We start from the raw sequence: 72,089 nt of genomic DNA on the forward strand, positions 1-72,089 counted from the left end.
ATAGCAATAAAGCTCCCATCACTTCAGTTTGTGGTCTTTCTATATGATTGAAGATACATTAGGCCTCTATAGAAGGTGTTGTTTTTTCTTTTTAAACAGATTTTTCCAGTGATAATGATTGTTTCCCAAAGTGTTGGAGTATATTTTAGGAAAGTTGTTTTTTATGTTTGTAATTGTCTATATATGGTGAAATTCACTTAAATATCTGGATGAATTTGGAAGCAAGATTGTCCCATTGGTCCAGTGAAGCTCTACTTTGATTTTGAATATCCTGAACCATATTTTTTTTAAAGAAATAAGGATTTATCACTGTTTGTTTTCCTATAAATGCATTTCCACCATTTCAGAAAATATTCGTGGGCCTTTCTGAACATGCAGCTCCTTTACGTGGTTTATAGCAAACATCTGTTTTACCTGAAGATAGGTGATATTTTTAGCCCTGTTGATAATGTATTTAAGGTTAGTCAGATGACATTGGCTTGTAGAAAAAATCCTTAAGCAAACTAGTGAGATACTTGCTCCTGATTGCTACACAACAGGAAAGCAATTTGCCAAATACTGCAAGCAAATATAGAATTATAATTTTTTAAATTATTTGAAGTATTTTGATTTCCAGGATGGAAAAATTGCTTATAGTCCTGATTTAGCAATGCACTTATGTGCATGCTTAAACTTAACTATTTCAATTTACTAAAGCACTTAATTGCATTGTAAGTCCCATTTAAGCCAATAGGTCTTAAACACACACATGAATGCTTTGCTGAATCTGGACCTACAAGTCTAAAGGTCCTTTCCACAGATGATCCACCTTGCTGTCCAGAATACAGAACTACAGCCTATTGCTTGATAAGTCCCTAGTCCTGTACCTAACTGTCCATGGGTGCAGGAGTCTGCAATGAATCTTTCAAAAGCAGAATCAGGGCCTAAATCATGGAGATGTTTCATTATAAAACAGCTTATCTATATTTGTCATAGTTTGCTCTTCAAAATTTTAAAAATGGTTCATGGTAATGTGGAGGGAAAACTGAGACAATATACAGGAGGCAGCTCTTTTACAGGAATTCTGCCTGTATTGTACCCTTTGGCAGAGGTAAGATGTTTAAGCTTTGTTATTATTGCAGAGAATGTAATGTTTGGAACAGAAAGCTTTTAAGGAGGCTGGAGATAAGGTGTAATAAAAACAGGATTTGATTGAAATGGTACACATAATGCAAATACAGTATGACCCTTAATTCATTGCTATCAAGAGAATTGAACTTGTACAGCCCAAAAGAAAAATTAATACAGGGATTGCACAGGAATGGTCTGTGCATACCTGAGATGAATTAGGAAAAACAAATTATATATAAAAAAAATCAGTAGTCCGTGCATGATAATGGGCTAAAATTAGAGAAAGAGAAAAAGAGGTGGCAGTACTTTATAACCAATCGAGGCCAATTACACCATGTGATTAATCTTCTAGAAGAGGTGGTAGGATTTGCAAAGTGAGATAAAATAACAAATCAATTGGGATTCTGCAATGCTCAGTGTATGCTATCCTAAAGCTTATTTAGGGAGATGAAGGAGTTCTTCCCAGTGCTAATGATTGTGAGACCAGCCAAACTCAGGACTGCTCATCAGACATGCCTTATCTACTGAACTTAGAGTACATTGTTTTTAGGCATGCTTTCAGCCAGTACTGCATAGTAAAGAGAATTTTCTAGCCCAAGATATGGTTTTACATCCATCAATGCAATTTTTTTTAATTGTTACAGACCCTATTTAGCAGACGGGGGGCGGGGGAAGGAATGAAAAAGAGGCAATTTGCACTGCCTACTGAGAAAGTATGCTGATGTTTCATAAGGAGAGAGGCTAGATAAAGTGCCATTACACAAGCTGTCTGCCACATTAGTTACTGGGGTACACTTTAAATACCTTTCCCAATTCTCCTATGAGAGTTAGCTAAGTGGCTCTTACTAAAAGCTTTAGGCAATCGTCTGACACTGAAGTACTGAGTGTCAGACAATGCTTGTGTGCAATAAAAATAATACATATGCTACCTTTAGCAGAAATTATGTATAACACCAAGTGCCTAAGTGTTTACCTTATTAAATAGCTGAGAACGGACCTGAAGATCTTTGTGTAAACCTGAAAGTTTGTGTGTGTCACCCACAGAAGTTGGTCCAATAAAAAAAAAAAAATCTCATCCACCTTGTCTCTGTCCAATATCCTGGGACCAATATAGCTACACACATTGTTAGATAGCTGTCATACAGTCATACTTAATTATTATGCAATAGCTCAATTATAGTAGATGTTACATCAAATCACCTATCTACAAACAAACAAAAAAAGCCATGGATATCAAAAGAAACCTCCTGGAAGTAATTAAAAACAAGGATTCTGCAAAATAGAGAATCAGCCTAGAGAGAGTGGGGTGGATTAAATTGTTGGGTTTGTGATAGACATTAAAGACTCCTGTCAGAATGGGGCTCCAACAGGTCAGCACTGCACAGACACAGCTAAACACAGTCCCTTCTCCAGTAAACTTATGCTCTTACGTAACCAAATGAACCTCTTTCTCACTTTTCTGGGATTATCATGCACTCTCAGCTCCTGATACTAGATCCACACCTGCAGAGCTGAGTGTTGGGGCATAGACTCCTGATATCAGGAAGCCTTTCAAGAATGAAAATGCTTACATGTGGTGCTCATTAAGAACTGTGCTGTTAAAGGTGGGGCGGGGCTGGCTCTTTCCTAAAAAACTCACTTTTTCAACCTTTTCAATAGTCCTGTGATAGGAAGTGGATTGGGAGAGAGAGACACGGGGTAATGATTTGTTGCTGTGTGAAGGAATGAACTGGGTTGAAGGCCCTATTTGGGAAGAGGAGAGAAGCTGAAATAGAGTGCAGTCCTGTAGTGAAGCGGAAGAAGGAAATATTTTTATAGAAGTGAGTTTGACCACACTCTGCATTGTTTGTTCCCACGTACTCTGTGCATACAGAAACAATTGTAATTCCACATGCCTAGGGAGACATGTCTGTCTATACAAAAATCAAGTATGTTTTCTATTAGTGTAGATCCATTGGCTTTGGCTGCAGTTTAGACAGGGTACACATGACTTTACCAGCAGGGCTAAGAAAACAAGGTAAAATGCCTTTTCTCTGTGCTACAGCTCCCACTGCTTCTGCCACCACTGTAGAACCATACATGTAATTTTGCATTGTGGACACAGTCATAGTGTCTGGCAGACCCCTTGTGATGACTGACCATGCTTTATTTTATGTTTATGGAGTAAAGTCTGTTCCCATAGAAGTGAATGAGAGTTTTGCCATTGATTAGACTATGAACAAAAAGAAGTTGTACATTTATTGTTTTCCTTCTTGTGTTGACACCTCATTCCCATATAACCTTATTCTCTCTTGCAGCCTAATAGAATCTGTGAATTTCCCTGAAAGAATGTGATTTTGTTTGCTCATGTAGTTTTCTCCATGTGTCTATCTTTGCAGTGGATCAGTTCCATGTTCTGTTTCTGTAACACTGTTCAGCAGAATATGTTTAGCAAGCTCCTGGATTGTTATTGTAGCCAGGTGGGTGATTATACTGCTCACTGATTTCAGTAAGCCAAGTATGTCAGACTAACGCTTGCTAGATCATCGATTGTGGTGTTGGACAAGCCATTATTCAGAGATTCAACTTAAATACACCATTGGAATGAGTGTGAAAAGAGACTATGTACTGTAAGTCTGAAGTAGATTGACAGTCAATTCCTGATTCTCTTAGAAGCTGTACATGTTTCAGCTAAAAATGTGCTTGTTTCATTCACTCCTTTGGTGCTTTTTTCAAAGTTCTGACTTGTCTTTTCCTAAAGCACAACAAATATTTTTCTCTTTTGGGTTTTGATCTAGACAGTTTATCAAACCATTCGGGTAATGTGAAATCAGTGGTCATTTTTTAAAACAATTGTCAAAGCAAACAGAACCAGCCCTTCATAATCTCCCGATTCATAGATCATTCTATTGCTCTACGTGCAGTGAGTTGTTACATATAAAGATGCTATAGTGTGATGTCTTGCTACACGTACTAATACCATAGAACACACTGCTGAACTGCTGCATTATTTAGTATTACTGCCAAGATTTAACATCCTTTTCACAAAGCATGTTTTGTTTTCAATCTCCTATTACCAACATAGAAACAGTCTGCAGCTTGTAGTTTGCTACCTTTCTTCTTGTTCTCCAATCCTTTTAATCCAGTAGCATATATTACAGGTTATTGTTGTTGTTTGTTGTTTTTTAAACTAGATTTCACTACAGGTTGTAATGTAATACAACCCACTTCCCCAACCCCGTTTCTGTTATGTTCGACATTAGCAATGCCGATCTTGATTATCTTGGGATAAAATTATTTAGCAGTCATTAGCCCAAATCAGAGAGGAAGCTGATTTTATTTTTTTATTTATTTTAGGCTTGGTAAACATGATTTAAGGTAATGATTATCCAGAGCTTATTTCTTCACTCAGCACTACTGAAGTATTCTGTCCTTCCAGCCTAAGATGGAGAGTAGAATATAATTTATATGTGGTCCTCAAACAAAAATCAGATGTTTCTGTCAATTTTTGCTTCACACATTTTATAAGCTCTGTAAATTAAATGCAATAGATAGTGTTGCTCCATGCCTGCATTTGACAAGGAAGTGGAAATTGATGGACATCATTATGCCATTGGAAACTGGTAACACTAATTGAAGCTCTGGTGACAAAACCCTGACTTTGTCCTGATTCATGGATCTTGACTTAGTGGGAATCCCTCCAATCAGAAATTAATTAATGCAGATATGGCCAAAGCTCCCATTACAATCAAAATAATCACATTTATTTTTTTGACCTGTTGGGTATTCTGTGGGCTCAGAATTATTAGCATAAGTTTACTACTGTCTGAAAAATAAAATCTTGAGCGTGCACCATTATTAAAGCTGCCCAGTCTTATTGTAGCATAAAACAAGACACTGGTTTATTGATCTTACAAAATAACATGTATGCATTTTTTTACATGTATGTATTTATAAACACTTTATATTGAGTGTGCCAGAAAACCAGCAACCCATGTTTTTCACTGAATGTAGGATCTGGAAACTGCTGGCCTTTTCTCCATCTCCCTTTTTTTGCATTGAAGTGGCAGGTATAGTGTATTTGTAGGAGATAGGCTTAATACAATTTGTTTGCTGAGATAAGTGTAATCCAACTATGTGCAAAATGTGCTGTGGTAGTGGTAGCCTCACAGATGTGCATTTAATACCTGTAGTTGAATCTGAGCAAACTTAAAGTGGATTGCTTAATCACTAAATGGCACAGCTAGTGTTAGTGTAAATCAGAAGTAACTCCACTGGCAGACATTTTTATACTGGCCTATCAAAGACCCTTTCTCTAACCTGTTTGATTTTGTGTGTAAACAGACAACCTTAACTTTACAGCGAGGGTCAGGTAGATGATATTTCTAAATCTATTGCTCCCTGTTCGTTAGCTTAATGCCAGCATCCTATCTTAGTGAAGGCTTTTTTTTTTTTAAGTGAAACATTTTGGTGACATAGGCTAAACTTTCAGTTAGTTACTTTAGGGCTATTTATTGTTAAAAGGAGATCTGCAGTGTTAAGAATGCAGTACGGATCTTTAAAGGATGGAGGGTGATTAATTAATGAAGTGGACATACAAGACATTTGCAGTATTGCAGTGGCATAGCCAAGAGTAGGCCTGGCTGAGCTGTGGGTCCACCCATCCCCAAAGATTGCTTTTGCCCCAGTCTGCCTGTTGGCATCCCTGCCGAGGTGCGGGGTGGGATCCCAGGGCTTGCCCTGCACCCAGGCAGGAGCACCAGGTGGATGGAGCAGGCCAAACATCCCAGCCCTGTTCCCTCCCATCCCATCCTCTCCAAAGCTAGTTGTTGGGAATCAAATCAATATCTCCTGCCCCCCTCGCTTGCCCCCCCATTATTGCCCACCCATTGAGGATATCTACTGGGGAAGGGGGGTATGCAGGGTGTGCATAAAACGTCATTAATGGTTCACTAAATGTTGGCATAAGTTTGTTGGCATGGAAGATATATGCTAATTGTATTGAAATAGGACAGATGTTATTAGTAAATAAAAACTCTTCAGAAGGCATATATACCAAGTAAATCTGCCTTGTTTTCTCAATAATGTAATTTTCCTAATTGAAACATTACTCACTTCCTGTATGATTTGAACACACTCTAGATTTCAATAAATATTGATATGCTTGCCATGTCTCAAATAGGATCTGTATCCTTTTTTCTCCTCTTACCCTTTTTGCAACATTTTTTCTTATGTGGAGCATGCACCTCATAGTGTGTATGTGAGAAACTTTTTTAAATGGATTCAAAATAAGTTCAAATGTCTTAGGATTGATGCCAGAGAGTCATAACCAAACTGTCTGGATGATATGTATTATATCTCTCAGATTTTCCTTAATAAGCCTTAATTTGTTTAACCCAAATTTGTCAAAGATGAACTAAAACCACAATCTTCTTTCCTTTTAGATTGATACATTCTAAAGCCAGAAGGCACCACTGTGATCTTCAGTCTGACCGTATAACACAAGTCATAGGTCTTCTTTGAACTGATTCCTGCTTGAAGGATTAATAGTCTTTAACTACCCTCAGTGCTGTGTATATATTAATATAGCACCATCAGCTGGAAACCAAATTATATTGTACACGTGTAAAAGGTGACTGAGCTATGGTCAAGCTGCTGTGGAGAATTTACTTTTCTTTTCTGACATTTGTGCATACAACTCTCAACCACAAAGCTTTGTTAAAATGTATCCACTTAACACACTATACAGGACTTAACTTAGGGTGTGTCTAGACTACCTAGTTTTGTCAACAAAAGTGGACTTTTGTCGACAAAACAATACCAGCGTCTACACTACCGCGGAGTTCTGTCGACATAACGTCAACAGAACTCCGCGGTTTTGTCAACGCTGGTAAACCTCATTTTACAAGGCAAAACACCTTTTGTCGACGGAGTTCTGTTGACAGAAGGTGTTATTGCCTGTAACGTTGCGTCCAGACTACGGAGTTCTGTCGACAAAGCGGCTTGCTTTGTCGACAGAACTCCATGTGTCTGGACGCAAATTGTCAACGGAAGTTTTGTTGACAGTATCTGTCGACAAAGCTTCCGTCGACAAAACGCGGTAGTCTAGACGTACCCTTAGATAAGGTCACCCAACAAAAGGACTTGTGCCTCCTTTACTTTTTTTTTTTTTTTTTTTTTTTAAGATGGTCATTATTATTATTACCCAGCATTGCCCAGGTCTGGCCTGGTAGGGCTGCAAACCTTGTATGCTCGGCTTTCCTTGGGGCTGTCCAAAGGTGGGGGGGCACACACCCTACCTGCTGGTTTTGCCCACCTGCTGGCCTGAGTGCAGTGGGTTAGGGGCCATGCAGGCCACCTAGCAACTTCTCCCTGGGCAGGCTGGGGTGGTGGAGGCCCTGCTGCCAGTAAGCAACTGTTCACTGGGGTGCTTGCTGCCCCCTGTGGTCATTCATGAGTATAACTGTCCTGCTATCACATCCCTTCCTTTCCATTTGATGTGAAACAACCACATTCCATGCACATCCCGTTATCTTAAAATAATTTAAAGCAAGGTCAGGGTTTGGTTGTTAAGAGGAAGCTACATACCAAGTTTGGGGGTCCTGGCTCTCACCGTTTAGGAGGAGGTTTTGAACAAATGCACTCATATTTGTTCACTGGACCAAAATGGCTGGACCAATACTTACCAATATGTCCACTGCATACTAAGCTTTTAGAAGATATTTGGGGATAAATTAGAGCTAAATAACACTGAGCGCCAGGACTGATAGCTGTAGACAAATTTTATGTGACTGTGGGGAAACTTGGCCAAACCCATGATAAATGGACATCTAACTGAAATCATGTCAGACCACAGGTCTTGCTGGACCAGAATGTACTGGACTAGAGAGGTGCAACCTGTACTTACATTTTAGTATGTAGTATATGGAACAGTATGAAGTAGTCATGGTGTGTTTGACATTTTAATTTATACTGACTTCGTTAGTGCTTTTTCTATGTAGCTTGTAAAAAAAACTAGGCAAATCTCTAGATGAGTTGATGCACCCCTTGGAAGACCGGTGTGCTGAGTACCATAAACCTAGATTAGGGGTGGGCAATAAGCGGGCCACATGTGGTTTGTCAGGGTCACCAGAAACTTTATTTACCTGCTCATCTGCAGGTACAACCCCTCACAGCTCCATTTGGTCATGGTTTGCTATTCCCTGTCCCTGGAAGCTGCGGAAACTTCTATCACCAGGCTATCACTTCTCACAGCTCCCATTGACAGTTGTATGCTAGATGTTGCAAACATTTACCTCTTGAGGTTCCTTCCAGCTCTACATTTCTATGATTATATACAGTAACAAATTCTATATTTTTAGAATTTCTTATCACCTGAGAAGTCATTATTATACAGACAGGGGAGTTTGAGAGGGAGCACAGGAGATCCCACCACTAAACAGGCTGCCAGGGGAGTGGACTAGCTTTCATGTGAGTGAGTTCACTTGACTGTGTGTTTGCATTTTGTTTCTGTTCTGTTGTAGGTTATTTCAGGTACTGTGGCAGTCAGGATTGTGAGACTAGGAGTGTTTGATCTTCTGCTTCCTTGATTACTTTTTATCAGTCTCACTCAGCCTTGGGGATCAGCCTCTCCTTGTGTGGCTAACAGAGTGATAGGCCTGACCAAGGTGAGCCGACTTTAAAAGCCAGAGGCAGAGTGACTGGGGGAGCAAAGCAGACAGGGGAGTTTGAGAGGGAATTTGAAAGGAAAAGTCCTACTATGGATAGGAAGACCCGCAACACCTGTACCAGCACTGATCCTGTTGCCAGGGATGCCGCTACCCAGATCCTGGTGTGGTTTTGCAGGCACTGTGGCTTGCAATTCTCACTTACTGAAATCCAGGCTGGGGGACCATCTAGTGCTGAGGAGTATCCAAATCCACAAGGAATTCCTGGAGAGTATCCATGTGGAGATTACTCAAGTTGAAGATGCTACCTCATTACTAAAGACTGCTAACAAACCACTGGTGGAGGAGGAGATGGCTCTGTCTCCAGGGGGGACACTGGCAGCTGGTCACTTCTGGCAACAGGCAATACTCCACCCCTGCTCTCAATCCCCCCACCGTGGTTCTGGAGAACTTTTATGCTTTTCTGGATACGGAACATAAGGAATCACCCCCTAAAGCAGAAGAGAAGCCTTGTACCCCCAAGGCTAGGAGATCTGCAGCCACCTCTGCAAGGAGGAAACGTAGAGTAGTGGTGGCTGGAGACTCCCTTCTGAGGGGGTGGAGGCACCCATCTGTGCCATGACATGTCATCTCAGGAGGTATGCTGCCTTCCAGGGGCCTGTATCCGAGAGGTTACAGAGACATTGTCGAGGATTATTCAGCCCACTGACAACCACCCTATGCTACTCATCTATGTGGGCACAAATGACACTGCAAGGTATGACTTTGAGCAGATTGAGAGTGACTACAGGGCTCTGGGAGTATGGGCGAAAGAGTTTGGAGTGCAGGTGGTATTCTCTTCAGTCTCTTCCTGTCAAAGGTCTGGGCCCAGACAGAGGTGGTTATGAAGATGGTGTCATCAGGAGGACTTTGGCTTCCTTGATCATGGAATGCTATTCCAAGAAGAAGGACTGCTAAGCAGTGATGGGGTTCACCTTTTGAGGAAGGGGAAGAGAGTATTTGGACACCAGACTGGCTGACCTAGTGAGGAGGTTTGATGGGGGCAGGTGACCAAAGCCCACAGGTAAGAGAAAAACATGGAGACCAGGGTGATGGGTCAGAAATGGGAGGGAGTATGGGCTATAATAGCAGACATATAGGAAGGAGAAGGAAGAACTGGGGGGAAGGGGCAAAATCAAATCAGTATCTCAGATGCCTATATACAAATGCAAGAAGTATGAGAATAAGCAGGAAGAACTTGAAGTGCTAGTAAATAAACACAACTTTGACATAGTTGGTATCACAGAGAATAGAGGAATAATACACACAATTGGAATAGAAGGGTACAGCTTGCTTAGGAAGTATAGGCAAGGAAAAGAGAGAGGAGGTGTTGCCTTGTATATTAAAAGTGAATACACTTGGACTGAGGAGGAAATGGACATAGAAGATAGACTTTTTCAGAGTCTCTGGGTTAAGTTAAAAGGGATAAAAAATAAAGGTGAGGTCATGTTTGGGGTCTATTGCAGATCACCTACCCAGGTGAAAGAGGTGGATGAGGCCTTTATTTTATTTTAGTTTTTTTTAACAATAAAATCAGACAAAGCACAAGATTTGGTAATGATGAGGGATTTCAACTATCCAGACATATGTTGGGAAACTAACACAGCAGGGCACAGATTATCCAACAAGTTCTTGGACTTCATTGGAGACAACTTTTTATTTCAGAAGATTGAGAAAGCTACATGATCTAAAAATCAAAAAGGAATCATATAAAAAGTGGAAAGTAGGTCAAATTACAAAGGATGAATATAAGCAAACAACTCAGGTATGCAGGGGCAAGATTAGAAAGGCAAAGGAACAAAGAGCTAAATCTAGTTAGAGGCATAAAGGGAAACAAGAAGATGTTCTACAAATATATTAGAAGCAAGACCAAGAACAGGGTAGGCCCATTGTTCAGTGAGGAGGGAGAAACAATAACAGGAAACTTGGAAATGTTACAGGTGCTTACTTACTTAGTTTCGGTTTTTTGTCAAGAATATTGATGGTGACGGGATGCCAAACAGTGAATGCTAGAGAAAATAGGGTAGGTTTAGAAGTTAAAATAAAAGAACAAGTTAAAAATTACTTAGAGAAGTTAGATGTCTCCAAGTCACTAGAGCCTGATTAAATCCATTCTAGAATACTCAAGGAGCAGATACAGGAGGTATCTGAGCTTTTAGCTATCATCTTTGAAAAATCATGGAAGATGGGAGAGATTCCAGAAGACTGGAAAAGGACAAATATAGTGCCCATCTATAAAAAGGGAAATAAGAACAACCCAGGAAACTACAGGCCAGTCAGTTTTACTTCTGTGCCAGGAAAGATAATGGAGCAAGTAATTAAGGGATTTATCTGGAAGATAAGATAATAGGTAACAGTCAGCATGGATTTGTAAAGAACAAATCATGTCAAAGCAATCTGATAGCTTTCTTTGATAGGATAACAAGTCTTGTGGAGAAAGGAGAAGCGGTGGACGTGGTATACTTAAACTTTGTAAGGAATATGACACGGTGTGGCATGACCTTATCAATAAACTAGGCAAATGCAACCTAGATGGAGCTTCTATAAGGTGGGCACATAGCCAGCTGGATAACCCTTCTCAGAGAGTAGTTATTAACCTTTCAAAATCATGCTGGAAGGGCATATCAAGTAGGGTTCTGCACTGGTCTGTTTTGGGGATGGTTCTGTTCAATATCTTCATCAATGATTTAGATGATGGAAAAGAAAGTACACTTATTAAAGTTTGCAGATGATACCAAGCTGGGAAGAGTTACAAGTGCTTTGAAGGATAGGGTCAAAATTCAACATGATTTGGACAAACTAAAGAAATGGTCTGGGGTAAACAGGATGAAGTTTAATAAGGACAAATGCAAAGTACTCCACTTAGGGAGGAACAATCAGTTTTACACATACAGAATGGGAAGTGATTGTCTAGGAAGGAGTACTGCAGAAAGGGATATAGGGGTCATAATGGACAACATGTAAAAATTGAGTCAACAGTGTGACAATGTTGCAAAAAAAGCTAACAAGATTCTGAGATGCATTAATAGCAGTTTTGTGAGCAAGACATGAGAAGTTATTCTTCTGCTCTACTCTGTGCTGATTAGGCCTCTTTTGGAGTATTGTGTCCAGTTCTGGGCACCATATTTCAAGAAAGATGTGGAGAAATTGGAGAAGGTCAAGAGAAGGTCAACAATAATTGATTAAAGGTCTGGAAAACATGACTTATGAGGGAAGAATGAAAGAACTGGGCTTGTTTAATTTAGAAAAGAGAAGATTGAGAGGGGACATGATAGCAGTTTTCAAGTATCTAAAAGGGTGTTATTAGGAGAAGGGAGAAAAATTGTTCTCCTTGGCCTCTGAGGTTAGGACGACAAGCAATGGGATTAAATAGCAGCAAGGTAGGTTTAAGCTGGACATCAGGAAAAACTTCCTGCCTGCCTGGGTGGTTAAACACTAGAATAAATTGCCTACGGAGGTTGTGGAATCTCCATCTCTGGAGATATCAAAGACCAGTTTAGATAGTCATCTAGATCATCCCTGATAGATGGTGCTGGGTCCTGTTATGAGGGCAGTGGGTTGGACTTGATGACCTCTGGAGGTCTTTTCCTGTTGTAGTGTTCCATGATTCTATGATTATAGCCACTATAGTTCACTTACCTGAATCTGAAAATGAAAATATTAATATTAATTCTCTAAAATGTATAGGGTATTGCAAATATACCCTCAGTTCATAGACAGTTTTGATTATAAACACTTCAATGTGAGATGCATAGTTGGTTTTGGATTTTTTGGTTACAGTACCCAACTACAGAAATACATTATGCCCTGTTTCAAAGTAACTTTAAATCCTTATTTCAAGCCTCCTCTGTTTAAAACAGTTTTTTTTTGACCACACAAGTGCCTCATTTAAGATGAAATAATTTGTGTATGATAGTGGTTTTTGTTCTTATTTTTAATGGTATGGATATTAGTGTGCTAGAAAACTTTTATGACCAGATCTTTCTAAAATGAAATAGAGCTATCTTTGACTTGTCTGCAAGGAATCATCCAGGAAGATTAATCCAAATTAACTAAAGGTATGAGTTCTAAGTGGATTGATTAAACTGTATAAAACCCTCATGTGAATACTCTCATTCAGAGTTAAAATGGTCTTTACCTTAATTCACAAAGTGTAACAGGCCATTGATATTTACAAATGAGTTCTGAGCCCCAAAAGATTAAGAAATACTGTTATATGTGGAGATTCAAGGTACTTATGTGGAGTTTCTGAGGACCTCTTTGAGTAATAGCTCTTCATAAAGAGTTAAAGTATTTTTTCTTGCCTCTTGACTAACTTTTAATGCAGAGAAAGAAAATCATATTTAAAAAGTTTTCCTTAGTCACTTAATAGTTATACATGGTAGATGGATGGCAGTTTTATAAGCAGTATTGTGAGCTTGGTGAAAACCTGATATGGGTTAAAATCTCACACAAACTGAATGGTGAATGAGTTGTAAGAGACAGTTAAGGAGTCATGCCTAAAATGAAGCCAAATAGAGTGTGCATAGAAACTAGCACCATGTGGATATTGGCCAAGGTTAGGGAGGCAGAATATATGGAAAGTGAACAGAGAAGGGTGGGCAGGGAGAGAGGGAAAGGGACAAAGCAAGAAAGCCAGGCAGTTGCCTGTGAGCGTAGTTGTGTGATCCTGAGATAAGCTAGATAGAGAGAAATTTGGGTCTGTTGGCTAAACAGGCTTGGAGCTGCAAGGAAAGAAACGGCTCCTTTCGATTTGGCTCCTATTGCATTCAGAAGAGAGATTTTTGTCCATTGCTTGTAAGCCATATTTCATTTAAGAAATACCAGTCCCCATCAATTTCTGCTTAAACTGGAACAACCGCACAGCCCCAAAATATGTCTTGCTGCTTAGGTTGAAAAAAGGGCAACAGCAGTTGCAATAAGACTCCAAATTGAAGTGTTCTCTCTTGTTAGAAGTTTCTTGTTGTTGTCCTGACTGTTAAAGCTATGAGAACAGGAGATACTTCTCTAAATTGCTGTCACCCTGGGTCCTGATCAGTGTTTCCTCTTGTGACTTTCCTTCCATGAGTGGAGTGAGTTTTGTCTTGTGCACAAATATTGCTGTCCTGTGCACTTGTTTGGATGGGTGCCACTATGGCACCCATCATTTACTAACTATATATATATATATAATAAAATGTTAGTGCCAGCTATGTAACATGGCAGAAGATGGAGCCAGAGCTAATGCATCTGCACAGTAAGTGGGGCTCCACTTACTGTGCAGATACATTCACTCCAACCCCTGTTATACCTGTCTCCTCCTCTACCCCCGCATTGCTTCGCCTGCCATCCCCCCGGCCCCAGCTCTCTGTGGCAGCAGCCACCTGCTAGCCCCACGGCTCCAATCCCAGGAAGCAGCAGCTGCCCACCATGTGGCCTCGGTCCTGGTGGCTGCTGCCTCCCAACATAGTTTCGGCCCCGGTGGCCACCAGAACAGCCACCTCCCACTGCGATTGTGACTACGTCCCCCTCCCTGCCCTCACCCACCATGTGGCCCCAGCTGTGGGAGCAGCTATACCACTCACTTTCCAGGTCCAGGAAGGTAAGTGCTGCTGCACAGCTCTGCAAAGGAGATGGGCGGGCTCAGAATTTTTTGTGTGCAGGCACACACCGTGGAGGGAACACTGGTCACCAATGCACTATGCAGTGACTGTGAAAGGAAACCATCAACAATGCAACCTACAGCTGGGATTTCCTGAGGCTTGCTTTTGAAGGGGATAGTCTTGGCCAAACAAAATCTTCTCTGATGTTTAATGAACCTTGATTTAATGTTTGTGTAAATTGTCAAGTATGTCTCTGCTTAAAACACTACAAAAGTACAGCTGTGTCACTCACTGTAGATACTACTTAGGCCAAAGAGAAGGATTCTGCTGTCAGTGTAGGTAATTCACTTCCCCAACAGGTGGTAGCTTAGTTGAAGAAAAAATTCTTCTGTCAGCCTAGTGCTGTCTACACCCGGGTTAGGTTGGTATAGCTATCTCAGGGGCATGGATTTTTCACACCCTTGAGAGACATAGCTGTACCAATGTAAATTCCTAGTGCAGATAAGGAATTTGGAATGGGACCACTTTCACATAACTTGTATGAAAGGGATTATTTACATATGAACTCCCCAAAAGAGTGCCTGAGGCCTATGAAATCTCCCTTGTTAATCTGATATTAGTATCTCTTCTGTTTATGTAAAGTGCTGCTTAGATTCTGAAATTCTTTTTTGTGGCGGACTGCGGGGAGAGAAGGAATTACTTCCCACCTGTTTTTCTTAGCTAATGTTCTGGAACCAAGTTGTGACTCATAATAAGAATTTGTTGAATTATTATGTGTTAAATTTACCTCAGGTTTTGCTTAGTTCACAGCACAGAGAACTCATTAATATTTTTAAATAAAGCACCCATTTATCCTCCTCTTTCATTCTTCTTTTTGTTTGCTTTCAAGCCATCATTTCATTCTGATGATCCTGTTACTCCTCTCTAATGCTTGAAAGAGCTTTGCCTGCCTGTTTGGCATAGTCCTGAATTGACTTGGATTATGTTTATTCAACATGCAGCACTATATTTAATAGGATGGCCTTTGTTCTTCTGCTAGAATAATTAGTTAGTATTCTAAAATAGTTTCTTTTTTGAGCCTGCTGACTTCGAGCCTGACCACTCATTGCTATGATATTGATTTTCATTTCTTTGCCACTATCACAGAGATCTGTTTGTCAGCAAAACCAGCGGTTTGACTATGCTATTACTGTATTGAAAAATTGTCTGGTGGATAGAAAGGCATGTTAGATTCCATTTTCCTCACTAAACCTCAACAAAACAGAGGCTCCATGATTAGATCTTCCCATCAGTGCAAGGTCACCTCAACATTTTGATCTAGTTTTAGATAGAACTAACTTTTTTTTGTATAGTACATTTAAAAAAAACTTTCTTCCCAATGAACTATGTGATTTGAACATCACTGTATTATTGCTACTTATCACATCTAAAAGAGAATCCACCAACTGATTGTATTCTTTCTCTGCCTCAGGTTCATTCATGCTTTCTTATCTTTTCTTTTTATGCTTGTTAGCTTGTCAAACAGACTGACTACCAGCCCACAATGGCTGGGAAAGTTCATGATGATCAAATATATGTGCACGCTGCTATTTCACAAATTTTAATATCATTATATTGCTGACTGTCAAATTAATAGTAGAATTTTGCGGCTGTCTGGCAACCCCCTTCGTGGTCATGAACTGGATTTAATTTTAAGACACTTAACCATTAGCACTTATCAAAGACAGAGATTTGCAAGTTCCAATTACAAAACTGCATAAACTGAATGGCAGAACAAATACTTATTTGAAGACTCTGGGTCTTGCGTTACATCAAATATTGTAGATTATTTTGTTGGGTGAGCAAGCAAGGTCTTGCACTCAAGTGAATGGAGTTTGTCTGCAATATGCATCCAACCAATTCCAAAATTTAAAGGGATTTTCTAAATGGATGGAACCCAAAAGAAGAAATCAAAAAAGACTAAGAGGGAAATAGGGAATACGTGGAACACCTGGCAACTACTTTGGAGAGCCAGCAGCTTCAACCATTTCTGAAGTTGTCTATAGCTGAGAGAACCAGATGATGGCAGTCATTAACATCTTCCAGCATAACACCCTCTCCTCCTCTTTTCCCTCTCTTCCCCTCCTCCCCCCCCCTATTTTAGCTCTGCTCATTCTCCTACTACCCCGTTAAGTATTGCTACCCTGAAAGATTTCTTACCCAGAAAGAATAAATGACAATCGTGGACAGATATGGGAGCAGACATAGCCCCAGCATGTGGTAGAGGCAGAAATGGGATGTATACATAGAGCCTTTATAATGTGGGAAGGAGTTGGGGAATTGCAGGGAATCCCTGAAATAGAAGGGAATGTCAGAGTGGTACACAAGGAGTTTGGGGCACAGAGGTAGATAGAAGGATTCAAGAAGCCAATGGTGGGTATGGTATGGTTGGTCTAAAGAAGCAACAAAGTTTGTGATCCTCTAGTTTTACCTGTTAGCCCTTGTTTATGCAGAAGCATGTGAGATTTTCCACGTGTGTAAATTGCCTCTGTGCAAAATTGTGGCTTTAAATATCCACTGCTTTGAGTTTCTCTCACTTAGCCCATCTGGGTCTCCTTAAATGTGTTCATTCTAGATGGCTTTAGCCTCCCTTCCATCATCTCTTCAACTCCTGATTCTGCTTCCATGTGCACACAGATGTTCTGGCCTTCAGTCTTTCACTGCCCTTGTAATAAAATTCACTCCAATTAATGAGCCATCAAAGCTTTAATTTAAAAAGTGAAATATTGTAGCTGTTTTCTAAGATCTGGTGTTTATGTCATGCCCGAGTATCAGCTAAAGCAAGAGTAGAAACTCTAGAACTCTTGTGTTTATTGTATACTGGGCTGGTATACAAGATTTATATACAATAAAAGGTGTAAGGCAGGAGGAGATTTATATACAATAAAAGGTGGAACGAGGAGTACAGATAGTTCGGAATGGCTACGTAGTTCGAACTATCTAGCCCGTGCCGCGTGTAGCCACGCGGCACGGGGTTCGCACTAGCCGGCTTTTAAAAATGGCGGCGCCGGCTTTATGCTAATGAAGCCCGGGAAATTCAAATCCCGGGCTTCATTAGCAAGTTCGGTATGCATACATTACCCCGCTAGTTCGAACTAGCGGGGTAGTGTAGACATACCCTCTCTGGGAAGTGTCTTTAAACACCTGTGACCTTCCTTATTCTGTTCGATAGACAGCTAACAAAGGATCATTTTCAGTTGCTTACACCTGTTTTCACTAAAATTTTCCATGCTGGATGTTTGCTTCAGGCCAACTTTTTTCCAGAAAGATTCAGCAAAATCAGTTTAGCTATTTCTGAGAATCATACTAGTGGCCAATGTCTAACCAATAATTTAAAAATTCTTACAGTTCTTTTGTTTGTTTAGAAACTGTAGCAGCTCCATGCTTTTGAAGAGAGTATTTAACAAAGACTCAAATTTGGTGCTATTTGCTGGCTATTTGAAAAATCTGTTTTGGATGTGCCCAGTAGAGATTTGCTAGAGTTTGGTAGCTCAGTTCTGAAAGATTCCATTTGTATACATCATGTTCTAGTCCAGAGCCAAAGAATCTGAACAGGACTTTCCTTGTAATTGCTACTCCTAGCTGCCAGGGGCCACTCTGGTATGAAGTACAGGACTTTTACTCCTGCACTGGCAACCTTAATTCTGAAATTTCCTAACCTTGAATGCTTGACTTGCCATCCTAATATCCTTTTGTAGACGCTTTCATAGTGTTCAAGTAAATGTTCAGTCTTTGGAAGATATGCTGTAGCATTGGTCTAGCTTTTCCTGTTTGGGAGCAGTTCCTGAAATAGAGTTGCTTTCTGGGAACTGAGTATTAATGTCTGTACCAAAAATGCTGGAAGAGAGAATTGCCTTTGTGCATTTTCTGACAATTTCTGTCCTAGAATTAGAACAAAAGACAGGCAAATTGTATCCAGACTGCCTGTCAGTGATTTCTAGCAAGGACCCAGATATCAGTCATTCGACAGAGGGGCAACACTTATGTTAGAGAAGGGGCATCTATAAACCAATTGTAGTAAACTTTTGAAAATACTTTGTTTATTTAAACTTAGCTGCATATTTATCAGCATTAAATTAAACCATGTAAAACTGATTCTGTGAGTGAATACTATTTGATTATTCATGTTCCAATAGTATCCAAAATGTTTAGGCACTGTTTCCACAGCTATAAGATGCAGTACATTCCCTAGGGAATTTACAATCATGTCTCTAAGATTGTAGGGTTATGTAACAATAAATGTTTGGTCTTTTTAATGTTAGTGTGTAGTTTCAGCTTTACTCTCTGATTCATGGAGCAAAAAAGAATCTTCAGAAAACATAATCTAATTAATCTAAGTGCATGCCTTGGATGCCTATTAAAATTCACCTGTCCTGAATTTTCCATTTATCATGATTATGACTAAACAACCAAACTGAGAAAGGTACTGCTTTTCCATTCAATATAAAATGATGATTTATTACCCAGAATGTTTCTAGTAATGGTTTAGATCTAATGGACATTTCTGCATGACAAATCACTCATCCTCAGAGTAAAATTAGACATGTAGTTCTTTCATGTAGAACAATACACAGTAATTCATGTGCTATAGAAATCTTGTATCATTAAGTAATTGCCCACAGCACTTACTGAATATAGCAATTTAAAATACATATGCAAATATTAATATGTAAATGTAATATAGTTTGAAAAATCACTTTCCTGTTTACAAAGTTATGTAAGTAAATGTACAGTTTGACCCAGTCAATTCACAAAATACACTTTTTCATACTTACAAAAATGTGTGAGCCTTAAATAAAAAAAGTGTGTATGAACACTAACGTGCATTCATACTAGGGCTCTTCTACCATCGTGTGTGTGTGTGTGTGTGTGTGTGTGTGTATACTCTCTCTCTCTCTCTCTCTCTTTCTCTCTCATAATTATGGCAAATGTGTATAGGATAGAGATATATTAACACTAGGAAATGTACTCTGGGGAATTTGTACTATATTGTATATGGTCATGTTATTCACTTCCCTGACATTTTCAGTTCTAATGTGGATAATTCTACAGTTAGACTTAAGCACCTTTCCATGAAGTTAATGACCAATTTTAGGTTCTGGTCCTACTCCTGTTTAAGATAATGGAAACAAGCATATGACTTACAAAAAAAGCTTTTAAAAACTATTCAAGTTTAGTGTTGAGAAAAGAAGACTGAGTTGGTACCTGATAAGGCTTCAGATATATTAAAAGCTGTTCTCCGTGTGCACTGCAGGTAGGACAATAGTTACCATCTTATTCTGCAGTTTAGAAAAAAAACTAGAAGATTAGTTAACTAGTGGAATTGGGTACCAAGTAAGATTGTAGAATTCCAGTCATTGGAGAATGTTGAAAACTGGATAAACACACACCTGTCAGGGATGGTCAAAGTATAATGCTCCTGCGAGTGGAGGGAGATGAACTAGATGACATCCTGAGGTCTCTTCCAGCTCTACTTGTTGATGATTTGGTAGGATCTTTACAGCTCTATTCCATTTTCATTGAAATCAGTAGAAGTGTTTTCATCCATGGAAACAGGAGTTCTCTTGCCTGCTTTTTATTTAATATAGATGCATCCGATAACAGTTGCAATAACATGCCAGTTTTTGTTCGTTTCCAGGCTCTATCCAGATATATTTAGGGAAACTAACACAGCGGGGCACAGACTACCCTGTAAGTTCTTGGGCTGCATTGAAGACAACTTTTTAGTTCAGAAGGTTGAAAAAGCTACTTGGGGAAGCTGTTCTAGATTTGATTTTAACAAGTAGGGAGGAACTGGTTCAAAATTTGAAAATGGAAGGCAGCTTGGGTGAAAGTGATCATGAAATCATAGAGTTCATGATTCTAAGGAATGGTAGAAGGGAATATAGCAAAATAGAGACAATGGATTTCAGGAAGGCAGATTTTGGTAAGTTCAGAGAGCTGGTCAGTAAGGTCCCATGGGAAACAAGACTGAGGGGGAAAAACAACTGAAGAGAGTTGGCAGCTTTTCAAAGGAATGTTATTAAGGGCCCAAAAGCAAACTATTCCGCTGAATAGGAAAGAGAGACAATATGGTAAAAGACCGACTTGGCTTAACCAGGAGATCTTGCATGATCTAAAAATAAAAAAGGAGTCATATAAAAAATGGAAACTAGGACAAATTACAAAAGATGAATATAGGCAAACAATAGAGGAATGCAGGGGCAAAATTAGAAAGGCAAAGGCACAAAACAAGCTCAAAATAGCTACGGGCAAAAGGGAAATGAGAAGACATTCTATAAATATATTAGAATCAGGAGGAAGATCAAGGACAGGGTAGGCCCACTGCTCAGTGAGGAGGGAGAAACAGTAACAGGAAACTTGGAAATGGCAGAGATGCTTAATGACTTCTTTGTTTTAGTCTTCACCGAGAAGTCTGAAGGAATGCCTAACAAAGTGAATGCTATGGGAAGGGAGTAGGTTTAGAGGATAAAATAAAAAAAGAACAAGTTAAAAATCACTTAGAAAAGTTAGATGTCTGCAAGTCACCAGGGCCCAATGAAATGCATCCTAGAATACTCAAGGAGGTATCTGAGCCTTTAGCGATCATCTTTGAAACATCATGGAAAATGGGAGAGATTCCAGAAGACTGGAAAAGGGCAAATATAGTGCCCATCTATAAAAAGGGAAATAAGAACAACCCAGGAAACTACAGACCAGTCAGTTTAACTTTATGCCAGGAAAGATAATGGAGCAAATAATTAAGGAAATCATCTGCAAACACCTTGAAAATAACAAGGTGATAGGTAACAGCCAGCATGGATTTGTAAAGAATAAATCGTGTCAAACCAATCTGACAGCTTTCTTTGATAGGATAACGAGTCTTGTGGATAAAGGAGAGGCGGTGGACGTCTTATACCTAGACTTCAGTAAGGCATTTGATACAGTCTCACATGACATTCTTATCAATAAACTAGGCAAATACAACTTAGTTGGGGCTACTATATGGTGGGTGCGTAACTGGCTGGTTAACCATTCTCAGAGAGTGGTTAACAACGGTTCACAATCCTGCTGGAAAGGTATAACAAATGGGGTTCCAAAGCAGTCTGTTTTGGTCTGGTTCTGTTCAATATCTTCATCAATGATTTAGATATTGGCATAGAGAGTACACTTATTAAGTTTGCAGATACCACCAGCAGGATTTAGCACCGTTAACAACAACTCTCTGACTACGATAATGCAGCCAATTATGCACCCACCTTATCGTGGCCCTATCTAAGTTAGATTTGCCTAGTTTATCAATAAGACTATCATGTGAGACCGTATCAAATGCCTTACTAAAGTCTAGGTATATGACATCCACCGCTTCTCCCTTATCCACAAGGCTCGTTATCCTATCAAAGAAAGCTATCAGATTAGTTTGGCATGACTTGTTCTTCACAAACCCATGCTGGCTATTCCCTATCACTTTATTACCTTCTAAGTGTTTGCATATGATTTCCTTAATTACCTGCTCCATTATCTTCCCTGGGACAGACGTTAAACTGACTGGTCTGTAGTTTCCTGGGTTGTTCTTATTCCCCTTTTTATAGATGGGCACAATATTTGCCCTTTTCCAGTCTTCTGATGAAGCAATATTTATTGCACTGTTATCATGCTGTGCCTTTCTCCATATTCTGGGAGGGTGGGTGTTAATATTTGATCTGACAACCCTATTCTTAAAGGAATATTTCAGATTTTGATTACTCTTCTATTTGTCTGCCCACCTAATTCATGCATGAAACCTGCCTGGGGAAATTACGCACAATAGTTTATTAGCTTTATTATGTCACTGTCTGAAAACAGTACCTTGCTGCAAGCATGATTATCCACACAAAAAAGCTGTGGGCATTTAGACTAATCTTTGCCATCTTCCCTTGTTAATAATGTTGCTTTTATTTTCCCCCTTAATTTATTATTCATATTCCTAGCTATTTTTGTTTTAATCAAAACAGGATAAGAGAACCTACAGCAGGTCATCCCACAAAATTTCCTTGCAAAGCAGAGGCTTAGGAGATATTAAACAGAATATTATACACTGGAAGATTTTATTGTGAGCTCTATTATTTTTTCTACCTTTTGAATAATTAAACAGACTTTGGCTGATTTTTATGACAAGGGTGGCTTAGAAAGGTACGGACACCCTCACTGTACAATTGAGTGCTTCACAGTGTGATACAGAAATTTAATCTATGTAATTTGAGCTTTGTTAAAGTTAATTTCAAACTGAAGTACTTCACATGATTGAGTCCTTTTTGCTTCAGCACTCAGTTTAGGACAAAACTATTGCTATAATTTTAGAGCAGATGTAATATTTTCAGCCCTTCAGGCTTTGGGAGGCACTGCTGGGTAGAATGCCCCAAGCATACTTTTAGACCATTGATAAATCCTGTATTTGCCTTGGGCAAGTGAACTTTAATTCCTAATCAATTTGTACTAGCGAGAAACTGTTGTGGGTGCTTTCGGTAGAATGGATTTCCTCTCCTCATTCCACCTGCTTTCCTCTCTTGACCCCACAGCACACCCTGAGATTCCAGCTGCTTTACCAACTGTAGGTTTTCATGTGCTCAACAAAATCAGGAATTGACAGGTTTATAACCACACACAGTGGGGGAGTTTAATACCTGCGGTAGAGGTGATGAAACTTGCGGCACGAAGTAGATAAGTGACCCAGACAATGTCATGTGGCAGTGATAGGAATTACACTTAATTGCAAATCTCCTGGTCTAACCATTTCACCAAACTGCATGAGGGTGTGTTGCTTTGTTGTTGGGTTTGTTTGTTTTTCAGTCTTCCACTAAGGCTGTGTCTACACTGGGAAGGTTTAGCAACAAAATTTCTGTTGACCTGCAAAAGTCACCAAAAGTGAAAACCAGTCAAACCAGTTTTTCTGCCTCCTATTGTTGACATTTCATGGCCACATTGCTAGCTTCTCTGTCAACAGGCAAATAGTAACTTTTCATATCATATTATGCCAAAATATCAGAACAGTGAAATGTTGAATGCTTTCCTGTAGCCAACAGAGGTTCAGAATGTCAATGAAGTGACATCAACCCAACCCAGTAGATTGGTAGATAATGAAGACTTGTAGCACATGGGTGACTGGGTCTTGCAGACTTGCAAGAAGTTGCCTATGCTTATCCACTGAAGGGATAGAGATGCATTTGGACAGACAGGTACCATTAGAGTAGATGTGGAGAAGAGAACTCCTTTAGTCTGATTACACTCTTATGGTATATCTACACAGCAACATGATTTTGAAATAACTAGTGTTATTTTGAAATAACTTAGTCTGCATCTACACAGCAGGGAGTTATTTTGAAATAATGTTGAAATGCTGCCAAGCTGGAGGACTTCTTAATCCAACTCCTCCTGTAACCCTCATTGTATGAGGAGTAAAGGAAGTTGAAGGAAGAGTCCTTTATTTTGAAATAAGTGCTGTGTAGATGCACCCAATTTCAAAATAAGCTATGCAATTGATGTAGCTCAGTTTGCACAGCTTATTTCGAGTTAAGCCCTGCTGTGTAGACGCACCCTTAGTGAAAACCCCTGTTAGACTGGCTCTTATTTTCAGTCCATGGCTCAGGAAGAAGAGGTTTCTTGATATTGTTTTTGGGATGAGGAAGAGCTGATGAGACCCCCATGCTTGCTTTTAACTCTATGCCTATATAAAGTGAAGATGAAAATTAAATCCATGTAGTAATTTAACTTTCTAATTCTTTCCTCTCTGTATCCTTTTAGTGGAGAAATAGTTTTACAATGAATAAGATCAGAGTAAAACTGCTACATACATAAATTTTCGCAACATATCACATATTCATTATTGGACTTGGTGCCAAATAAAACACTCATAAATTAAGGTGGTGGTTGGCTTGTAAGTAGTAATTTTAACTGGGATTCTGCCCATGCTGTAATGGGTGCTGTGTGTAGTTTTTACAAATTTGCAAAACTCTAGATCTTTCAGGTCTCTTGCTGCTTTCATTACGCAAAAATTAAATTCCAGGGGGACATCCCACAGAACCAGATGTTATTGAAAAGAAGATAGTTCTGATTTATGTGGAAAGATTCAGGAACCAGATTACTCCAGTATATTTTGTAATGTAAATGGCTGAAGGCCCTTCATTATAAGTTTTTGATTTCCATTTCTCTCTCGAATAAGTGAATACTACTCAATGTATCAGTCTTCATGACCAGCAGCTATTTCCTGGTAGAAAGGGCTTCTTTTTCAGGCAGGAAGTATTTGATTTTAATAATAGTGTTACCCAATCCCCAGTTTGTAGTAGGAGAGCAAGCCTTATCAACTAGGCATTCTTGGGCCAAGTATCAGAGAGCCATAGCCTGACCTCTTACATTAAATCAGACATGCAACCATGATCAGTTATGGCCACTGGTGTTTATAATGTTATCCTACAGCTACCTCATGTATATACTTAGGTCTTTGTGAACCCACAAATCAGGCAGGTAGTAGTGGATAGTCCCTGAAACTTTGCAGGCACAGAATTATATAAGTTGCTTTCAAAATCTGAAAACAAATTTGCAATATCTGAGGCATCACCAGTAAACAAACCCACTGAGTGCCAGAAAATCATAGAAATATGTACAGGTACTTAACCTTTGACTTTTACCCCATAATTAACTGGTGTAAGATACTTACATTGAGTGTTTTTATGTGAGAGAGGGATTGTTTTTGACATTGAATAGCAGCTATTATTGTCTATGTGTTACTAAAAAGCCCTGATTCAGCAACATACTAAAGCATGTGCCTGTCTTTTTAAACACACATAATGCCATTTTACTCAGCAGTATTACTCATGTACTTTGCTGACTTGGAGCTATAGTTATTTAACCAATTCACCTGAAAACACATTTTAAATTTCTCATTGCAGCCAATGCCACCGTGGAAAGAGGAGATCATTCATTCACACTGCAGTACATGTTTCCTCACTTCAGATGTTTGGCTTTACAGAAATCCTTGATAGGCTCATCCTCAGAGGGAGCAAGTAAAGCAACTAATGCCCAATTGAAATCAGTCAATATCAAATACATACAGCTTTGACCTATTTAGTGTGATGTTGGTGTCCTGTGATATATCAGAATCTGACTTTTATGGCCTTAAATTCTATGATTCTAGTCTCTAAAATGTAAGGGTTCTGGCATGGCCCTCTTTTTCAAATGGCACATGGTTTTTATCCTATTTAAATTTGCCCATGTATCTCAAGATACATGTCATAATCAAAATGGTGAGTGGCAGTCCAGGAACTGGTGGAGGTAGCGGGGGGAGGGGGGGCATTTCTTGACCATACAGGCCCAAGCAAGTTTTCTATTAATATCAAGCACATTTGTCTTCCTTTCCCACACATTTTCCCTTTTCCTTCATAGCAAACTTATTTGGATGAAACTTTTACAAGAAAAATTCCACTCTTAAAATTTAGATTTTTTTTTTTCTCTAGAGACCTTTTATAACCTATCGGTTCAGGGACATGAAACCTACTCAAGTCTTCTAATACAATATGACAGCTAAGGTTCCTCTTTCCATTCTAACAGCCTCTTTCCATTTTAACAACTGGGATGGTAATTTTTTTTCAAAACAGTTTCTTTAAAAAAAAAAATTGAGGGATGGATTTTTTTTCTCTTACATGAATTAATAATGTTTCATTAGTATCAATAGCATTGCACGACATGTTGACCCTCTCTAATTTGGCACCCTTGGGACCTGGCCAATACTGAGCCAGAGAATTTGCTGGACCATGGGAGGTCAATATTGTCTAGCAGCATTTCCAACACTTCCACTGCTTACCGGGCTCTTAAAAGTCATTTAGGGATAAATTAGAGTTAAATAACAGCACAGAACACTGAGAGCCAGGGCTGGTGGCTGTAACAAACTTTGTGGTTTTAGTCTTTAAAGTGCTACATTGTCCTGCATTTTGCTTCTGTAATAAATGGACACCCATCTAATTAAACACATGCTGGACCATGAATGTTGCTGGACCAGAAAGTGCCAGACTAGAGAGGTTCAACTGTAGTGTAAAATGGGTGACACTGGTGTATTAAATGCTTTACTGTTGTTGAGATCAATTGGATCCACTTCTTGTCCTTTGCCTTAACTATTTCTTTAGTTAAGCCTTTTAGTATTTTAAGTTTCTTTGCAAGATAAATCTTGGCTTGACTTTTGGTAGTTCTCACTTTGGCCCTTCATTTTCTTAACTCCGAAGACCTAGTGTTCTTTGCTGCTTAGTCCTTTCTTCCATTCCTCCTAAGAGTGCTACTCACTTCTAACACCCTTTTTGAGATAGTTATTTATCATCTTAGTACTGGAACCCTCTCCTGCACATGCCTCCCCTTACTTCGAATGTAAATTCCAGTTAATTCTTGCTCCCTTTACTTAATTTCTGACTCTTCCACATTGAAGGACCTTGGCTCTTCAGTCTGGTTGACATGCAGCTGCTTCTCTCATCTCCTTAGCACAAAGAACATTGGCAAAAATGTTGTGAGGATAAGTCTCAAAGGCTGCGTCTAGACTGGCAAGTTTTTCCGCAAAAGCAGCCGCTTTCGTCAGTGTTCTTGCGCAAATACTATGCTGCTCCCACTCGGGGAAAAAGCCCTCTTGCGCAAATGCATTTGTGCAGGAGGGCCAGTGTAGACAGCTAAAAACTGTTTTGTGCAAAAAAGCCCTGATGGCGAAAATGGCGATCGGGGCTTTCTTGCGCAAAACTGTGTCTAGATTGGCACGGATGCTTTTCTGCAAAAAGTGCTTTTGCGCAAAAGCGTCCATGCCAATCTAGATACTCTTTTCCGCAAATGCTTTTAACGGAAAAACTTTTCCATTAAAAGCATTTGCGGAAAATCATGCCAGTCTAGATGTAGCCAAAGTGTTAAGCATACAAAGAGTTCATAATCACAAACAAAATTAAATAATTATGCTTAGCCAGATTCCCCAGCCATCGCACAAGTATTACAGATCTTAGAAACTGGAGATTAATATTCTAAATTAATGCATAGCCTATCAGAGTTTGTTTCCTATTGTAATATGGGAATCTGTTGGAATGGAATAACTGAGTGTGACTCATTAATTTTACCACATATTCAAAGCTTTTTAAATCAATCTGGATTTTCCCCCCACAAAGCTGAGGGAATCTTTCATTTGCAAACCAAATAGCCACAGCCAGCCACTGAAACTGCTTGGATTGAACCTGAATTGACCATTATTCTTCTAGGCTTCAAATATATTTTGATAAATGATCTATGCCAGCAGGAGAAAAAGCATAAATTGTTAAGTTAGTTTTCCATGCTGCCTTGAACAGAGTAAAGAGTGCATAAATAAATACAAGGATCCAGTCTTTGGGATAGCAAACTGGAAAATGTAGGTGTTATGTACCGTAGTAGCAAGAGAATCTATGTGACATTATACTGTGCTTTTACCTGAAGATGTCAGATCTTCACAACGGCAGGTAAATGGTAACTGTATTTTACAGATGGAGAAATGGGGCAGAGAGTTTGAAACACAGCAAAAGTCACAGAAAAATAGCAGAACCCAGAACCAGGGTTCACTCTAAGCTGCGTGGCCACACACAACATATTTAGGCCCACTTGCCTCACCTGCAGAGCCGTGCAGCAGTGCTCACACGACTCAATTTCCTGCTGGCCCAGTGGTGGTGGTGGGGATCTGGTAGGGCCACATGACGGCAGGCAGGCTCCCCTGCCCCTGTTTACTCTGGCTGGAGCTGGGGCGCTATCCCTGCTGGGGCAGTCTCACCAGCGCTGGGTCTAGCTATGGAAGTCAGGATGCCATGACCTGGCTGCTGGGGCCACATGGCCAGGGGTGATTGCTCAGTCGGCTGGAGCTGGAGCCGCGTGGCTAGGGGTGGCTTCTCGGGTGGCTCTGGCCTGAGCCAGAGCTGGAGCTGGAGCTGCATGGCCAGGGACGGCTGCAGCACTGCCCCTTTACCCCAGAGCTGCCGGCCAACCTCCCCACAGTGAGGATCTGCTACCTCCCCAACCTCTCCACTCCCCATCCTCAGCTTCCCCTTGCCCTGAATCCTTCACCTTCTGGCCTGAGCCTCTCTCCCCTTACCTCCCAGCCCCTGCCCTGACTCCTGTACTACAGGGTCATGCACCTTGTTAATTATCCCTTGGGTTAGTTTTTTTTTTTTGTATAGCAATTTAAATTCTATATGTGTGTGTTAGCAACTGAGGGGTGAGGGCCACAGTGGCACACATCCAAATAAGCGCATGTGATGTCAATGTGGCTGCACAAGACAAAACTCACTCCATTTAGGGATGGGAAATCTTAGAGGGAACACTGCCCAGAACAGTTTTCTGGGCTCCTGTTTCTTGGTTGTATGATCTAATCATGTAGGATATGTCTCTACAACTGCATTTAAATACCTGAGGATGGCCCTTGTCAGCTGACTTGGGACTCGGGTTGCGGGGCTGTAAACTTGTTGATGTTTGGATACAGGCTCAGGCTGGAGGCCAGGCTCTGGGGCTCTTGCTTTCTTGCAAGGTCTCAGGTTTTGGCTTCTCATCCAATCTGGCATGTATACAAGGCAGCTTTACAGCCCTGCAGACTATACCCTGCAAGCCTGAGTCAGCTGACATGGGCCAGCCAGAGGTGTTTAACTGCAGTATAGATATAGTCTTTAAGGATCCTTATCTGTCTATAGAGAGAGACAGTTGTGACATCTCATATAATCTAAGTATTTGTGTGTTTGCATCTATATGCACAAATATCTATACATGCACACACCACACATGCATGTCCATGCCCGTGCTCACAAATTAAAGATGAGGTGGGTAGTACTCTTTAAACATCTGTCTACTTTTAGACAGATATGGAAAAATAGGCCTATAATTTTAATGGAAGCTGCTAGGTATTCACTTCTGAAAAATCAAGTCCCTTGTTTAGATGCTTAATTACTAATCTAGGGGCCCAGTGTGAGTCATCCATTCATCTTGGCCAAATCACTGAGGACTGTAGTTCTTAATCAATGTATTCAGTGTTTAAGCTTTTTCATTTTCAGGGTTTTCTAAGAATTTCTTCTTTTGCACACATTAATCTCCATCAAAAATCTCATAGTGGGGGAAGGAATGAAGACAATTTTCCTTATTAAAGCATATTTCAACGATGAGTTTCCTCTGACGGCTTCTAGAAATGCCAGTACATTTCTCCTTTCTCACGAATCACTTGTCTGTGACAGAGTGAACCTGATTGTGAAGCAAAAGTGCAACATGAATTTGGTTCTAGTTGTGTATTTTCTAGCAGTCAGAGAGGGGGATTGGGAGCCCAGTTTCCAACATGAAAATTCATACATTTGCCAAGAAAGCACTTTGTGACCATGAGCAAACTATTCTCTCTCTGCCCCATTAACCTCACCTGTAAAATGGATAAAAGAATGTCTGACAGGGGAGTTGGAGAGCAAATCAATCTTTGTTTGTTGTTTTTCAAATCCCAAACTAACTTTGAAATGCTTGGCTGAAAAGCCCTGCAGTACATGGATTTCTATTTATACTTTTTAATTTTTTTGCTAAATGTGTATGCATCCCCAAATTGCTATTAGAGCTTTTTCATAAGAATGGACACATAAATGACTTAAACATTTTTATTCTGAATAATATCTATTCATGCTTCCTTTTTGCTGCGAAATAGTAATTTTATATATTTTATCAATATAGTTTCTTGGTAGGGCTCCCTCCGAGATCCTTTCACACCCGCTGGAGTAGGCTCCTTTTCCTGCGGTAGGCCTAGTCCACCCCTTCTGTTTTGGGATGGGATCCTGCCATTCCACCACTCTCCAACTGGGTCTTCCGGTTATACTGCCTAGTTGAGAACCATGTTCCTTGGCAGGCACTATGGGCTTGGCACTTGCATGAGTCTCCCAGTGAGTATGAAGTGAGACAGAAGCAGTTTCTCCAGAACGAAGTGCAGCTGACTTTGCCCAAAACAATACACAGTGCTTAGAGAAGTGGATTTAAAACAGACCTATAAGCATAGTGTGTCCCCTATACTTGTCATTCCCCTCAAGCCCCTAGGTAAGCCTGACAGAGCCCTCACTTTCTTAGTAACCAAGTTATAGCCCATTTGCTGCAGTCTCTGACTTTCAGTCTGTGTCTGACTTCTGACAACATGCTGACTGCTTTCCTCACCACATTTCTGCTAGAGCCCCTTTAACAGACTGATGTTTTGAGGGCTCAAAATTCTCAGCATTGGCCAGCAGCCACCCCCAAAGTCAGGGCTGAGTTCCTCTCCTCCCCTGATGTGGCTATGCGCCTGCCTATGATTTGAGGAAATGCTTCTTGACTAGGCCACTGTTTTACTTTTCCTGTCTAGTTTCTTTTAACAATCCCTTTCGATCTAACTTTGTGTTCAAACAGGCCAATACCTCACAGAGTCACTGCAGGGCATATGATATTCATAAAAACATAAAAAATATTTCCCAGTACTCCACAATGGTAACTACTGAAGAAAATGAACCATGCACTTGAAAACAATCTTAAGCAGTGCAGGCAAGAACAGCCAGGCAAGCCAGCAAGAACTAGGCCATTCTCTTTAGTTGTAGAAATTATTTTAAGGAAGATTGACATACCATTATTGCAACATAAACGTTTGTAATTGATCTGAAATATGTTTGTGAAAAGTTAAGCTGATGGGATCCTAACTATAAGGAAGATTTGTTTTACTCACTTCCCTATTGTGTGTCTAATGGTTTGTAGAACCTGAGTTTCTCATGGATGCATTTAATGATTCCCTCTTGGATTGTGTGGGTCTCTTTTGATTGTTCCTTACCATCAAGAAAAAAAGACAAGCTGCAAGGGATGTGCTTTACTTAGGCCATAACTTGATTAATTTAACTCATCAAGGAACTATCCTAACATAACTCATACAGTGCAGGTAATTATTCCTTCCTTAATCAATTGTTCCTGATGGAAGATGGCCCTTAGCCCTCCATATCTACCAGACTATTGTTATAATCTTACTGCTTATATGGGTACCTCATGGTACCAGACATTAGCAATCCCAAACCTGTTCACAGTATCTTTAGGACATCCTTGCCTCAAAATCAATTTCTAATTCCGGTCACCAGATAATCAGATCCCTTATGGAATGAGTACTAGCCCTGGACACTTACCACAATTAACTTAGCTGACTCTCATTCACTGCTAGCCAGGTACAAGATAGTTAACAGTTCCCTCCCCTGCAATGACACAGAATATATCTTCTCCCAGATTGGAGAGAGCTATTCCATCCTCCCTGAATAAACCAAGTTCTAAATATATTTTGGTGAGTAATAACTGACCTCCCTCATTTCCAGTTCCCATCTTCTGGTCTTGTCAACTCATGGAGGCCTGGCCGCTCCCCAACATACCCTCTGTGGCAGTATTTCAGATCAGTTTACTGTCACCCTCAACAAAAAGTCCTGGTTCTGCCCTAAATCTCCCTCCAACCCCCGTTAGAAATGAATATAATAATCCTGCTTCAGGTTCTTGCTTCCTGGCTGCCAATGAGCATAAGTGGGAATATCTATTGGTCCCAAAACATGCCCCATATGCCATACCAATTCAGAATTGCCTTGCCACCAAGGCCCAGCCATGAAACTCTGGGGAAACCTATACATCCAATACTACAAATGCAAACAATACTGCAGTTCATGGGTCTCATGATCTTCCCTGGCTCTCTACAACATGTGCTATCTGTGCTAACTCACAGTTGCCTTGTGTCTGGCACCCAGCAGTGAACTTCCAGAAAGAATGGGCCATCTCCCTGTCAGCCAAATGCACAATATTATGACTGCACGTTGTTCATCAATGATATAATCATGAAGGAATGGATAAACAAGAAGAGTTTAGTGCACCAATTCATGAATTATCCTCTCCAGCAGGGGACTTCATACTCTTGTACGCATTTGGATGCCACCATTGAGCAGAATGCCCCTCTGGGTCCCTATCCTAATCTGCGCATTGGATGTAACACATTCACTTCCTAACAATTGGGATCCTGGGTTCACCAGGGAAACCTCTACAATGTTGTGCCCTTTGATGTTGCCACGGACTGAAGGGTTCTTTTATGGAAAAACCTCCTTTACCTGTGGAGAAAGTGTGACCTGGCACTAGGCCAAACTCTGCTTCTTTGATGGCAAATCCTAGATTCCCTGTACTCTTGTAGCACAGTGACTCATGTTGGCAGCTCTTCATTGGCTTTTTGACACTCATTTAATGTGTCAGATCTTTCTTCCCCCAGTAGCCTGACACAATGGATTGCCTCCAGCTGTGATCCAGCAGCACTGCTAACCTGAACGTGAGAGAGAGCACCGCCTGAAGATACCAGGAATTAGACATCCTTCCCAAGTTCTGGGAAGGATTACTTGAGCACTACCTGCTCACATCATGCCTTCTCTCCCATCCCCTCTCCCAACTTCTGAAGTAGGGGACACCCTAAAAGGAGCTACTTCAATTTTTCTTTTGCAAGTCAAGACAAAGCCTTTGAAATCACAGGAGGTGCATTCGAGGCTATACATACCAGCATACTGTAGGCTTTCATTTTCTTTGACCGCAAGGTAGATAAACAGAAAACATATCCCAGCCACCTAAAATTGCATCTCATTTCATAGGGTAGGATATTCTACTCTTCCTGGTCTGAACCACTATGCAATATTGCTAATTGCAATGAAACTTGTCCTCATTTCACCCTATAGGAACTGTCAGTGGTTTCTTCTGACAGTTTATTTGCAAATATAGCAGAGAATTATGAAATCTAATTTTGTAGGGCCAGATTTAAAGGTGTGTGTGAAACACTGTGTTCAGTTCATGTGCATGCAAACTTCCAAGTGCATCCATTATAGATACATGAGTGCATGACAGAGCTTGTACGTGAGTGCAAGTGCAATTTTGAAAATCTCTAAATAATTTTGGGATTTGGCTCAATGAAAGACATTCTGGGAATGCAAGTTCGTTATGTGAATTCATGTAAATGCAAGGACTGTCACTGATATTGTATTTATACAGAGCCTAATAGGTCTGTAATTGTTACTTTTAGGTGCTAGAGCAATATAAATGTTTAATAATGATACAAATTAGACTATCTGACTACAAAACAAGTTTAAATATGCAGCTCTGGTCTTTGACATTTTTCTAAATTCTATTCTGTTCATCTTATTGCCTGCTGTGAGAATAGTTTAATCAGTGTTCGGCTTCTTTAATACAGTAATGCATTCCTTGTTGTCCAGAATACAGATTATCTGCAACCCAGTGCACCTCACACCGTGCTTTAGGACTGTGTCTGTGTAAATTGTTACAAAATAATAGCAGAAGTGCAAGTTTTTGGTAATGAAGTTAGAATAAATTGAATGAAACTTTTAGTGTGTTTATCCATTAAAATATCTGAAGATCGAGCTGACTAGTAAACAAGTCTGAGGCAGAAAAAACAGAGCTGGATTTCTTCTATGAATAATTTTATGGAGAAAATAATGCTGGGAATAGAATCATGGAGAAAACTGTTACTCTTTGTGGTGTCTTTTCCTCACTGCCAGCTCCCTTTCCATGCTTCCGTAAAAGATTTGCCCTGTAATTTTTTGACTGTCAACTTTCATGCTGTCTGAGAACCAATTAAACACTGTCAAAAAAAACCTGGTGTCTGAAGCTGTGAAATTGATTCCTTTTGTTTTCTATGTGCTGTGCCTTTGAATATCTAAGAGCCCTGTCAAGTTTGCAGACACATCGCCGTGTTCTCAGAGTTGCTCGGGCTTGTAATGGACAAAGACACACACTTGGCGCTCTCATGGAGAGCTTACTTTTTTTCTTGTTGCCATTTTCCTTCATCTAAAAATGTAAGTTTAGAATCCTTAATGAAAACATAGAGTGGGTCTGACCAGCTTCTGTTACCTTTAGTTTGATTTGTTGCTCTGCGGCTTTCCTCTTCCTCAGTGTTCCTCCTAATAGGACCTCTTGAAAACCAGCATCCCAGTAATCCCTACTTAAAACCTGTACCAAGACTATTCTTTGTTCCCAAAATAAATAGTGCAGTTGCTTTGGAGGCTTTCTTAAATTAGGCTTCTAATAATTAGCTATAAAAGAGACAGTCCATAGAAACATGCTGCACTAACTGTGTGATTAAGAAACTATTCTGTACAACTGGTTACTGAAGGGAATTAAAATGTTCACATTATGTAATCTTCTCTTTAGATTATCTTGATAGGAGGCCTACCACACAACCTCAAGTAACACTGTTCTCAAAATGGAGTTTTTCCTCTCTGTCCAATGCTATCCTTGGAAATCTTCACTCAAAGAAAGATTTCCGCAGTTAATTTACCTCTTGTGCTCTTTACTAGTGAATGCATATATCTAATTATTTTCAGGAAATACATTTAAGTCAAGATATTAATCAACCTGGTGTGAAGTTTCCCCTGCATAGTATTCGGAGAGCAAATATTTCTCTTTTTCCTCTTCAGGGTAGGGTTGCCAGATGTCCAGTTTTCACCCAGACAGTTCGGTATTCGGGTCCCCCGTCGGGTAAAAAAAACCCCAGAAAATACCAGACATGTGAAATGTTCGGTATTTCCTGTTTCCTTTGGACAGAAGCCTGGTGGGGACAGTTTTTCCCCTGTTGCATCAGGCAGGGGAGTGAGGAGCAGAATTTTTTTTTCCATATTTTTTTTTTTTCCCTCATGTTTGGGATTTTTGTTGAAAGTATCTGGCAAGCCTACTTCAGGGCTAACTATGTATGTGCTATGATTTTCTTTGTGGTATCTATTCTGATGCTCCAGGTCATGCTGACTTCACCCAAAGCTGCCACTCCCAGATATGAGAATTATGATTCTTTTATTTTGATAACTATGCATATGTTAAACAAGATGATAAATATCTATTTTGCATGAAACCAGCCTCTTGTTTTGAGATTGCCAACAATTATCGATCCATTGGAGTCTTAATTAAGAACAGTTTTAACCGTGGCCCAGGTTGTCCCACCTTCAGGTCTGGGGAAATCCTGGAAGCTCTCAACTCAGAAGGGACAAATTTACCATTCTAATATTACAAAATTAAGTCCTATGTATCGATAATCCATTTGAAACCTAGGAGGTTGGAGGCAGCTCTATTTGTAGCCTTTTGAAAAAGTTATGGCCCCTTTGGCTGAGACAGATGTGATGGAAACAAACAAGCTTTATTTGTGTCTGAGAAGATATGCTGAGAGGCTTTGTTGGGTTGGGAGTTGAAAGTAGTTCAGCCATAACCATGATACAGGGCCACTCTATGGTCAGAAGATTGGGAAGAAACTCCGGCAGAATAGTGTCAAGGAATAAGCCACCACACAAGCTGCCCATTTCTGTAAGGGGATGCTGCTTGGAGTCCTTGCTTTGATTTATGTGTTTTAGAATTATCCAGCAAAACCCATTAACTGACCTCTTACTGGATTGAGAGGTACCATAGGAAACCCTGTGAATTGAGAGCAAAGATGACTATAAGAATAGGATTATTCACACTCAATGTTAGAGGGAGACTTAAGAAAAACAGGGGGGTATAAAAGGCTATCAACTCAGGACACTCTCCTGTATGCATTTTTCTTCTGAAGAAACGCCTGTGAGAAAGGTGTTTCATTATTTTCTTTTTATTTTGAAATATATAGCACCGAACTAATTTTTACCAAATGTACGGTACTGCTCTTAAAGACTGTGGCCTCTCCCTCTCCATGAACTAATACCTCAAAACTATGAATAGATTTTTTTTCTATTAAACTAACATTCAATAAAATTCAAACTATTACAAGAGGAACATAAAATGCCAGTAATACATTTCTTATGACTAACCTGTGCTAGTCCAGCTGTCATGTGTCTGATTGTTGTAAAAATTTGCTCATGTTATTTGTAGCAAAGAACAAGTTGAGTCTTGTCAATGAATTTTAACCTGTAAGCACTGGCATCACATTTAGAGCCCTGATTTACACTGGAAAAAATTGTAACGTTTTTGGTAGGTTTCGAATTCTAATGCATCTCCATGCATTCTCAAGGATCTTAATTTGCAGGCCTTATTCCTAATAGGAATAATATTTGCATAAAGATTGATACCTTCAAAGGGTAGGATTTTCAAAAGCACATAAGAGAGTTACACAACCAGCTCCCATGGAAAGCTAATGGCAGCTAGAAGCTTGAGCACTTTATAAAAATTAATCTTCCTTTCACTAAAAATACTCCACACACTCCTGCAAGGTAGTAGTATTATCTGTGTTTAAATAAGCCACTAATGAATCAGAAATGTATTCAGTGAATTTCACCTCTTTGCTCACAGGATACCTATGAATATTGTAGTACTTTCATTTATATACTTATTTCAGATTGTGTTGCTTAAATGTAATTCACCATATAAGACTCATGGTACTCTTTGACTAGGTTTCTGGTCTGAATGTTCATGAGGAATTAATTTACAATTTGGTTCACACAAGAATTGTAGTGTGCAAGGCTCACGTCTGTGTTCTGCAAGCATTTGTGCTGGTAAAACATATTGTGCAGGAATGTTTATAAACTGGTCACTTTTTTTAAGTGCTCTGTTGAAAACCAAACCAACCATTTCACCCAGTAAACCCAATGTTGAATCTAAACAGTAGATTGCACAGTATTCTCAATCAGAAGACTATGACTAGACAGTGAAATGTACCCATCTGCAAAGGGCTCGACATCACATGCGTGTGATTCAGCAAAGGGTTTGCCTTGAGCTGTTACGGGGGAAATTCCATCTTCAGTTAGGGCCATGACCATTATGGTATTTCAGCATAGTAGGAATAAATCTTTTTGTGTTGATCATAATTATAAGCTTTCCATTGTAAGGTTTAAATATATAATGTAAAGTTATTATTCTTGGTGACCTTTGACTGCCCATGTTAGTTTTATATATCAAAAATACATGACAGTGATATATACATACCGTCTCTCAGACACTTTGTATTATAAAGCTAATACAATCTTGAGGCTGGCAAAAGAAATTCATGAAAGGAGTTACTCCACCCAATATCCCTTAAGCATGCTGAAGCATTTCCAGTATGTAAATGGAATACTCCCAATGAGACAAAACATGCTTATGTCACAGGTTATCCTGGAGCTTAGAAGCAACGGTACACTACATGTATTTAAAACATTCATATACCAGACATAGCAAAATTCAATCATATGCGTGTGGGTGGACCCATGTCTCTGAAACGATCCCTACTGAATTCTGTGTGAGTCTACACAAACGCATGTATTTGCTGCAATATGATTCATACATGTCTCTAGGCCCTAATTTTCAGCAGCCTAGAATTCAAGGGCTAAATTCTGCACTGACTAAGGTCTGTGCGATCCTGTTAAATTTACAGCAAAATGTAGGATAAATTTGGTTAAAAAGGCTGGATAAATTAGAAAAGATGACTCCCAAAAAAGCAAAGACCTACTTAAAACAAGCTTGGAAGACTAGAACAGATGTTTTCAGCTCTCCAGCTATACACACAACTTCATGACTGGACAACTATTTCCCAGTGGCTTTTAAAATACATTATATTCCATATTCCCAGTAACCTAAAAAGTTGCAAGACAGTTGACAGTAGCAGAAGATTGAGGATTTGTATTAAAGACAAAATATGTGTGGGGAAGCATGTTTGAGGAAATCTATATCCAATATTTTTTAGGAAATAGGAACAATAGTTCATCTTCTACAATGCTTTTAGAGTGTTTGGTATTTTCTGTTACATGCTCTGAAATGGATCCACCCTGAGTTGAAGCTTCTTTAAATAGAACAGAACTAGTGTACCAGCATTATTTTAGTCACACTGTGCCAGTACTATCTAGGCCCCACAAATAAGCCAGTTTTGTATTAACCATACTGAAAATTAGAATTTAGTTAAAACTGCAAAGTTTGGTTCCTATTCCAAATTTTCAGTTACACCATAGCTTCACATGTTCTGATCCAGGCCTTCTGTTTAGCCCAAAATTTATATCTGGACCCAAAGTCTGATTCTGCCCTTCAAAGATGGGCTGCTAAGAACTGGGGTTTTAATTCAATCCCATCTCTGTTGAGAGCTTTGTTAAACTTTCACTCCACTGCATGACTACTGCAGACAATTTTGATATCAGGTTGGGCAAGGAAGGAATGACATAGGAAAATCTAAGGGGTCATGGAATTAAAATGTCTTACAATGGTAAAGAAAATAGTCATCTTGTGCCTACATGTTATAGTACTTCAAACACAGCATGGTTGTATTTAACTTTATGAGCTTCCCACTTCAGAAGGATTTGTAAGGAGGGAAGTACTTTTTAAATCAGCTAACAGGATTTATTCTAAGATTTATTTAGCCTTTTAATGTGGTATTTTGGAGAGATGAAAGACCCAATAATAGCTGTTTGAAGATTTGTAGTTTGAGCCGTCATTTTTCCCTCGATGCAGCTATCCAACAACCAAATGTCCCCATACATATGAGATGTTGTGGTTTACAGTATGGGCTCTGGTAGGTGAACATCTTAGGACCCGAGAGAGCAACTGATGACTGCCCCAATTCTTTGATTCAGATCAAATTCTGGGTTAATAAAACATTACACTTCCATCTTCAAAAAAGAACTTTGCAGCATCATTAACTAAACGCCTAAACTGATCTGAACTGTTTTTTTTAAAATCATGTTATTTAAATTATAAATCTTGTTGATATCAATTATACTGTGATAATTAGCAGAATGCATAGAAGACCTTGTATTAAATAGCACCACCCATCATTGTTGCCACACTGATGGCTAAAAACCACTGTGTAGACAAGGCTTAGGATTCAATATATACAGCAGTACTGAAACATGGAAGCCCCAGCATGCCCCTTTTAAAAGCTGTGCATCAGACATGACCTATCCTGAAGAAAGTCAACACAGTTTGTGGGGAAATGGTAGGGAACATAGAAGCCTCTCCTCCAATCCTCCCTCCCTCTGTAAAAGAGATGAGAGTCCAGCCTAGGCCTGTTGTACAATCCCAGCCCTGCCAAGAAAGAAGGGAGGGAGGAGGTAGGAAAAAGTCTCTGTCCCTATTTAAATAATTATTAGGGTGGGTTAGAACTGTAGGCAGATTTGCTGTTGTCTGGCTTTCATTTGGACCTTTTTGTGTGGAGCCCTGTTTTCTCACCCTGAGCTCTGCTTTACAGCTATCATTCAAGTGAAGAGTTGTCTCTCATGGCCTGCATCAGCTGAATATCAGTCTGCAGGCAAGGAACCTGCTTCCACTGGAATGTCAAGGAAGTTTCTATAGCTGCCCAATGTTTTCTAGTGCTTCGCTGGTGCAGAAAGGTCTTCCCAGAATGGGTTCGGTCCTGGAAAAGTGGAAGAGTTGTTCAAGCATTAGGCAGTCACTTTAAGGGATGGCTTTACCTGTGAGGATCCGTTGTGGCCTCATAATGTCAGAATGAGGTTGGGTAAGCTTTGTGCTGCAGAAAAATTGGCAAATAACATAAGAGAAAAATATTAACCATGTTATTTTAGTCTGATGGTTTTATCCTTTGCCAATTTATAGAAAATACCCATAGTGACCGAACTTTAGATTTGTGTGTGTTAGCTAATGGGCAACGTTATCCCATGCATGACAAAATTGTGGCTCTGCTTCATTCTCATTATATAACTATCAAATATGTGCTTACGATGGGAAGTGGAAGACAAGTAATTGTAACTAACTCAGTGAACTAGAAATCAAGGCTCCTAAACTCTTTTCAGGTCTGCTGCTGATTTAGTGTGTAATCTTAAGCAAGATGGGAGAACTGAGAAACAGAAATCTGCCAGATCTGTTAAATAAAGGAGAAAGCCATCTGATCGGGCTGTTTTGTGGGTTGTACCCATGTTTTGTTAGTCTTTAAGGTGCTGGTAAACTATTTGTTGTTGTTAATGTTTTTCCAGTTACAGACTAACTGAAACTGGCTACCCCTCTGAAGCTTTGGATTTTTATTGATTAGCATCTAATAGAAGCTTTGAACTGCCTGAATGAAAGGTGCTATGGCATTCAATTTTTGTTGGATATTAAACACAAAACAACTTTAAGCAAATTGTCACTTTTGTTGTTAAATTAATCTTTTTCATGTAATGTGAGTTTTTTTAATGGTTACAGTAATTTAAGGTGTATAGCTTTGAAACTAAATAATAAGTCTTTTTAAAAAAATATTTTTTTCTATCAACAGGCTTGATTATACTGAGAACTTGGGTCTCCAAATCTAAAAATTCTTACTTCTGGTGAGTTATCATGAACTGGATGTGTGCATTCTAAAATATTTTCTTTAGCAGTGCACTTATGTCATTAGCCTAAACTCTGGCAATGCTTTGCAAGTGCTGTTTTAAGAACTTAACATATTCTAGTTTATCTGTTCTTGATTAAAATGCAATCAGGTATTGATTTGCGTAAGGCTTAATAAGTGCTAGAAACAGACATATGTGCAATTTAGCGACAGATTAAACATCATCTTTCATTTGAGCTACCATCTCAAGGCATGTCTATAATGAATGTAGAGAAGACAAATTATGCCATTTAATACTGGTAATTTGCTGTGAAACTTTTTTTGGTTACTCAGCTACCAAAGGTTCAGGAGATTTGATTCAAGAAAATGGAAACACTGAGATATTAACCCAGACTGTAATGACATTAAACACAATGATTGATCAGATGTGTGCAGTTGTGGCTGGCTGGGAGGCAGCACTGCCATTCTGTGGAATGGTTTTCATAGCATTAGCAAACAGTTACATTGATGGCTGCCCTCTCTAAGGTATTCAATGTGCTTCAGTGCTTTTGTTTATCCTACCTAAAAATATTCTCTATTTCAGATTCTTCTGCCATCATGCAGCATAGGAAGGCTTTTGATTCTGAAAATGCATGAGCTCTATAGTGAATCTAGAAGTAAATTCCAGTACATATATAAAGTATTAATCAGCATTAAAGAAAGCATGAATTGAGTGCCATTGAGTTTCTATGTCACATTCTACTGTCTCTTAAATGATTCTGCCAGACAGGCAGGATAATATAGAGTGTAGCTTCAGCACTAGAAAACACACCTCATCTAAAAAAGCTAATACTGTGGTGAACAATAAATGTGCTATTGATTTTGGGGGTGTCTACAGTCCTTATTGCTATAGAATCCCAGTGCTTTGGGCAAGATGAACTCTTATGACCTAATATCTTCTATCTCTATTTATAAATCTATAGCAATTAAACAGCTACAGCATGAGGTGAGGGATGCAAATGCTTCATGTAAATATAGGGATGTAAAGCACACAATTTATGGTATTGAGACTGTTTTTAAAGTTACAAACTAACATGCTATCCCTCTGAGACTTTTTAGTATAGAAATGGTATGAGCAGAAAAAAAAATCAATGAGTAGTCCTGTGTCACCTTAGAGACTAACAAAATATACAGAGTATCCTGAGCTTTTGTGGGCACAACCCACTTCATCAGATGGAAAAGCTCATCTAACAAAGTGGGTTTTGCCCACGAAAGCTCAGGATACAGTATATACTTTGGTTAGTCTCTAAGGTGACACAGGATTACTGGTTATTTCTATGCTGTTTTAATTCCACTAACTTCAATAGCATTCACTCTAGATTTATCAGTATCCAGGAAGAGAGACTCAGGCCCTACAAATTAGAACTGAAAAAATCCATCATAAAATTTGATGCCATTGAAGTCAATGGTGCAACACCTTGTTGACTTCATGGGGAGGTCAGGATTTCACATCATAATCTTCCATGTAAGTGATTACAGGATGCCCTCGCTGGCCCAGCATCCGTGGGACCTGACTGGTCCTGAACGAAGAGATTTGTCAGACCAGGGAAAGTCCCTCCTGTCATGGACTGTGCTGCTACCAGGCTAGGGCTCCAGCCTGCCCCTCCTGCTGCTCCAGCCCCACCACTGCAGGAGCTGGAGCTGCACAGCCAGGGCAGAGCTCTGCAGCCACTGGCTCCACAGCTGGGGCTGGAGCTCTACTGCTGGGGCCAGGGCAGAGGAGGGCTGGAGCTATGGGGCTGGGACCAGAGTTCCCTGGATGCCTATGGATTCAGAGCTCCCTGGCTGTGACCGGAACTCCACGGCTACAGCCAGGCTGGAGCAGCCAGGCTGGAGCTCCCCTACCGCTGGGACCATGCTGCCTGTCCTCTTCCCCCCTCCACCCGTGCCACGAGTCTCCCGGCTGAGTTGCCAGTGTCCCCTACAGCGCTACTCCCTGCCGCCAGATCTCCCTGTTCCTGGATTCTGGTCTAGGAACATCTGTGGTCAGAGCCAGACCATGGAGTCCCAGTTAAGGGAGGTACAACCTATAGTATGTTTCCCACAGGAACTCTGTCAGATTCAGATGATCATGTGACAATCTCTGTCAAGATGAAAATTTCTGAAATTGTTTGAGGGCTCCTGTTTTTAAAGAATGATTTACTGGATTCATGATAGTTCTCATTTGCATGAGGAAGCTAACTGGCTACTTCCCAAAACAAAGCTGACAATACAGTTGAAGAAAATTGCCAGTCCCCAGTTGTGAAAGATCGGTAGTAGGATGGCAAGCCAAGTAATGAGACAATGAGGGGAAAATGTAGTGAAAGACTGACCATAAATTATAGCCAAGGACTCCAAATGAAAGAACACAGAAAAGGCTCTTGATCTGATGACCGGAGCTGTGTGCCACATATGAAAAATCAGGCGGTGATACAAGAATTTTTAAAATTGTCTTAAGTTTCAACATTGCTCTTCAGCTTGATTTTTTTGAATGCCTGCAGTAACACAATAATGTTTTTGATGGGAATGACATACTTGGTTCCTCAATTCTTGAGCTGCTGCTTTAAATTATGGCTGAATGTGAAAGTCCATAATCAAAAAGCACATTTTTATGTTGTCTGAGTACTGAACCTGCAAGCGGTAAAATACAAAAGTTTCTCCAATGTATCATTAACTAGTAGCTGTTTTTAAAGATATGCTGGTTCTTCCTGACTTCGCACAATACAGTTCATTTGATAGGATAGTTTAGGGCGCCTGCTCCTTTATGAATGTTCTGGTTTGCTTCATGCATACTTATTTACTCTGAATAGTAAATTGTTGATAGTGTCTTGTTCAGTGAAATGCATGAAAATATGGATGGAATACTGCTGATTAGTTAAAATCTGTGAAAATGTAGTACATCGAGAGGCAGGGTGACAGCAATAAACTGATATTTGCATAAACAATGGCAACAGATGTAATATACTGAAAATAGATGGGTATATACTACTTTCTGTGTCTTTGTTGCAATATGATGTGCAAATGATATCTTGCTTTCAGTCAGCTTGATTTGTTATTTTTTTATCTGAACTGCGTGGCTAGAATTTTAGTGCTCAGATTTTTAGGATTGAAGACTAGAGTCTAAGTAATGGAATTATTTCCTAACGTACTTTAGAGAAACGGTGTAAATTGTTCATGCAACTTAATTGTTTTAATTGCGTATAATTTGAAGCTATTGTCTGTCGGGTGGGGAATCTTTTTTTCTATCAGGGGCCACTGACACACAGAAAAATTAATTGGGGCTGTACTCGGGTAAAAAAACCTGAAGCCTTACTCACACTCAGATTGGGGTGCCAGGCAGCCAGTGCTCAAATTCCAGCCTTGAGAGTGTTACTGAGGTTTGGGGCTGCTGGCCCATGGCACAGACACTTCTCATGGACTGGATCAAATTAAACAGGGGGCCAGATCCATTCCCACCCCTGGTCTATGTAGCTGTCCAGTGACTGTACAGAATATGTGTTGCATATTTGATTTGTTGATTACCTAAAAGGATAGCAATCCTAGCTGCTCTGTTGTATTCAGTGTTTGTAAAACTGTCTTGTATGTTCTATTTCACACCTCTGTATGTGTGTGTGTGTGCAGGTGTGTAAGTAGTCAATCTATGGGAGAGCATTTGCCCAATTCTGCAGTTATTTCTAACATATTACTAAACGTATTGTGGTAGTTCCATTAAAATATGAACAAATGCATTGCAGAAATACAAAAGCTATCTTACTATGGATTACCATAGTCAGGGACAAAATTGTGAGCAGAGATGATCAATTATTTTTGGGGACCCTGATGTTAACATAGACATACTGTAAGTATTGTGCCCCAGAGTTGCTTCAGGCTAGTGAAATGTGATCACTGATTATAGGTCTCATTACCAAGAAAAATATCAAACGCTGTGTGGTAGCTAGCTTACATGTATTGATTAATATGAAGACATTAATATGTATTGAACAGTTACTTTGTTTACTCCTCTTGTTGTCATGTGAATGTGATTTTCCTGGTCAATAACTCACTAAAGTAATGATGCAAGCTAATGGGAAATGTATGAGGTTCTATTAGATCGTTTATCATCAGAAAAGAAAGGAGTGTGCAGTCAGTGAATAAATAGCAGTGAATTCATTATGACATCCAGACAGCTGCTGCTGTGCTTCTGGTCTTCTCCACATGTGAGTGTACTGTAAGCCAGCATTCTCCTGGTTCATAATTATTCATGTAAGTACAAATTAGTTACAATAACTATTTGTTGTAAAATCTCATCTACTCGTTGCCAAAAAAAGAACAAACAAATGTTTCAGAAAATAAGCCTCTGAACGAGAGCCAAACACAGCATAAATCTGAGGGTCATATACTGATCTCACACCAGTGAAGCATAAGTGATTTCAGGGGAATTTACAGCAGGGTGAGTAGGATCAGAATCAGTCCTTAATATACAGGCAGTTGCTTGCTGACTTTTTAATCTTGATGTAACCCAGTCTTCCTGGTACAGAAGTAGGAAATGATATTTGCAGATGGGGGAAAAAAATCTATTTCTCTATCTGCAATGAAGACAATAAACTGCATAATAAATCTGATCCATTCCTTTGGCTCATCTACTTCCCCCTCCCCTGGCAGTACTTTCATGGTCAGCCTTCTTGTTCAGATGCCCAAAATGCAGGGCCTAGTCAGTGAAAAACAGCAAGGCAGCTGGAATGGGGGCTTTGATATTTTTCAAATCCTTTCCTGGAAGAGAAGTTTTCTTCCCTGTCCTTCCCTCTCCCAGGGAACAGAATGCACTTTGCCAGGACATTCTCCCTCATTTGGGGCTCCATGTGGAGCCATGGAAGTGTCACTACTTAATCCTTCAGTGAGGTAACTCACTCACTTTAGGTGTGAAACTTGTGGCTTCCCAAGTAGGTGGTTTTCTACTGTTAGCTGGGAAGTGGGAGGCCAGCTGCATGGTGCATTACAGGCTCGCCGATGGGAGAGAAGAGGCAAAGGGGGCAATTGTCCCCAGTTCCAGAGATTCAAAAGCTCCTAGTTGCTGCTACTGTGGCAGCAGCAGTGGCTGAAGCCCCGGGCCCTTTAAATTGCTGCTGGAGCCCCTTGCAGTGCACTCCAGGCAGCACAGGGGTCTGCATGGGGTAGGCACTGTATATTCCGGGAGGTGCTGAGGTTGCCTGGAGGAAGTGTGCCCCAGTCCTGCTCCTTCTGGAGGCACTAAGCTGGGCCCCGGTGAGGCTTTCAGTCCCACTGGGTGCATAGCACTGCCTTGTGATCACCAAACTATTGCAGCTCCTGGAATTTAGGCAACCCAGTGAAATTCCTAGCCCCACTAAAATCTATGGCTGAAATCCCATTGATGTCATTGGGGCCAGGATGCCCCAACAGGCATCTCTGATTTTTTTTTTAATGCATTTAATAAACAGGATCTAAAGTGTTTAAATATATCCCTTTACACTGCTGTAATACATGGTTACGGCCTGTCTAGTGAAGATTTCAAGTGCAAAGAGAATAAATTATTCTGAGTTTACCGTTCTTTATAGTACCCCACAGAAAATTGTAGAAACAGGCTATTTTAATTCGTTAGATTGTTTTGTTTGCTTTTTCAACTCCCTTCTGATAACCTCTAAATGTTTTCCATTAAGCTGCACACTACCAAATCACTTAGGTTTTGTTTTGTTTTTTAAAACCTTACCTATATGACTTCTCTGAAAAAACACAAGTCCACATTATTATAGATGATATGCTTATTTGATGTAAAAAAAAAAAACCAACAACAAAAAAAAAGTAAAATTGCTGGGGAGAAATAGAAGTTAACTTTCTACCACCTATTTTAGAGTACCATTATAGTGCATTTTAAGAGAACTAAAGAAGAGAATGTATTCCTACTGTGCAATAGAGAAGCAGTTACTTTCACAAAATGCTCTGTAAGTGCTGATACTCCTAAGGGATTTTGCTAAGTCCTAAATATGTCTGTTCACGTTCTTGGTGGAACTTGTTTATGCTGGGTGCAAAAAATAGACTGCTTGAAATGCAGGGGGGAGGGAGATTTCAGAGGAATATCTTATAAACAGATCAATGTTTATTTTTAAAAAACAGAACACAGTTAATCCTGTAAGGATGCTCCTTCCTTTCTTCAGGCTTGGGGGCTGTGCTTTTAGCATTTGCAAATAATTGTCCTATTTCTTTCAACTTTGTGTAATATCTTTTTTGAACCTGACTTTGTTACAACATCCATATCAACTTCTCTAAAACTTTTTAGATATATGATTGGAAAAAGGCGGCAGGATCTTTCAGTTTCACATGTAGTGGTTAGTGTGCTGCAGTTGTGTGTGGGGTCTGAAAATCAGCCTCCTTCATTGCAAATGATAAAGGAGTGTGGTTTCAAATGGTAGTCTATCCATGCACAACCTTTCCTTGATAATGATGTGTCTAAAGCTCTTTGCATCTGAGAGCAATACATGGGTTAGGAGAACCTCTTATTGTGCAAGGTAAAAAATAATTTAAAACAATTCCAGTCTGTATAATGAGCCCCTTGTGTTTAGGTTCCTGCCATGGACAGAGCTGGAATCAGATAAAAATTTCCCCCCCAACTATGTATGCATTTGTTGCAAGCATATTTTGGGGAGGGAAGGGTGTGAATGCACGTGCTCATGTACTCCTTTAATTGGATTTTCATGTATGCTTAGCTACAAAAACTATAGGGGGGAAAAACCTGTTTTTACATGGCATTCCAAAAGTCTGATTCAAAGATCACAAAAGTCAATGGGAAGACTTTTAGGTGCCAATGCTCTAGTGATAGTTGATAAAAGTAACCAGAGGAATGTCTGACAAATGTCCTTTGTTCAAGAGAAGAGAGGATAATTACTGGAAATGATACTCATTAAACTACATGGTTATAGTTCCGGATTAGGATAGATTGATTTAAATCTGAATTTAAATTCGGTGTATGATGGGCTCAGAGCAGGGGTTCAAGTGTATGACAGGCTCGGTCGGGGTGCAGGAGTGTTATGATGCTGCGGCCTGATGGAAGCTGGGGCCCAATTGAAGGCTTGTTGGACAGGCTTCATTTTTAATTAAAGTAAAAATATGTCCAGCACAAAACATTTCAACATTGTCTTTATTTATAGCAGGGTGGCAAACCTTCTTTGGATCAGCAGCCATTGACCCACAGAAAAATCAGTTGAGGACCACACAAGGGAGAGAAAAAACCCACTCCAAAAACTCCCAACCCTCACTGATGTGGCCCCCAAATAAAACACCTCTGTCCCCTGGTGATTGAGCTTCAAAAGAGCTATATCTGGCTCCTTAGTAAGCCATATTTGGCTTGTAAGCCAGAGTTTGCCTACCCCTGCCGTAGAGACTGACAAATATATATTCATGAGCTTTCGTGGGTAAAACCCACTTCATCAGATAGTCAAAAAAGCTAAGACCAATTAAATGCACTCGAAGCACAATTTTGGAGGAAGCCCCATTGAACTCACTGGCACTTCTGTTTTTTGAGAAAACCAGTATAGAACATGGTTCCCTTAGAAAAGCTGAGTTGTACTAAAGTCAAATAGGGAATAGTTTTATGGCATCACCACTATGGTCTGTGGCCATCATCCCCCAAAATAAGAGACATGTGTTTATATAATATAAAATAAGAAAGTGACAGTGGCAATTGGTAACTCTAGATTTCTCTTACTGCAGCTTAATGCATTGTATACTTGAGTGATGGATTCTAAACCTAGTTAACTAATTAAACAAATCATAAAGATTTAGCTAAGCTAAACTTTTTTTCTAGCAAGATCCAGCACAGCAAACAGCTTAGGAATTTACTTGTCAAATCACATTTTATATTAAAAAGCATAGAGAATCTTGAAGAATAATGTGTTGCAAAGTCAATTATTTAAGTTACTGATCCACTCAGCTATATCCACATCTTCATCCACATCATTTTCTTCCATTAAGCAGTTTTCCTTATGATATTTCATTCTTTGTAGGCCCTACATCATCATCTTGCACTACCTACAATTGACACTTTTTCATTTTTTATGCTGGGAATGAATTTCTTCAAAATATTCCCAGATAGGCTTCTCTTGTGTTCAGAAGCCATAACAGTTTTTCTGTGGGGAAAAATGTGGAGGAATATGGAAAAGTGTGTGTGCTGAATAATATCTTCCTCTTTTCTGTCCAGTCCTGTTCACTTAACTGTTCCTTTCTATGCTGTCTCTGCCTATTCCTCTATATTGTCTCTCTGTATTCAAGACAGTGTCTTAACTAACTCCTCTGTTATGCTTGGCCACGGTCCCCTATCAAATAAGCACAGAACAAAAACAATCCTATCCAGCTTGTGTCTTTTTTGCACGTTACTTTTTAGTCCGTTGAGAAACAGAAACTTTCAAGAAGTAAGAATTGGTAGTTAGGCTGGACAGACTAGAGCACTGCTGGGCAATATATGGCCCACAGGCTGGATCCAGCCCTCTAAGCCACCAGATCCAGCCCGCAGCTGCAGTGGGGAGCCACAGCAAGGCTCCTTGCTTGCCTTGCTCCACCCTCATGCCGCTCAGAAAAGCGGCTGTTGCAGCCGTTTCTCTTTCTCAGCTGTGAGTCCAGTCGGGTTGAGGGAAGGTTTCATGTGCTGCCCTCATCCCCAGCACAATCCAGTTGGCTGGTTTCTGGTCAGTGGGAGCTGCCTGTTTGAATAACCGGCAGCATACGAAGCACCACGACCCTCCAGCTCATATTCACACACACGGTTCCTGAAGCCTGTGTAGAGGGTGGGGCAGGCAGGCTGCCTGAGAACCATGCTGGGCTACTAGCTGGGAGTCACTCAGGTATGTCTCCTAGCTAAATCCTGCCTCTGGCACCCCAGCCCTTTCCCCAGTCCTCTGCCTCCATTCCTGCCCCTCACTCTACTTAAGCAAAAGCCTGCACCCTCTCTTGCACCCCAGTCTTCTGCCCCAGGTCACAACCACTTCCTGTCCTAGGTCACAAGCCAAAATCTTCATTCCAGTCCACTGCCCCAGGTCACAATCATTTCCTTCACCCAAACTCACTCCCAGACCCCATACTCCCCCCTGCACTCCAATCCCTTACCCCAAGCTGCCTTCTGCACCCAACCACCATCCCGGACCCTGCACTTCCTCCATTAGAATCATGGAAGAATGTGGCCCTTCACCAGTTTCCAAATTCTTGGAGTAGCCCTCCATCAAAAAGTATTTACCATCCCTGGACTAGAGCCACTAGTTCATTTTTATGAGACGGTAAGGCCTGGTCTACACTAGACCAGGCAGGTCAGTTTAAGGTACTCCATCCAGCTATGCAAAATCCATAGATAGCTGTGAGAGGCCAATGGGAGTACATACTCCCATTGATTTTTCCCTTACTCCTCACAGATCAAGGAATAATAGATGCCAGCAGGGGCTACCCTCAGCATTCAATTTAGCAATCAACATTAGCCCCATTATATCGAATGCTAGAAGACTGACCTCCTAAAGGTCAATCTTCTTTGCAGTGTAGACATGCCCTAAATATATATGTATCATGTTTGTGATGAGGTTTAATTGTAACTGTTATTTTTAAATGAGAAATTTAGTATTTTATTGTTGATTTTAAAAATATAAAAAAAAATCCAATTTTTTTAATCATTAATTTTTTATCTACCCTGTTCTGGACTTCAGTTGTAGTACAGAGAGCCTTTCTCACTCTTGACCAGTATAAATTTTAATGTCGGAAGGTTGAAGTTGTGTATAGTTGAAAGGCATGGGATTTTCTCTCTGGTTTGCAAAGTGTCAGAAAGGACTTCGGGATACTGTTGTAAAGGACTTGGGTATGACTCAGCTCTGCGTGATGTGAACATGCAGTAGTGCAGCACTTTGCTTTCTTTCAATCTGACTTTTTTGTTTGTAACTTCCCTACTACGCTTTCTCTGAATTACTACTTTCAGGTGTCGGCAGTGGGCTGTTTTGTTACTCCATAATGCAGAGTCAAATCAAAATAAGTTATTCAGGTTCATACTTATGATTCCTTTTTTATTTTGTTTATTTCTTTCTCTTCCTCTCTCAACTCCCCCCCCCCCACCCCCCAATCATTCACCTCAATGAAGTGTGGGTTCTTTAATGCTCCCACTCATTCCGTTGGTACATGATGTTGGTGATGCTTAAACAGGGAGTGATGGATGGTCACAGATTGAAATAACATGATAAGAGCTGCCCAATATACCATCCTCCTCAGAGTTCCTTGTTTTTAAAGAAATGGCAATGGCCTCAGTCCTTAATTCCAGAACAGGATTATCTTCAACTTGCACTGCCAGTCCCTGTATGGTAAGGTCCAATCCTCCAGTCATGTTTAGCACAGAACCCATGTGGTGTAAAAGCAATGGCAGCCATAAAACACCTGTCTACTTCCCCCCAATCCTAGTCATGGAGCTGGATACTGGGGCAATTCACAGCAGCTCCAGAGATCATTCCTGCAGCTGAAGATTAAAGGATCATAGCACTATTTTGACCATGTGCTCATTCACTAGCCACGATCTATATGCCGGGATGAAGGGGAGATGTATTGGAGACTGTGCTGCTCAGGGATTTTTTTCCTGGGCTCTGGATGCAATCATTCCATTGCTGTCATACCACTGAAGCTGGTGTCAATGGGCCATAGGACAATACATCTGACTCAGGGAATAATTTATCCAGTGAAGGTTGTTATCTATTTAGAGTTCATAATTAACAGGAGAGTTTTACTTTTTTAACAATGAACATATAAGTTCCTCGGATATTAAATGAGTCCTGTAATGAAAAATCACATTTGGCATTGCATATGCTAAATCTGGGTTGACTTGCACAGTGAAACTGAAGGTAATTCACATTTCTATTTCATTGTGAGACAAAAAGTGTTCTATTTGTGAGGAAAAAACTATTTTCAAATGAAAAATTACATCTTAACTATAAATTCACCTTTTGAGCAAAAAAGCTAAATGTTTGCTAAAAATATAATCAGATTACATATTTAGCAGAGTTGCAATTTAACATTTATGTTTTTATGCAAAAACCCATAACTCCATTTTTGTAAAATTTCTCACACACAAATCCTAGACACAGAATGAAATGGTGATAAAGGTCAAACTTTCACTACCTCACTCAGCCCCAGTGACCACGCACAGCACAATGTTTGAGGAGCCAAGGCCTATTTCTGCTGCAGGCTGAGAGGATTAAATTTATGGTCTCATTACTGCAGAAGTAAGACAATGTTAGAGGAATAGCAAATTATGTCCTGACCTTAGCAGCACTGCATTTATTAAATGTATTTAATTGATATCTTTATTTTGAATAATGTGGAGAAGAGCTGTGGTTGTCTCTGTTGCTTGAGATAAATAGTGTATAGGGAAACTAATTCAAATATACTTGGAAAAGAGAGAAATATTGTTGTGAGCCCTGATTTCCATGTACACAAACAACGTGCTGTTTTGGAGAGTAAAGGGTATACAAATATTCCTTGAAATGGCGCAAAGCTAAAAACTGATGTTTTGTCGACCTTATAAAATAATATCAAAAGGAATTATTGTGCTTTAGGTGTGGGGATTTTATGATATCCCTTTGTACAGACAATGTAAATATTAATTGGTAACTATTCAGGCCTCCGGTCTGAATAACTCTAAGCACAACATTAACTATTTTCTACTTGCTTTGTAATGTTAGTCACTTTGTTTTATGATGAAATACTACTTACGTTTGCGGCTATCCTATTATAGGAAAGACTTTTTTTAGATACCTGAGCATCATAAACAGGTCAATTATTCATGAAAACCTGTAAAAAGATGCTTTGAATAATTTTATACTGTATAATCTTTGCAGATAATCTGTTAGACTAAAGTTTTCAGCAATGTGCGCTAATTTTGGACGCCCGATCTCAAAAAAACCTGATTTTCTGAGGACATGCATTTCCCAGATTCTGCTCGTGTGTTTTAAGTGGAGCATCCCTAGTTTGGTAGAGCCCCTTAGTCATTCCTCATTGAGTTGCTGTGACCCACCTTAGAGAACTCAGGGACATTGGTGGGGGAACAGTGAGGAAAACTTCTTAGTGACAGGGTGCAAACATAAGAGACAACCTCTGCAACCTATAGAATATTACAAATCCTGCCTATAAGGAACGAAGGCCCAATAAATCATAAGGATACATATTTTATTGCAGTGAAAGATGGGAGTAAATTAATAGGAAGGAAAAGGAACAATGGAAAAACAGGCAGGAGAGTTGAGGTTGTCAAATCAGTAATCAGCTGCTCCTATGGACAACTTCCCAGAAGAACTGTGCCAAGAGATGCAAATGGACAGGTGTGCAAAGATGTGTCCCACAGTCGCAAGGAAACTCCCACTCTCTATAGCCTGTGCCTACTTGATTGATATATGGTTAAGTTGACCAGTTCTAGGAGTAGGTTGACAAGATGGTTGTGTGACTTTGTGGAGTCACAGGTGGGGGGGGGGGGGGTGAATACGTGGAAAAGTGCAGCCAAAGCCTCAACAAGAAGTAAAGCATTGTCTACCCTGAAGGAAAGAGGGTTGCAGAATTTTAAGTTTCCTGACTAACTTTTTATTTCTTCATTTGTCCCACATTATCCCCCCGCTAAAGTTTAGAGCCCAATATTCTTTGAACCATTTGCCAACGTAGACCCTCTTACTACTTTCCCAGGGTAGGTGAAAGGCAATGCTTTTGGTGGTCTGCAGTGAGTATTGAACCTCAAACCTCTCCACGAACCACTACTGCCTGAAGTTAAAGAACTGGATCTATTAGCCAATACTAGAGCAGGCTCATCAACCTATGTGTGTGGTTCAGCCACTACTAGAAATGGACAGTGTGCCATATTGAGTAGGTGTGGATTACAAAGATGGGACCAGCAGCAAGATACTGATTATTCTCTGTGGTGACTTCTCTGTCTTAGCTTCAATACACTGACGTTATAAAAAAAGAAATGTCTACCATTCAGTTATTCTCCTCCTTCTCCCCCCATGATGGATGCCCCTCAGCTACAGAAATCTCTCTCCACACCTCCATACGCTGGATGGAGATAGCCAGTTAAGGGGTAAAAGTATGAAAAAAGGAGAATTTTGAATTTTACTATATTTTTGCCTTTTTTATTAAAACAGTGGCTTCAGCGAAAATGTTCCTATGACTGCCAACAGGCATTGTGTGATTCGTACTTTGATTTACAATTTTACGACATGCTAGCAGTAGTTTTAAGTGTAGTATAGATGTATTGCTTATTTGGATATAAAATTGTCAATAGGAAAATATTAATGTCAGTACAAAATTTTATATTTGGCTTCCTTTCACTGAGTACAATGAAGATACTGGACATTGAATCACTGGACCTTACTAGCTCTATTTTCTACTTCGCCACAGAGTGTGGATGAGTCCATGTTTACTAACATTCTCCTTTGTCAAACATACCTCTATCAATCTAACCTAGTAATGCTTTTTTTTAAAATGCAGCATTTTAGTATCTTAATACCATACAGGCGAAATAAATCGATATGGTGCCATCCATAGTAGACTTCAGTATTTTTGAACATTTCAAAGTAAACAGCTGCCATGCCAGATCCTCTGAGAATATTACAGGAAGGGATTCACTTTAAGACAAAAGTTTGCATGAGTCCTGATAAATGCTGTATCTGTGGTAACATATACTTAGATGCTTTGTAATTCCCTAACTAACTCATGACTTTAAATGAAAATAAACAGCAGATGGTTGATGGGCAATAGTAGTAATCTGAGGTGCCTCTGCACCTGTTGTGATTGATTGCAGGTCAGAAAAACTAAAGGAAATTAGGCTAAAGGAAGCATGGTCCAGTGGTGAAAGGACTACAGAATTTGCTGTTGGAGTTCTGGATTTTCTTCCTGACTCTTGTTTTAGTCAAGGCGCCTATCCTGTCTGTTCCCTCTTCCTCAGAGAAATGTTACAAAACTTGTTAGGTTTGTCGAATAATTGAAATCCATTGTATGGAAATTGGTACAGAAGTGCAAAATAGAATGATTGCTATTATAAAATGAACCTGGCTTTCACTTTATCTTACTATTTGCTAATCAAATTTGCATTAAACCAGCATCTTTGTTTCTGGAGATAGTAGTTAATCCTATCCATTACAGTTCTTACCCTGCCTGAGACACTGCAGATGGTTGCTGTGGAAATTAACATATCACATAAGATTATAACTTCAGATAGAGCATGTGGGCTTAAAAACAAAACAGGGCATGTTCTCATGCAAGTATTCTTATTAATTAGAATAGAGGTAGAGGAATAGGAAAAAGCCACAAGCTTCTTTTTCCAAATAGGATGATGCTTTTCTATCTTTGCTTTGTGTTTATTCATGTTCTCAAGGATTACCACAGAACAGAGTGTAGGCAATGCATTTATTATCTGGGTAGATGTAAAATGGTTTAGTTTCCTTTGCATTGTTGGAAGCCAACTGTAATTTTTTTTAATGTACACAGAAACAGGAAGCAATCGAACATAGTGTACATAGCAGGTTAATAAGCATTTCTGTCCCATAATGTTCTTTCCACATATCATATGAAATTAGAAGAAAATACTCCACGTTAAATTGCACGTTACAAAGATTAATGTCTTAATTTAAGTTACTGAACGTGTACTATAAACTTTTTAAAAGAGCTCTTAGCTTTTTTAACTGCAGTTACTTGCTGTATTTCAGTCTCAGCTGTGTTTGTGACGCTTTCATATAAAAAACTGATAGCAGATTGCGATATAGTTACACATGGTCCAGATGAGATTAGAAATTCAGAGTTGACAAGTATGCATTTTCTATGGCTTTCTTTAGCCTCACGTTAAAAATGCATTGAATATTTGGCAATGGGGAATTCTGTTAAAGGTGGAATATTATCACATTCCTCTCTAATTGGAGTTGGCATGTCAGATAAATGAGACATGTCAACCTCCAGTATTTAGTTACTATGTTGATGGAGAACCATGTAATTGCCTACCAACAGATATATATAAATGTAATGACAAGGAAATAGTGGTTCAAAACAAGCTATTGCCCAGTGTACCCCAAATTAAAATATTTTAACTCTTCTTAGTTGAAGGCCTGAGAGAAGGATGTGAATGGCATTGAGGGAAGAGATTTCTCTCCAGAATAGGAAAATAAATCTTTGATTTATTTGATTCCATTACAAACTCTAGATACCACCCACAATTGTCTTATATCCTCATCCCAATTATGCACACATGCATAAGTGTGCTTACAGGAGTTGTCTAGTTGAAGCCTAGGAACTACTCCTATGAGCACAGTTACAGATACCTTAAGTATGTGCAGATTCAGGCCTGGGATTGTTTGGCAAGTGGCCATTATTTTAGAAATTCCGTTTGCTCAGAATTTAATATGCTGAGTAAACTTTTTTATTTATTTTGCAATTCAAGTGTTTAGGAGTTGACTTTTTTTATCCTTTTAACTTACTAAAATTTTGTGTGTGGCAACTCGACCCTCCTTCTGTATTTATTTTTGAAGGAGCAAACTTCCATCCATAAAATACTTAAAGAACACATAAAATACTTAGTTTGCACAAATTCAATTTCACATGAACACAAATAAATGCAAGTGGAGCCTACCTAAATATGTACCTCTAAATGTAGTGATTTTTTACCCCAAAAAATCACTTCTTCTCAGTAGGTGTTTATATGAAATATTATGTAACTAAATATTAAGCGTGGTTTTTAAAGGTGCCTGCCAAATGTTGATTTGGTCACTCGTATTTAAGTTCCCATGTTTGCTGCATTGTACCTTCCATTTCTAGGAGTATGGCTGTTTCTCATTATTTGCTTATGACTTAATGTCCTTTACTTTTTTCAAGTGTTTTCTGAAGGGTTGCTTTCTTGTCACACTATTACATTTACTCTTGCCCAGGCTTAATTTGCACTCTCCAGCTTCTGAAAATTTTTAACTATATTTTTGTTCCATGTTAAAATGATTTTTTTTCATAGTCTGTCACTTAGACTTGAGTGTATTCTGTCTGTATTCCATTTTGTACTTTGCATATGCTCATGTTTAAAGATTATTTATTAACATCAAGAGCTTGCAGACCAATCCTCTGAGATATGTTCTATGGATGCTCTTATGTGGCATGAGATGTGTTAGATGTCTAGGGAATACATTAGTATGACAGCCTCTGAACTGATTTAAATCACACACCATTGCATTAAGTAATTTAGATACTACACATGCAGTGTTGACTAATGTGTACAATAGTGAATTCAAACCATGCAAACTGTTTTAGCATTGAAATAGTATATATATTTTCACTATTTATTTTGCTGATTTACTTTGCACTACTGTCCTCTTGTAATATGATCTTACGAACTATTTTTGTGGCTAATAACACTAAAGCCTTTCAAATGTTGCCGTCAGATACTGGTTTTTATTCTCTCTGTTGGTGTGATGAACTGATGGGTAACCAAAGCTAGTGTGTGGGCCTCATGAGTGGCCCTTTTTCATCTCAGTGGGCTGCAAGATTGAAATCGGGCGTGGGCACTAAACATGACCCCAAGAATCAGATTAAATACATTGCATACTCGATTCTCCTTCTTTATCATGCCTTTTCCATACAAAGTGAGACATTATTACGGGAAAAATAAATTGCTGGAAAAAATAGTATAAAGCAGCATTGGGAGTCCATGGCTCTTACAATGTTGTGTGCAATCACTATGCACCTCACATGTGCCTTTGCTTTAAATGTGTGTCACTTGTCATTTTGACAAGGGACTGCTCGACCTTCCCTTCCACTGAAGGCCCGTTCACCACTCCCATCCTTCCCAAAACCCCCCATCCAGCCTCTTCCCTGCCTCCTCCCCTGAGCACGCTCCAGCCCTTCTCCTCTGCCTTGTTCCCAGCATCCCTGAAGCACCGTGAATCACCTGTTTCCCTCCTCGTCCCTGCTCCTTTCCTTCCCTCCAAAAGCTTAAACACCACAAATCAGCTGATTCACAGTACTCTGGAAGTTCTGGGAGGGAAGAGGAGAAAGTAAGTGCAGGGCCCCCCAGCATGAGAGAGGGGGCATTGTGCAGGCTGCACATGCAACCCTCCTGAGCAGCGTGCAGCCCATGGGCCACAGGTTGCCCACCACTGGTTGTGATGCAATGACAGAGTGAATGGAGTCTATTACATGTTACCCAAGTTTCTATACCTGTCAGAACAGCGACACCCGCTTCCTCGAAATTGTTTTTTAGAGTCTATCATCATCCTTTTATAAAATAATACTAATGTTTTCTAAAGGTTGAGTCTCTGGGTTTTTTCCCCATATAGCTTGTGTAACACACTGTGTGTTGCGTTCTCCTTCAGTGCTGGGTATATGAAAGGTCAACAGACTGCTGCTGCTATAAGCTAATGGAGCTACTTTATTATCTCAAGTAGTAGAGCTCTGTGCTTCAGGGCTCATGGTGCTGGATTCAAACCCTGTGGATTGCCCGCACAGGGGTCATTACACTTCTATCATGTACTCCTTCATTGTTGGAAAAATGGAGGCATTGAGAAAAGTGGAACTGTTTGAAGGAACATTTTTAAAAATTGCTCTTGGGGAAAAAAACCCTTTTTAGGTGTGCAGTTGAGCTGATACAGGTTGAATAATAACTCCCTGTGTTACGGTGTGGGGTGTGGTCCAGCAATATTCTGTAGCATTATTATATTCTTTTTCTTAACTCTGTGGTGAAGCACAGGCCAGAGCTCTGTTTCTTCAGGGGTTTTTCAGAAAGCATTACACAAAGTTAAAACTCAGGGTAGTCCATTTAAAGAGCACAGCAGAACCTTTCAGTAAAACAAACAGTGAAAGCATGCAAAGCACCTTGCAAATAGTGCGCTGCACAATAGAGTAAATAGCGTTTGGAATACTATGACTAGTTTAATAAAAGCCATTAGCTTGTAAATCTATGGGTGTTCCTTCATACAGACTTCTCCTCTTTTGTTTCTGTTTGGCATTCACATACGAGGTTTCACTAGAACATTGATTACTTTACTACTTTAATATATTTTACAATACTTTAATATACATATTAAATACTTTTCCCCTCTGATCTCAGAGATTGTCAGTGATTATAGGGGACTGCAGACTGTGAGTCAGCGCAGTCAGTCACCTGGAGTCTTGGGAGCTTGGAAAATGACAGTGGTCTCAGTTATTCAAACACTTCAGAACCCTGTCAGCCAACTAACAGTGGGATGTCCAGAGCTAGCATCATTCCAGCCCTCAGGTTACTAGGTGATGGGTCCTCAAGTAGCCAATATCCAAAGTGGCACAGGGATTGGCATCTGAGTATAAAATATTTGTTTCCTGGATCTCTTTAAGGCTCTGACTCTCTATAGGGAACAGCTTTCTCTCCATGTGCACAGCTCTGGGCAGAAATTCACAACCTTACTAAGCGCATCTCCATTTGCCTTTTAACTGAGACAGAATCCAAGTTTAGAGCAGTTAGTTTACAGTTAAATAGAATTTCCTCATGCTCTATTGCTTCTAGCATAATGAACGTTCTCCCCCAGCTCTCTCAGGACATACCAGGATATAGTCCATCTCTCACAGACTGTATCCAAAAGTGGTACAAGAATTGGAACCCTACCCTCATGTGTCTCATGGTCCTGCATCCATCAGACACTGAGTCTACAGAGCTGTCTCTAATGCCTATCGTTATATCCTTTCCCTCTTGCGGTCTGACTGCCTTAGCTGCCATAGTGTATCTAGGCTCTCTCCTGTCAATACAATAAAAAAAGACATCTCTTTGATATTACACTGACTTGTATAATGTGTGGCTCTGGCACCTGGTCTGCCCATTACATGGTTCATGGTATCATCTCCTTGAGGCTTTGTTCGCCAAAATCTCTTCACTTCATTCAATGGAAAAAGTTGGACGTGGGTAAATTTGACATGCCCGAGACACTAGCAATTGTTTCAACTCCGTCTTGACACCTCCTTAATCACTGACAATGAACGTCCAGAGCAGCCATCCACTACTGAGGAGAACTGAATTAACACTAAGAAAACTACCTATAAAACCTCTCTTGAAGTACTATGTTTCCAAACATGCAAACACAAGGACTGGTTTGATAACAAGAACAAAGATGCCTGAGCTCCACTTGATAAGATGCATGTGACACACCTGGCCTGCATCAATGATAAAGAAAATGCCTCTAGGAAATCAACATATATTCAGGCTAAGCAAAAAGCACAAATCAAATTATGGCAAATGAAAGAAGATTGGAAGAAATGTAATGCAGCCAAACATCGAAGTGCAGCCAATAGACATGATATTAAAACATTCTAGGGTGGGCTGTAGGCAATCTATGGGTCTTGCAATGTTGGCTCTACCCCAGTGCATTCTGCTGATGGCTGCACTCTGAATACAGATAGTGCTAAATTCCTTGACCACTGGGCCAACCGTTTGAGTTGGGCATATCTATTCAGTTCCAAACTGACAGTAGCATTTTCAACTTCTGAAAAATTTATGCTAGCACCAAAGTGTTCACTACATCTGTAACCAACTGATTGCTGATGACTACGCATTTGTTGGCTCATTCACTCAAATATGCACAGGAGCTTTTTGTTAATTTTCCTACCTCTGCTCACCATTTCAGACTCACTGTGAGCCTCAAGAAGACAAATGTTAGGTCTCACACTGTTTGGAAAGAGACCAGCATTTCGGTGATCACCTTTGCTGATACTGACATTAAGGCTATTGATAAGTTTTGCTACCTTGGACGTGTACTGTCCTCCAGTATAAATTGATGATGATGGAGCTGCTCAACTAGCCAAAGCCAGCACTGCCTTTGTAAGATTGACCAAGCGATTATGGAGTCTGGAATCCAGCTCTAATTGAAAGGCAAACAGGTCTATACACAGCATTTAGGCTACTTTTGTATACAATAGACAAACACCAATACAAGTGAAGTTAGATCCTGCATTAATATGTGCTAATACAGAATCTCTCCACCCTCTTTGCTTCTCTGCTCTGGATCAGTCTCATTCCAAACTAAATTTTATCCCAGGCTTTCTAACCTCTCCAGGCAGATGGCCACCTATTAACAAATTCAACACAGTCAAAAGCAAGCTCTTTGTTTTTCCCTCCTAACACTAGGGGAAAAATATTTTGGTCCAGCACTGCATAGGATTCACCATTTTGTGTTTGCTCTACAAGTCTAACAGTGGAAAATGGCAGGGTGCTACATTACTCTTTCTCCCCCCCCCCCCATCGTATTTTTCCTGGCATACTTGAGATCTTGTAATTGTCACCAATCAGTTTGGTCACTAATACCAACTCCTCACACCAGCCTCGACAAGAAAGGAAAGATATACTTGGACTAAGCTCCCTCTGATGCATTAATGAGACATCAGAGTTTCCACAGTAGCACCCCATCTCCCATGCCCCCCATTCCCCATCATGACAGCATAACCCTCCTGACATTTTGACACCCTCCATGCAGTCTCCTTCCTGCCCCCAAGCCCAGGATAGAATCCTGTACCTGCAGCCCAGATAAGGATGCGGTGCTGAGAGAGTGTCTGACTCTTGCTGCAGCCCAGATGCGAATGAGTCAGAACAAGCCCAAGAAACTCTCTCCTGCCCCCATCTCACTGCACAGACACCAGCACCCACCCACTACCTCTTTCCCCCACCTATTCATGCAATGTGTGTCCCCCCACCTCAGCCCAGCTGTGGGCTAGGGTAGAATCCTGCTTCTTGGGCACCAGAAGCTACAGCCCAGCTGCACATCAGGATAGGACACACCACAGACAAACTCCCCACCTCACCAATGCCAGCACCCACCTGCCCCTTTTCCCCCCACCTACCCCCATGCAATCTCCAGGAGGCTGGAGGAGAGTGCAGGGTTTCTCTCAGGAAACAGCAGTCAAACCCAACTGTTGTAATCAGACTAGTCTCTCTCCCCTCCTGCTTGCCCCACCAGCCATTTGCTCCCTCCCTCCTTCATATGCCCTCTCCTGACCAGCTGGGAGAGGAGTGCTCTTCTGTCCCAGCATGGAACTGGTGCAGTTGAGGGAGAGGTGCCCTCCCCCAGTCTGAAGCAAAATGCAGGACAATGTAGCACTTTAAAGACTAACAAGATGGTTTATTAGATGATGAGCTTTCGTGGGCCAGACCCACTTCCTCAGATCAAATAGTGGAAGAAAATAGTCACAACCATATATACCAAAGGATACAATTAAAAAAATGAACACATATGAAAAGGACAAATCACATGTGATTTCATATGTGTTCATTTTTTTAATTGTATCCTTTGGTATATATGGTTGTGACTATTTTCTTCCACTATTTGATCTGAGGAAGTGGGTCTGGCCCACGAAAGCTCATCATCTAATAAACCATCTTGTTAGTCTTTAAAGTGCTACATTGTCCTGCATTTTGCTTCAGCTACCCCAGACTAACACGGCTACATTTCTATCACTCCCCCAGTCTGGCAGCTCTGTGCATGGAAGGCCTGAGTGGGGCTCATTAAGCAACTGCGGTGAAGCTTGATGCCGAGGGAGTTACAGGGTGGGAGAGGGCTTAGGGCTGAGGTGTGAGGTGTTGGTCATTTACCTGGAGTAAGGATGTTAAGGACTAGTTGACTATCAGATAGTCAGTCGACTAGTTGATTTCCCCCCTCCCCCAATGCCGCTATCAGATGGAGGCAGCAAAGGGGGAGGGAAGGGGGCACTTCAAAGGGGCAGTGCTGCACAGCTGAGCCCGGGTTCAGCTGTGTGGCACTGCCCCTTCGAAACGCTGAGGTGGCATTTCAAAGTGGTGCTGTGGAGCCTGGGCTCAGTTGGGGACTCCCCGGTTAACCCTGGGTTCTGGGGAAATGCTGTGAAAAGCCCAGGATCAGCTGGGGAGTCCCCAGTTAACCCCTGCTCTTCACGGCATTTCAGATCCGAAGTGCAGCATGGAGCTTGGGGTCAGTGGAGGACTTTGAGTCCCCTGCTGACCCTGGGCTCCATGCTGCACTGCAGCTTTGAAATGCACAAGAGCCCCCACTGGGGACTTCCCACTGGCCCCAGGCTGCACACAGAGTTCCGCATTCCTCCTTTGAAATGTACAAGGACCCCAGCGGGGCCTCTTGCGCATTTCAAAGGAGAAATACGGAAGTGCCTACCTGCTACTCAAGTAGTTGATGGAAATTCCATTGACCACTCAACTAGTCAATTAACCGCTAGTTAACATCCTTAACCTGGAGCAGCTTCCTTTTGGTGGGGCAGAACAGGTGGCTCTGAATTAATTGCACTGTCCCATGCGCACCTGCAGGCACTACTTCCACAGCTCCGATTGGTCATGATTCCTGACCAAAAAGGAGTTGTGGGGACAGAGTTTTCTGGTGATTGTGACAACACAGCTCCAGCCATGGGAGGGGGAGGAATAGCAGTGTATAGAGATGTCTCCTCCACCCTCCCCACACACACACACACACACACACACGAGGAAGGGCAGGCCCAGAACACAGGGGCTTTTATAGGCTGCCATCTGGGGCCCTCCTTAGCCTGTAAAGCCCTTTTCTTAATCCAGCCCTGGAGTTGGGACTGGAGATTCACACCTCTCCCCCAGACACAGCTGCTCTGTGCATGGCAACCCTGAACCCTAGAGCAGTGTTTATTAGGCAACTGCCCAGCCACACAGTCAAAACTTAGCGGCAACCATGGTTGCCAGCAACGAAAATTGATTCATACTGTAATAAATGAAGCCACCCCAACAGCAGCTTGTGCAGAGAGGGAAAATCAGCTTGTAAAGATCAGCACATTGTAAACAAGTCAAGTAACAGATAAATTTCCAACTTTCTCTAAAGACCATGATGTCACAGAGAATGAGATTTACAGTCTCATTTAAATGAAAGCCCACAAGAATATTTTTCTCTTAAATGGTTACTTCTACTTGAAATGTGAGCCTTATGTATATTAGTTCACCCATTGCTGCATGGGGGGGGGGAGAGGAGGAGGAAGCATTACTTCACTAAGCCCTTTAGATATTCTGTAAATAGTTTGTGAATTTTCTGTATCAATATAACTCTATAGTGGGGGGTAACGTAGCCTTGAACTGGGGAGAAAATCATTTACCCTTCCAAACTCTGTCCACTAACAATATCCTAATGACAGTAGATTGAGCAAATCTTTGCAACTTGATAACGTGTGTCTTGTTGGACTCCTCGGGCCTGACCTCCTCTTCATTCGGGATTTGGTTGCCCTGAGCTCTTCCTGAGGGTTCTCCCCTCAGAGGAGACTGAATGCCCCCAGTGGAGTCTGCTAATTGTGCCAGATTAACAATATGGAATTAAGATAGACTTTACTGAATTAAGTTAAACATTTTTGAAGAAGGGTATTAAAATGCAGTTGTGTGTGTGCTAGTGTGGTATTACATGTACTCCCTCTGGCAGAACTGGTGAATCTAATTTACTTCCAGTATGATTTACTTCTGTGACAAGATATCTGCCCTGCACTGGCCCCTTTCAAGGGTTAAAGGCATCAGGAGGTTAGATCTGAAGACAGCCAATAGGCAGGTGGATTGAAGTACAGCCAATCAGAGCCAAGCAAGCCCTGTATAAATAGAGCAGAAGGATGGAGAAGTTCAGTTTCCCTGAAGGAGCTGGGCCCTATCAAGAAAGGGAACCATCATCACCATGGAGAGTGCACTGCTGGGCAGTTTGGGGGCTGCTACCACAGACCCTGAGGTACTGGCAGGCAAGGTGCTAGGGGCTATGACTGGGAAGTGTGCTAGGGAAGCAGGAAGGAGGGTGGTTGCCACTACAGGGTATCTGTGTCAGAGCTCAGTGTAGCAGGTTAGCCTACACTCCTTTATCCCCACACTTGCCAAGGATGAGAGTGGCCTAGTGATATTGCAGTTTGCCCCTTGAGCAAGGGGCTAGACTGATGGCTGCAGTGGACCACTGAGGTGAGTGGACTGTTGTTCTCCCACATTCTGAGAGAGAGAACCGAGCATAGCACAGCTAGGGTGTGTCTACACTGCAGGGCTTAACTCAAAATAAGCTATGCAAATTGAGTTACCTCTCTCCCAGACAAAATCTTATTTCAAAATAGCTTATTTTGAATAGGGAGCATCTATACAGCACTTATTCAGAAATAGAGCACTCTTCCTCCAGCTTCCCTTATTCCTTGTATAATAAGGGTTACAGGAGTCAGAGTAAGAAGTCCTCCAGCTTGACAGTATTTTGATACTATTTTGAAATAACTGCCTGCCGTGTAGATGCGGACTAAGTTATTTCGGAACAGCACTAGTTATTTTGAAATAGTGTTGTAATGTAAAAATACCCCCAAGAGGGCAGTGCCCAGAAAGGGGACTCCATGGTCCAGGTAGAGAGAGATGTGCTCAGAAGTAAAGTGATGATGGTGAGACATCACCAGAGGAAGACATCTCACACAACACTGGAGCTAATTCCCTGAATGTCCAGCAGTAGGTGCCTTGGGGTGAGTCCACTGTGACAGAGCCCTTTAAAGCCACATCCTCTGAATTCAAACTGGATACTCCAGGGACCAACAGATAAGGGTTCTTGAAATAACTAGTCTGGTTTTAGGTCCAATCAGGGCCTTTTTCCTGATCCAGCCAACAGACTGATTCTTAGGGAAGACTTGGGAGGACTGGATTTATTGAGGAGCCATAGGACTGGGTTCTTGGTATGAACTGAAACTGTGATCAACTTGTAACTGCAGCCCATCCCCTGGGAGTAGGAGGCTGTAGAACTGACCGTGCCAGAGCCCATGTGCAGTTGGAGTGATCTCTGCTTCTGGTTATTAGTTTTCATGTAGGTTCTTTATTGTTTTTAATGTTTTCTCTGTAGTGAAGCATCAGAATAAGCAGGCTTGCTTAGGAAGTGCTGCGTGGTACCTTGTAACTAACAAGTGCTCCTGTTATACGTCTCTACTGAGAAAGCAAGCTGGGGTGCTTTCCCTCTGCTGAGAAGGCAGGGAACTGTGCAACTTGGACATACCCCCGTCTGGAGGGAAAGAGATGTGTGTCTCCATCCAAGGAAGGCAATGGCTGGGGAATGGGATGTCTGTTCTGGATCACAGAGGTGAAACACAAGTGCAGTTACCCTGAACTGGGTCACTGATACCCCAGCTCATGCACATACTGTACATCTGCAAGTCATTACCTAGGACATGGCTTTTCTATTTAACTCTGGATGAATGAATGTAGATAAGGGCCAAGTTGGATGTTCCAGCTTGCTGGGGTTCTGATGTTCCCTTGTGCACCAATCCTTCTTTCTGACTTGTGAGCTTTCCTGGGTGGGAGGGAAAAATAAGCGCTGGTACTCTTCCAAATGACTTCCATGTGTGGTGCCAGAATGAGATCTTATTCACAGAAGAATGTGCAGATCTTCATAATATGAATTTTCTCCCTTCTTACATGCTTTGAGCAGAGACGACGTGATCAATGCTGACACTTAACCCAGATGTCCAATGATGATTCAACAACTAATTGGCATGAACAGGGAAATTCACCCTGATCATAGCTGTTATTTCGTGTTCTCTACAAATTCAGGCAGATAGCACTCTGATTTACACTCAATTCACAGATGCAAGGTTCTCTTCACAACCAGCTGAAGACTGACGTAAGATTCTGAACATGACATGGTGTCCTCAAAGTGTGTGAGAAATAGTCACAAACTGGTCTAGTTTGAGCCCACTATAAAAGTATAACATACGTTAATTTTGTTCCATAAGTAATAGTATTGCTCCAAAATAAGTCTACTAGAGAATGTTTGTGATAAAGACTTCAGCATTCTATTTAGTTAGCACAATACATGCTAGGAAGGAACTGTTGTGAGAATTATTTTCAGACATTTGGCGTAATACCGTTCACAATTAGTGAAAATGTGGCCTATTAAAACACACGTGTCATTCTTAACCAGCACACCATTAAAGGTGGGTGGGGGAGGGGAAATTACACTTTGAAAATATTTGTGACCACAAAAACACTGACAAAGTGGGCAAATGAATCATTCCTTCCCCCCTTTTAAAAAAAATGAAAATCTGTGGGCAGACCAACCATTTCTGTCTTGTTTCAGCCTCATGCAATTCTGAATGGTGGCGTTATAAACCCCTTGAAAAGCAGTGTTTATAATGGTAACATCAACAGACTTTAAACTGTAGTGGCACTGCTGGGCTTTGCAGTAATAACATTAGTGTTTAGGGCTGTCAAAGTTAATGTCACTAATCTATGTCTAGAAGGTAAAAGGCAATGATGAATGAATGTCATCTTCTGCCATAATAGGTTTCCTGAGTCCGAAAGATGCTCTAAGCCTTTAAAATAGCCTTAGACAGATTAATGGGAGTGTTCAGGGAGCTGCCGCACAGGCTTCTGCTCTTGGGGGTACTCCTCTTTGGCAAAGACAGTTACAGAAAACATTAAAATATAAAATCGCTGTATGGCTTTGCTGCTTGTATCAGATGAAGCAAGAAAGGGGGTTCAACAGATTTGCTGGGCCCCTGAGCAAGGTGGGGAGCAGCTCTGTACTTTCAGAAAGGGTGGGGCATCAGGCAGAAGAAAGGGAGGCCAGAGCAGCTAGCTCTCAGTGTCCCCAGACCATGGCACTCTCCCACTGCTCTCAGAGCTGCCTGGAATGTGGTGTACTACATTCTGGTGGCTGTTTAAAGGATCCAGGGCTCAGGGCACCCCCACTCCTGAAGTAGCAATGGTGACAGCCTGGAGCCCCAGGCCCTTTTAAATTGTTGGGGCCTCAGGCAACTGCTCCCTTTGCTCCCGCTTCCCCCTCATTAGGCCTGGAAGCAAGCATTCTGCTGTAGAATTGAGGGATTAGAACAATTATTAAGCCTTGGGTTGCTCGTCCCTATAGAAAGCATAAGCAGCTCTGGCCCAAGTTATCTGGAGAATATTGATGTCTCATTAAAGATTTGGTGATGAGATGATGTCTGCATGAAATGGAAAGGGGTGGGAGTGTTAGTGGGAGGAGAGAGAGAGAGAGAGACTTCTGCTCCCAGGACTGGCAAGACTGGCTCTTGCTTGTTTTCACTTTTTTTGGTAATATGCCTTTGAATGTATTGTTGAAATGTTTGATTGATACCTTCGTTTACCTTGTCCAGTCGCACTTTTTCTTCAAAGGCTATATTTAACCTCTAAAAGGGATATGAATATTTAACTTGTAGCATACAATAGATCTCCAAGTGTGTTACTTTACATATTGTAGCTTGACAGAGAGAAGTTGGAGCCTTTTTCCAGATCACTCAGATCTCCTAACTCCTGGTCCTCCTTGCTTTAACTATTACCCCATGCTGGCCACTATAGCTGCACTCTGTATATAGGGTACCAAGGATACTGAATGTAATAGTTGATTGCATTTTCAGGCTGCCACACTCTCAGGTATATGATTGGAATTAGATTTCTGGATTGTCTTAACGTGCAGATCCTGAGGGAGAAAGTATTGAATGAAGAAACTTCGATTCCTACAGGCCTTTGATTCAAATGCAGTCACCAAGGATTTCTAGTAATAAGATACTGCTCTGGTTAGTGACTATGGAGAAGATTGGAATTGTCAACTGATGCTTAGCATACATGCAGAGTTCTACTCTAATGGGTATATTATAGCTTAATTGCATGATTCACTAATTTAAATTGAGAGAAAGCAAACTTTTCAACCCTAGCCTCACTTTGGCTTGGTTATGGTTTTGTGGTTTAAACCAAATGACTCAAAACTGGTCCAGTCATAGGTTGTCTACTAACTTCCTTTGTGACCTGGACAAGAGGTCATGGATCAGATTTTTAATAGTATTTTGGTGCTGCTGTGCTCAGCATTGCAAAGCCTTGGTCATGTATGTCCCATGTTCCAAAAAGACTTAGGCCCTTCAGTCTCAGCAAGCCAGGGTGTGAATCTACACCACCATAGCCTGCCATGGTCTAATCTTCCCTGGGGACCTTGCTGAAGTGAACTAACAGTTTATTAATAAGACTAGATCAAAATGCATTAATGAATTGTTAATGCACGTGAACAGGTCTCCTGGACAGTAAGTCAATGGCAGTGTAATCCAAGATAAATTCACACACACGCTGGCCACAACTGGTTCATGTACACAGGCTCAATGTTTAATTGAAAGATAGTTGGACTTAGGCGCTGAAGGATATATCTATTCTTGGGTGGGAAAGGGAGGCAACCCATGGCAGCATGGCTCAATGCCTGGTTCAGCTGACTTGAGTTTGTGGTGTTAGGCTTCAAAAAATGTGCATAGATATTTCCACTTGGATTAGAGCCTGAGTTCTAGAACCTGGCAAGGAGAGTGGGTCCGAGAGCCTGGATTCCAGCCAGTGCGGGAATATCTACATGATTATTTTTAACTCTACAGCATGAACCCAAGTCAACTGACCTGGCCATTACACTCACGGCCATGGGATTTTTTGTTTGTGGGTTTTTTTCAGCGTAAACATACCCTAACTGCCTAAGTCGCTCTTGAAAATTGGATTTATCCTTGTTTTCCCTTGTCTCCTCTGTTTCTCCTTACTGTCTCCAAATAGGTTCCACCAGACTGATAAAAATAGGATTTAATTAAGGGGGAAGTAGTCTATAATAGAGTCTTGCAAGACCAGTCTTGTCTGGGACATGAACTACATGAGTCAATAAAATTTGATGCAATTTGGTTCTGTTTGTTTCTTCTACTCTATGATTTAAAGGGAGGGTTAGTGAGTAGGTTTTGTGCTGGAGCTGCTACATTAAATGACATTTTGCAAGGCTCTGAAAGATGTGTGCCTGACTTATAGTCTTCTATTCTGAATTTAAATCCCAGTACATTTTTGGATATTTAATATTAAAAGGTGAAATATAACCATCATATGTTGACAACAAGTTTGCTTATCATGTTTGGTTTGACTTGCATTCAAATCCAAAACTATCTGTACATACCTTTGGAAATCCCATTGAAAGCCTTCTGCCAAGGACCAGGTCTTCAACCAGCTGTGTGTATTAGAAGTTCTTGTGTTCTCTGCATTGTGAATGTGGAGTTGCTTGTAGTTCACGGTGTTGCTGTGTCTCCTTTGTAGAGAGATGCTATCTATATTCTGTACCAGTTCAATGCTGTGATTTCAGCTGCCATAAGGTATTATTTTTCTGTGGAATGCAGGAAACATTATAGTAACCTTTGAGTCTCGTTCTCATCCCACTTAACTATCTCTCTCTCTCTCACTCACACACACTTTGGTTCACAATTTAAATAGTAACAAAGAACACACACAATGTCATGTGATGTGGGTGTCCAATCAAAATTACCCAACACTGCTAGCATTCTATTTTGAATAAATTGCTCATGAACAGTCTGCATATCTCAAATTAATCTCAGATGTGATTGGTGAGTTATTTCCAATAAATAAATTCAAGGGACTGGAAATCTGTTCATAGACAATTTGGGTATGTCTAGACTAAATCCCTCTGTCGCCAGAGAGATGTAAATTAGACATACTGAAATTGCTAATGCAGCGGGGATTTAAATATCCCGCGCTTCATTAGAATAAAAATGGCCACCGCTTTTTGCCGACGCAGTACTTTGCCAGCAAAAAGCGGCAGTCTAGATGGGGATTGGTTGATAAGGAAAGCCTTTTCCAACTGATCCTGTAAACCTCATTGTGCAAGGCATAAGGGATCGGTCGGAAAAGGCTTTCCTTGTTGACCAATCCCCGTCTAGACTGCTGCTTTTTGCTGGCAAAGTGCCGCGTCGGCAAAAAGCAGTAGCCATTTTTATTCTAATGAAGTGTGGGATAGTTAAATCCTCGCTTCATTAGCAATTTCGGTATGTCTAATTTACATCCCTCTGGCGACAGAGGGATGTAGTCTAAACATACCCTTTGTGTATAGAAACAATTTTAACAAATTATTCACTCACCTCTCATGGTTTCTAAGTGGGGGATACTTGGGTTCTCTAAAACATGTGAGTGTCAGTGTTTCATTAGCTATTATTTATTAAGAAAATATGCACTTATAGCCTCTTTCTGGTTTCAACATCTTTTCAGGTTATACACAGAAGCTATGTCTACACTACGACTTTTCTCAGCAAAAAATATACTAATGAGGGACTCATTTGCATGAGTTGTGATCTCATTTGCATATTTTCTGCTGATCCATTTTTGCGCTGGGGTTTTTGCGCAAAAACAAGCAGTGTGGACATTTTCTTTTGCACAAAAACCCCTTTTACTGCAAGATCGGTATGCCTCCCTTTTTAGGGCATAAAGATCTTGCAGAAAAGAGGGTTTTGCACAAAAAGAAAATGTCTACACTGCTTGTTTTTGTGCAAAAAACCCAGAGCAGAGACAGGGAGAAAGGCAACACTTTTAAATAAGTAATTACTGATGAGAAGTAGCCAAACACCCAAGAGGAAGGACAAGCCTAGTGTAACATAGTGATGATAGTCTTGGGGATACCTCTGCTGGATTGCCTCTTCCTGGACCAATGACAACCCTGACCAATGATTAAAGATGGGTTCCATTATTTAAAAATACAGTGATCTGTTTGGGAATGCTTGAAAATAATCTTTCTTTATACATCTCTTCCCTTAGTTACACCTCTGAGCTTCCATGTCTATTGTCCACTCATGACTTCATGCATCTTGTTTCATCACTTATCTTGGGAAAGTCCCCCCCAAATAACATGTGTGAAGCACTCTGCAACTTATCTTGCAAATCTCTTCTGAAAACCCACCTGTTTTGTGGATCTGCTGCTCTGTTAGACTATTAGCCATCCAACACTATTGGGATATTCAGGAAGCATTCCTTGATCTGGGCAGTTTCCTGATATAACATTATTTGTTGTAAATGAGGGAGTTCTGATAATCTGATTAGCCACTCTGGGAGAGATGCAAGCTTGCCAATTCATGTGCTCACTGATATGGAGACATGGAAAGGCAAGATGGTAGAGATAAAATTGGAGATGACTTACTGTCAGTGGGCATGCTAGCAAGTTAGCAACCCTAATGTTGGCATTGAAATAAACATTCTATTTCATAATTACCTACTCTTTGGGAGTATCTATGAATAACATCTGCCTGTGTAGCTTTCTGTATTGTATAAGCTTTCACTACTAAGTGTGCGTGTGATCAAAACTATTGATTCATCAGGTCTGGTGGCTGAACTGCAGTACCCTAAACAAGGCCCATTCGGTTCTCTGCACATTGCTTCTTGTTATGTACTCCTGTACAATTACAGGGATCCAAGCTCTGTTCTGTGTGGACATGGTCCTCTTCTGTATCAGTCAGTGATGAAAGGAATGCAAATCCATGGTTACCATTTCTTGTATTTAGTTTTGGTTTTGTGTTTTGGGGTTGTACTAAAGATCATCCCTTCTTCTATCCCACCCCCCACAAGCAAGACAAGATATTTGGTGTCCTGGATTTTGGCTTCTTTTCAGTTCAGGCATGTTTGGGTCAAGAATTCCAGCTCACGTCCATAACTAGGTGGCAACTTCT

General features: G+C 40.5%; 1 long non-coding RNA gene across 1 annotated transcript; it reads left to right on the forward strand.

The window, feature by feature from the left end:
* Positions 1 to 2,665: 2,665 nt before the first annotated feature.
* LOC142831154 (uncharacterized) lies at positions 2,666 to 41,492 on the forward strand. Its single transcript, XR_012906821.2, has 3 exons — positions 2,666 to 2,930; positions 40,587 to 40,638; positions 41,224 to 41,492. It is a non-coding gene; the product is annotated as an uncharacterized LOC142831154 (long non-coding RNA).
* Positions 41,493 to 72,089: the final 30,597 nt, after the last annotated feature.

The sequence above is a fragment of the Pelodiscus sinensis genome, chromosome 12 (assembly GCF_052426305.1).
Source record: "Pelodiscus sinensis isolate ZL-2025 chromosome 12, ASM5242630v1, whole genome shotgun sequence".
NCBI lineage: Eukaryota > Metazoa > Chordata > Testudines > Trionychidae > Pelodiscus > Pelodiscus sinensis.